Below are 63,665 nucleotides of genomic sequence, written 5' to 3' on the forward strand. Positions count from 1 at the left end.
TGGTCAATGGAGCTTCTGCATCTGAGCGAGCCAGTACAGATATTCATTCAGGAGCTCCAGGAAACTGGATTTGCTCTCTAGAGGGCAGCTCAAAGGGCCCATTCACTCACATTCCACCCAACGGCATTCCTGGCCTCCGGTCACAGCCTCAGCCACGGAAGTTCTGCAGGGTTTGCCAGTCTGCGGGGGTGAGTGCCCTGACACCATGAACTGCCCACTGCTCCCAGAAAGAAAGAGCTTGGAATATGAGACTCCCCAGGTCTCCTGACCCTCTTCCTTCTTGGAATGAGACCCAGGTAGTGCTCAGGGGATTTCTGGTGTTGGCCATGGACAAGCAACCAGTAGTGGGCTCACTTTAGGCACCCAAACCACAAAGCCCACCTCAGGAAGCCAAATTTCAACTCTTTCCCCTGGGGCAAACTTCTAGCAACCAGGCCAGAGGCAAATGTCAGACAGGATAAGGGATGACATCCCATCAATCAAGTTGAAAATGGGAGGGACCCAGCAGTTTGTAATAAAGCCATAAAACTGGTACTGACTCTGGGTGAGAGGGAGAGGCAGGCTGGTGACTAGAGAGCTGGTTCTGTGACCTTGGGAAATGGTCTCACCCCTCTGAGCCCTGGAGATGACCTGATGGGGCAGCTAGGAGGTCCAAATGGAAGGACTGCAAATAAAAGGCACTGGGAACTCTCAGGGGCTACACACATGTGAGATCTTCCCAATGAAATCAGCCTTAGCTTTAAAACCAGGAAATTGTTAGCAACAGGCTCTCACCTTCCTCCAACACCCACAGCATTGCCTATCTCCCTGTGATAGCTTGATTCTAAAGATAACAGCCTGCCTTTACTCAGAAACCAGGACTGTGACGTGTTTTGCACACATTCTCTTTTCACTTTCACAGTGTGTGACTATGGGCATGCAACTTATGTTCTCTGTGCCTCAGTTTACTCAAGTGTTAAATGGGAATACTCACATGAGGATTACATGAGTTAAAATGGATAAAATGGATAAAAGTAGAGAGTAAATTATTTAAACTCTATCAAATCCTTGGTACATGACCTTAGTACAATTAAGTATTTGTTAAATACATACATTTTAAAGAAACCTCATCATATCCACACACCTATGAGGCACCTGCCCAGGACCACAGAGCCAATCAATCAGGTGATGAGTGATTCCAGGCCGGCAGGAAACCACCGCCCACTGACACAGGGACTGCACCATCCATCCTTGGTTTGCATGGTGCCTGCCATGCTTCCTGTATTACTGTTAACTACACGGGGCAGGCCTCTGGAGGATCCCAATGTTTTAAAAGGGCAATACGAATATGATTCTAATACATAAAAAGTATGAGGGCAGCAAGAATTTAGTTACAAAACCCAAAAATCCTCAAAGAGAAGCCACATGGCACTGTGCAGTGTTACCACTGCCTCGAGTCTGGACAGGGCACAGGTGACCGAGACAAGTCTTATTTAACTGATTTCACAAGAAGGGTCCGAGTTTTATTAGACAACCCATGTCAAGGTACAAAATGATTAATGACAATACCAGCCATATTCTATTAGCCAAGTGCCACTTGTCACTATGAAACTATCCTGTAGGACATCCCTGGGCTCTCATTTGCTAATGGGCTGCTGAAGAAATGAATGTCCTCAAATAAGACCCTAACGAGATTCCAGAGAGTGGCTTAGAAAACCCAGCTACTCTTACCAATGTGGGGAAAGGGTCAGGGGAATGAACCTCTGCAGGACAATTTGAATTCCCAAACTGAGTAAGAGGGAAACAAATATGCAGGCAAGGCAAAGCCTCAGGGGGGCTCCTGGGTCTGGGGCAGGGGGTGGGAGACAGGAGAGGCAAAATGGCAGGGACTTGACAGCAGGTTCCTCTTCTCTACTTCTTCCTCCCGCCTCTCTCCTTGAGGGCCAGGTGGATGACTGCGCCATTGGCCATGTTGTAGTAAGCCAGTGAGTTGGAATCTTTGATGAAGATACCCTGGAAAACAGACAGCGGGCCTTAGCATGGGGCAACCCAGCCTTGGGCATACCGCTGCAACCTTACAACTGTGCACTTGGTCTGTTTGCGCTCTGGACTTAGCAAATACAGGAGCTTGTGAGAAGGTAGGGTGTTGGGGACTGGAGGCCTCTCATTCCTCCCACTGTTTCCTTTCTTCCCACCAATTATGCTCCTCCCCTTTGTCAACATTTGACTCAAAAGCTCAACTCCCCAAAAAGTTGACCCCTCACCAACTCCATGGAGCTCTGACTCTGAAATCACAAGACCTTTAGGGATCACTTAGCCCAACAGCCTCAATGGATAGAGATAACTGAGGCCCAGAGCGGGGATTTGTTCAAGTTCAGAGAAGAAGAACATTAACGCCTCCGTGTGACCTGGCATCAGGCGGGGCTAGACTATCACCTCCAAGTCAGGCTGCCTGAGGTCATACTGGCAGAGATGGCCCCACCACTGGATCAGGAACCCACCAGAGCATGCCTAAGTCTTGTCACTAAATCTCTATGCCCAGTCATTGAGGCAAAGAATCTTACAGATCCCACACAAGACTACTGTGACCCCACCAGAGCCTTGCATTGTTGGGCACACCTGCCCCAACACTCCCAGCCACCATCATGACTTCTAGGATGGATTCAGATGGCCACACCCAGATATCACTCCACTCCCCTTTTAGCTTCCATTAGAGATTTAGCTTCTGTGAAAGCAGAGGTGTCAGGACCCAAGGGGCAGGTCTGTGGACAAACTGACTCACCTCATACTGTAGCTTCTGTTTCCCTGCAGGCATGCCTGTGGCTTCATGAATCTTCACCTTAATGACAGAGACCTGTGGGATCAAGCAGCGGTCATTCAACTCCTTGGTAAGGCCAGCTAGAGGAAGCTTTCCCCTGAACGCTTGGTTCCCATGCACCTGATGCCAGTTTCTGGCAGCACCCATACCTGGTCCGTGAGTGGGAGGGTGAAGACCAGCACCTGCCCATTCAGTTTCCATTCCGTCTTATCCTGCATGTTGGGCACCTGGACTTTGATGGACACTGGACCCTACAAAACAGGAGGTGGTCATTATGCCTAGGGAGCTGGGAGCCAATCAAGAACTATGCTCTGCTATCCCTAGGCCTGTCCAGACAATGTCACCTGTGCATCTGGGCTCCTGGATTCTGGCCTGATTCACCACTGATACCACTTGTGAGGTTGTACAAGTCACCCCACTTTGCAAGATTAGGTTTCTTTTCTTTAAAACAATCTCTATCTTGTCTCTTGGTGAGTCTGGAGCTAAACTGAAGAACTTTAGTGAAAATACTCTGCACACCCCAAGGGAAAAGAATATGACCTGCAGGGTCAGAAGACCTGGATTCCCAACTCAGCTTCCCAGCTAACAAGGTTTGTCTGAGCTTCAATGTCATTATCCACCAGACAGGGTTCATGACTGTTTTGAGTATTGAGGGGAAGTGTCTGTAAAGTGCTTAGCTCTATCCTGGTACTTCAGTTAAGCGTTTAAGAAATGGGAACTATTATTAAAAAACAAACAAACAGAGCGGGTGCGGTGGCTCACACCTGTAATCCCAGCACTTTGGGAGGCCAGCGTGGTGGATCACTTACGGCCAGGAGTTCGAGACAAGCCTGGCCAACGTGGTGAAACCCCATCTCTACTAAAATACTAAAAATACAAAAATTAGCTGGGTGTGTGGTGCACACCTGTAATCCCAGCTACTCCAGAGGCTGAGGCATAACAATCACTTGAACCCGGGAGGCAGAGGTTGCAAAAACAAAACGAAACAATTTGGTCAAATACATTGGGGGAGCAGAGGCCGGGGCTGTTTCTGTCTCCTTACTGCAGCCTGACAGCTTCCCTAGCGATTGGCAGTGACAAGGTCCCCACCTCCCCTTATTCCAGGACCCCAACAGGATCCCACCCAACAGGCAGACCTCCTAAGGGCTAGAGCTGGGGAGGAAGGCCACAGTAAATTTTAAAACACCACACACAATTTCCTCCAGGTGTCTAGGGTCCCTCTCACACGTGAGTTGTGCTGCCCGTGCTGCTGGGTCTCCCTGTTGGCCTCTGTAAGTCTACACCAGAGGGACCACCACAGTCACCACCTCTGCCACCACTACCATCACCATCACCACCAATGCTCTCTGCTCCTCCAATTGTTGGCCCCACATTCACTGTGTGCTCAGAAGCCCTTAGATGCCTCCAGCAGCTGACCTAGGCCCCAGAAGCCAAGACTGGGAGTGAAATAGGGTCAGTTTCGCAAGTGTACGACAGGGGCGGGACTGAACCCTCCAGCTAGAAACTTCAGCAGCATTCTGGGATTACATACCTTGTTTCTGCGCAGGAACTCCTCCTCTGGCATGAGGCTGTCCTCTGTCTTCAGTTTTTTGGAGGTGGGCTCATCTTCCATGGGAGGTGGGGGATGAACAGGGGGCATTGGAGCTGGAGCTGGGACAGGTGCCACAGGTGGAGCAGGCACAAAGGCTGCAAAGACAAGAATAAGCAGCCCCATGAGAGGGCAGAAGGGGCCCAGGACTCAGGGCTGATAAGAAGTTGAGAGGGAAGGTTGCAAAGGTTTCCTCTAGTCAGAGGTGTCAAGTGCTGTTCCCTGCTAAGTCTGGCAGCCAGCAGGTTCCCTGGCAGGGGCACCTGGGAGGCTGCCCAGATTGGACAGCAGAGGACTGCAGGAGGGACAGGACTGATGGATGGAGCTAGTGCCAAGCAACAAGCATCTCTCAGGCCTCTGAGCCTGTTGGGGACCTGATCCCTGAATGCACAGACACTGGCTACACCATTTCAGCCTCTCATTTCTACCAGGAACGGTGCCTCCCAGCTCTAGGGTTGCGGATCTTTCAATGGGAAGCCAGGGCTCTCCTCTGGGCTGGATACCCTGCTGGAACAGCTGGCACTAGCATCAGCCACTGCTCTGCTGACAGTACTTGGCCCGTGGTCCCTGAACTAATGGCCTGGAAAATGATGCAAGAGATACTGACCTGTTGGCACAATCATGGGGGGTGGGCGGGGGGCCATGATAGGAGGGGCCGAGGGAGGCATGGGCACCACGTTGATTCTGGGCGCGTGGATGATGGGCGGCATGGGGGCGATCACTGAGCCTGGGGGCAGCCGGACCACAGATGCCATTGGGGGCCGGGGCATGACGGGTACTGCGGAGACAACTGTAGTACGAACTGGAGGTGGCATCTGTGCAGGAAAGAGACCCACAGGTTACAGGAAGCCAAAGTTGGACTCCAAGGTCACACACAGTTGGCAACTGGCCGCCTGCAGCTCTGAGGATAGAGGTTAGACAATTCCGTCCTGGCCCCCTGGGACTGAGAAACTGTGGCCTACACTGGGCGTCCAATAGGAACTGAGCTGCTGAGAGCCCGAGGATGACACTCTCTCTACTTGGGACTTGGCGGGTCAAACTCGACCAGCTACTTTGGCAAACACTGAGAGAGTCACTAAAGAGGCTGAGACCTTGGCCGGGCACAGTGGCTCATGCCTGTAATCTCAGCACTTTGGGAGGCTGAGGCAGGCAGATCACCGGAGGTCGGGAGTTCGAGACCAGCCTGACCAACACGGAGAAACCTCATCTCTACTAAAAATACAAAATTAGCCGGGCATGGTGGCGCATCCCTGTAATCCCAGCTACTTGGGAGGCTGAGGCACGAGAATCACTTGAACTCGGGAGGCGGAGGTTGCGGTGAGCCAAGATCATGCCATTGCACTCCAGCCTGGGCGACAAGAGCAAAACTTCATATCCAAAAAAAAAAAAAAAAAGAGGCCGAGACCTCGACTAAGTCTCCTGGAGTCAAGCTAACAGTCCTCAAAGACCCAATAAGCCCTGCAGCCCTTCTCTGACGCCAACTGGTTTCTCATATTTGCCACTCACCTCCCTCCCTGTTCCAACCCTCCTCCACAAACAGATCAAGAGAGAGGTTCCCACTTGCATTTAAAGGGCTCTTTCTTTTTCAAACTGACCCACCCAACACTCAGGCCCCACTATAAGGCAGCTGCACTTCTCAGCCAACAGTGTCCGACCTCAAGAATGAAGCTCTAAAAAGTCAGTTCCAGGGTAGATGCTGGCTTACCGTGGGTGGTCGGGGCACTGAAGTGATGGGTGGGGCCGAGCTGGGGATGTTGGTGGCTGAAGATGGTGGCGGTGGCTGTTGAGGGATTTCATTGGGCTTGCTGGGGCCAATCTTCTCTTTAGTGTCATCCTCTGGCACCAGGCCTTTGGCCTTGTGAATGGCCTCAATCTGCTCCTGGAGGGTGATGTTGGCCTGGGCAGCCTGCTGGGTCCGGGCCATGCTGCCTGAGTGGCCATCCCAGGTCACCTGCAAGTGAAAGCAAAGCCACAATGCTTCTGGAACTAAGACCAAGTATGGAAGACGGGGGGCAGAGAAGGCACTAGGTTCCACTTTAGCTGCACCTTTTCCTCTGGCTTCTGGATCTCCTCCTCACCGATCTTCTTACCAATGGCTGTTTCCTCTACACCGAAGATGTCAGTACGCCGCTCAGCCAACTGCTTCAAGCTGCTCTCAATATCCAGACCTGTACAGTCACAAAACAGAGGCAGAGGATAGAAAGAGAAAATAAACCAGGTGTCCTGACGAGAGAGCAGCTTTTCTGGTGTGCAGGGAGGAGGCTGGTTCCATGGGATGAGGGTGACTCAGGGCCCCAACTCTTGTCCTCTGGGCTTGGGGAAAGCTGCCCAATCTAAGCCTATAAACCCAGTGCTTGTGCAACCCCTCTGACTTATAAAAGAACGGTAGGCCAGGCACAGTGGCTCATGCTTGTAATCCCAGCACTTTGGGGGGCCAAGGCAGGAGGATCACATCTGAGGTCAGGAGTTCGAGACCAGCATGGCCAACACAGCGAAACCCCGTCTCTACCGAAAATACAAAAATTAGCCGGGTGTGGTGGTGCGTGCCTGTAATCCCAGCTACTTGGGAGGCTGAGGCAGGAGAACTGCTTGAACGTGAGAGGCGGAAGTTGCAGTAGCCAACATGGAGCCACTGCACTCCAGCCTGGGAGACAGAGTGAAACTCCGTCATTCATAAATAAAACACATAAATAAATAAGATGGTGAGTTAGAGAGGGCAACTGTGTGGAAAGGGCCACATGGTGTAAGTGCCAGAGTCAAAACTAAAAGCCCAGTCTCCCACCTGTGGCACAGTTCCTGCCCCATTCCAAAGAGCTCATGGTACTCCAGCCATCAGTGCTCTCCTTCTAAACAGCCACAGGAAGCCCTTCCAGCTAAAGCCAGAGCTTGCTCTGGGATGTCAACAGGCACATGGCATCTCCTTCAGTGTCTGCCTTTGGGGAATTTCTATGGGGAGTTCTTCTGGAAAGTGGGGAGTTCTCTCGCAATATCACAGAGTGCAACTCTCCTCAAAAGCTTTTGTTGACCTCAATTGTTGCTTTCTATGTTTGCTTAGAAGAAGATGACTGTAATTCGGAGACTACCATGGGCTCTCCTGGAACCCCCACCTCACCTGGTGCATACACCTCATCATCGCTCTGCTTCTCACGGATGGAGCGATCCCGCTGCTCCAGCCAGCGAGGGTCAAGAAGTCCAATGCGCATGTGTTCCTGCATTTTGCTGGCGGGGATCTTCTCCCCAGTAATGGGGGACACAAGATACTCATCTGGAGCAGGGGCTGGAGGCAAGGGCTTGGAGGCTAAAAGGAAACAGATGTTTCGGTAAGAACACTGGTGGGCAGCCACCTGAGTTAAGAGGGTGGTATTTCATGCGTGCATCATTCATCAAGGCATCTATTCAGTGCCACTCTTGTACCTGGCACTGTGAAAGGCACTAGGGCACCAGCGATGACTGGGCCCTGTTCCCACCATGAAACCTGTAACAGACGGGCTTGCAATGCTTTTACAATAAGCTGCACCTCAAGCCCTCCTAGAAAGACGGGTGTGAGGAACACATGAGGGCACACAGGACCTTCCTGGGCAGCCCGAGGGTTGGAAAGCAGGCCCTCCCTACCTTTGGGATCATAATCCTTGCGGACAATGACTTGGTCTGGAGTTGGGGGCAGAGGTGGAGGCATGGGTGTCTCTGGGGGTGGAGGCACTTTCTGCCCTTCTTCTTCATCATCTGAACCCTGAAAAGCAAAGCAATGGCAGGACTCAGAGAGGGGCTAAGGCCACCTCCCTGTAGCTGAGCCTGGCAGCTCTCTGGGTGGCAAGGAGCCTTGGCCTCTGCCAGCCAGCATCCATGTGCTAAGCCTCCCAGGGCAGCTGAGGCCAGCCGGCAGCAGGCCAAGCTGCTTCCTCACAGCATGAATGGGAGTGCTGAGGCCATGGTCCTAGCACTCCTCCCAGGCATTTCCAGCAGCTGGCACCAGGCAGTCCCAAGAGGCCAAGGGCACTTAACATGCTGGGGGGGGGGGGCAGTGCCAAGGGGGCGAGGGGTGGGGGCGGCGAGTCGGCAATCAATGGTAGCCGCTCACACAGCAATGCTGGGAGGGAGAGAAAAAGTCATTTCCCACAGACAGGGGCCCTTTCTTCTCAGGCTGTGCACAAATTATTTCCGAGTGGGGGAGAACAGTCTGGTTCTAGAGACTCCATGCCTGCTTAGAGGGCCTGGCTTGAAGGGGGTAGGGATGCCTGAAAGGAAGCGTGGGCTACATTTAGAAAAGCTCTGGGAGCTTGGAGCCCAGCTGAGAGCTCAAAACAGAACAGGGTAATGCAGTGAGTTCCCTGAGGGCTGGCACGAGGCAGTGAGAGCAGGCTGTCCGGGCCAGGGAGGCGGCCACAGAACAGGTCAGAACAGCTTTTAGATCCTTGCCTATGAATGAATCTTTGTTGCCGGAGCTGGAAAGAGGCTCTGTGCTGCCTGGGCTTGGGCAGCTGTATGGCCTTGTTCAGGACCCACGCCTCCTTTCAAGGCTCACAGGGGAGCTGGATCTGACTGGTGGAGAGCACTTCGACCTCCTGGAGCTTCAGGGGAAAAGGCCGTCCCGCAGGTCTGCCCAGCAGCTTACCTCATCCATATCTTGTACTTGGGTGTCCTGGTCCAGCTGGGAAGGAGGCTCCTCCGCCTTCTCCTGTTTGTCATCCTCCTCATCAGACTCGACCTCCATCTCAACCTCCTCACTCTCCCCAAACTTTTCATAGCGCTCCTGAATGAGGATTCGGGCTCCCAGCTCCTCTGGCGTGGTGGGGGGAGGGAAGTTCCCTAGAGGGTGAGCCAGAGGCAAAGGTATTCCTTATCAAAGACCCATCTATTTGCCCTGTCTGAGCTCCCCAAGGGCTGGGGCTATGTCTGTTTTCTCTCCAGCTATCTCCAGAGGCCCATCTAGGGTCTGGCAAGTACGTATTGAATCTAAGTTGGGCAAAGTGGTAGAACTGAAGTCTTTTGGGAGCAGGGAGACAGCACTGATAAAGCCCTGTGAGAGATTCTACTGCTCTCTGGGAACACCTGCACCAGGTTTCCCGGGAAGTCTGAGTTCCTGGTCCCCCATCTGGAGTCACTCCTCACAGACCTACCTTGCTCATTGGGTTGGAAGTCCACTGTTTCCACCACCACAAAATCATGCCAGTCGATCTGAGCATAGGCCACCCGCTCCTTCTCCTTCTCCTCTTCTTCCTTCTTCCTCTCACGTTCCTGGAATTTGGCCCATTCCACTCGGTAACACACCTGCAGAGATGGGAAACAGCTCGGTGCTACGCTGAAGCAGGGTCTGCTCCTGATGAGGCTACCAACTCCAGGGCTTTCATCCAAGTCAGCGCCTCCTTTGGAACAGAATGGAAGTATGGTTCCAAACTATGGCATTTGCACCTGGTTCCACCCAGGTGCAGAGTTTGGACAGAATGAAAATTCCACCCTCTGATCTGCTTGGGAGCTGGCCTTCTGTCTTCTAGCGAGAGTGGAAAAGAGGGAGATATATTGAGGCTGAGAGCAAAGCAGAAAGTTGTGGTATGTTGGGAAGCATCCGGACTCCAGGTTTCTTTGGCCTTTGTAGCCAATAAAGCCTTTTCTCCCACCATTCCCATGACTGGAACATAACAAGGTCCTGCCTCAGAGACTGTTTTCAAACATAAAACAGAACCAACCACCAGTAACTGGTTGCAAGAAATGCTATTCAGTTTACCTGATCCAAAACTTCTCGGGGGTTTTCAGCCTCTTTCTTGAGCTTTGAAAATAAACCTTTGGGTGGAATCAAGATCTGAAATACAGAAGAGTTAAAGCAACTGTCAGTGCTTTACAACGCAGTACAAAGAGGCAGCCTTCCTGGGCCTGTGATAAAGCACAGGAGATGAGGAAGCATGGGATTCTGTGTCCCAACCCCAGCTCCACTTGGCTGTGGGACTTAGGGCAAGTTACTTAACCTCAGTAACTTGATTTCCTTCTCCAAAATAATGGCACCACCACTCAAAGTTGGCACCATGAACTTAAAAAGGTGGCTTCGAGGATTAGCAGGAAAGCATGCAAAGCACTAGCCGATTACCCAGAACACGGTCAGTACGAGACGGCTGCTTTCATGACATTGACGTGCTCTCATCCTTTCGAAAACACTACACAGGTCCCCCGACTATCCTATTCACAACCGCAGCCTACCTGCCCCACCTCCCTCTATTTCTGCTCCCTGCTTTCTCTCTATAGTATTTAGCACCATGTAACAGACACTAACAATGCACTTGACTCCTCCTCACTAGCCTAGAAACTCCACGAAGACAGGGATTTCTCTTTTGTTCAGGATTACGTCTCCAGCCCCCTGAATAATGTCTGACAATGTATATTTACTGAGAGAACAAATGCTGCCTTTGTTCTAAACAGCCCCAACAGCTTCTACTGCCACTGGCAAAGTGGCTCGGCCCTATCCCAATCCTCCTTCCACCTCTACCCCAAGAATCTATCTGCTCAGTCTTCCATGGCTAGAAACAGACAGCAGGAACCTCAAGTTACAGTGGTAAATGCCAATACCCAAGTTCTGAAGAAGAAAAAACAGGAAAGTAACAGAATAAAAAGTGATCTGGGACCTTTAACCCTGGAAGCAGTCCACTGGGAGAAATTAATCCAGGGTTCATTTAAAATTGATACTGCATATTTATAGTAACCCTTGGGCCTTGGGCCTTGAATGACTGTTATTTTAGCTACCATACTAGCTTCTGGATTTGGTCATTTTCTAAACACACACATTTTAAAAATTCTAATTATGTACTTAAAAGTGAGTAGAGTTAGGAAATTCTCAAGTCCTTTCAAGTCAGATCTTTGAGGTGTTGTTTCTGGATATGAAGAAGAGATGTACAGACCATCCCACTGTAAAGGGAAGGAAAACAACCTCCATGACATGTGTAGCAAGAAAAATGTGCCACAGGCAAAGCTGTACCAGTGCACTTTGCAATAAATTAATAATCTGATTATTTTAAATGCCAGAACTGACTTGTCCTGATTCTTGATTGCAGCTCTGTCAAATGATAATTGAGTTCTTAGGGTCTGAAGTAAAAATGCCAGAGCTCAAGCCCCAGCCCTGCCACCTCCTAGCTATGTGACCCTGGCCATGCTAACTTCACTGCACCTCAATTTTCTCTTCTGTAAAGTGAACATAGCAATAGTGGCTACCTTATAGGCTACTGGAGATTAAATGAGAAGATGCTGCATACATAATTTCTTAGTGATGTTAGTTATACTGACTTACATGACATCAAAGTGTCTCTCAACACCTATTTAAATGCTGTTTCCAATTTAAGGCACTTTATAAGCTGAAGAACCAAAGTTTTAGGGTCAAATGTGGTTTACATCTCAGCACAGTACTTACTAGCTGACAGACCTTGAGTACGTGACTTCACCTTTCTGAGCCTGTTTCTGCTTCTCAAACATGGGGGGAAAACATCTCATGGCTTCTTGTGAGGACTAAGTTAGGTATAAGGAGGCAACTGTTAAAGGTTGGCTTCTTCTCAGGGCCTTACTAGGCAACTGAAAATGGAAATGCACTTAAAAGCAGCAAGCACCACATGGCCTTGTCACATAGCAGGCAATCGCCTAATGGTAGTTAGCAAGCATGTATTTCCCTTCTCTTTAGAAACCAGCAGTCTGTGTTGCACTTAAAGAAATAACTGAATAGAAATCAAGGTTTTACATTAAACTGGGATTCAAAACATTTGCTCAGAGGCCCCATGGAGAAGCGATGTCCTTGTAGACAGTGAGTGGACACAGTGCTTCCAAGGGTAAGATGTTTTCCTTTCCTGGGCCCAGGACCCCAGCCCTATCCTGCCCAGGCACCTTGGTGTACTGTTCCACTAGCTTCGTGAAGTAGTTGAAGAGGCTGTGCTGTGGGCGGAGAAAGTCAAACTGGTAGTTGCGCTGCTCTTTCTGCATCAGCTGGGTCAGAAACTGGCGCCCATTCCTGGCCACAAACTGAGCCGTCAGCTTCACCACATCCAAGTCGAAGGCTGAGATAGAGGGAGGATCAGCAATGAACTCAAACTCAGGAGGAGGCTCTTTGGGCACGATGGTCTCTTGGATTACTTGGGCTTGGACCTAAGATGCAAAGGGAGTATGAGGTGAGAGGCACAGGGGTGAACAGGCTCCAGGGGAGGGGAGGGGACATGGGCATGCACCCCTCAGCAGGATGCTGTGAACCTCTAGACTTCTGTTTATTATGCACACACCACTAGCACTTGGTGTGAGAGAATTCTAAATCACAAGAGCATTGATTTCCCAGCCAACTATGGCCTCAACTTCCTGAATGGCTGAGTGAGAACCATTCCCCTCTGTATCTCTGCTCCTGCCTTGAAATTGAGGGCCAAAACTGGGTGACAGAAGATCCAACAGGAATAGGACTTACTAAATCCCATCCAAGAGGGATGGATGTGCAGAAGGCCTACATGTGTGCAGAAAACCCCACTGTACAAAGTGTTTCCATGACCTCCGCATGAACCATGAGGTAGCACAGGTACTGTGAATCCTCTTTACAGATGAAGAAACTGAGGTAGCCTGAGGTCCTAGGCCTCATTGCAACACAAGGTCTTAGAACCTGACTTCAACCTTTATATCCCACTGCAAAAGGAGGGGCTGCCTTTTCCACCATGGTTCAGGAGTGCAGAAGGCAGGTCTGGACAGGAGGAAACACATGTCAGCCTCTCTCTTCATTCATAACCCTAATAGTCCCTAGTGCTGGGCCTCAGCACAGGGAAGGTGGTATCAGGGGAGGCCAGATGGAGGGGTCCTGGGAAGAAGAGATAGAAGGGAAGGGATGGCACAAGGAGGAGCCCACAGGCCACACTGCATCCTTCAGCACAGCCAAGTAGGAAGTGCTGCCCTCACATCACGGCACTGCCCTCACACCCTGAGCAAGGCCTTGAATAAATCACACTTCCCCCAACTCTCAGGTTCCTCATACAGCCTCTGTGAGGAGTCAATGAGACAAGACTCCTGAAGTAGCAAGCACAGAGCTTGACAAGCAGTGCTCGGGAAATGCCAACTAACATCAGTACTTTGCTGCCTGGGTCTCGGTCTGCCTCTGAGAGATGGGGATAACGACCTCACTTCTCTCCCTGGGTGGTTGTGAGGTTTGGAGTTAATTGTGTACTCCCTCCCTATCCCTGTTTCCCTCTCAAGCCCTGCGTAAGTGAAGGGGGCACTGGGCTCCAAACCTTCTGGGGCAGCTGCTGCTGGGTGGTCTGCTGCTGCTGCTGCATGACCTTGGGGATGGCGGCGGACGGCTCCTGAGCCTTCCCTTCCTTGAACTCGCTGACCTTGTGGCGGTAGTAGGCATGGTAAGGGTCATTGGGGTTCAGAAAGTTGAACTTGGGGTTGTTGATCTCGTTCTGTCGGATCCTAGCTTCAAATTCAGGCCCGTTTCTGGAGGGAGAAAAAACAAGAAGAATAAACACCACTCCCTTGTGCCTGCTGAGATCTAGAACACTGCCCATTGGAACGTCCTTCTTGCCACCACCCACTGCTCAAACCAGCCCAGCCCTCAGCAGACGTCCTCCTCTAGCCTCCTGGCATCGGCGATCAGTGCCATCTGCCTCATTCAGCTTGAACCAGGCCACCTCTGCCACACGGTTTCCCTGAACCCAGTCATTCCTTAGCTCCTTTTCCAGTTCTGCCATTTCCAAAACCATCTAGGCTATCGCTCATTTCTTTTAATAAAATTTACTTTAAAAAAAATCTAAGATGGAGAATACATATTACTACTTCAAATAAAAAAAAATCAGTATGCCTTTACCAACAAAAGGTAGTCAAAAGTGAACATAATGAAAACAAAGTAATACTGTCAAAGTTTAGCTGGAAGTTTGCTGAGACTAATTCTCTTAGTTCAAAGGGGTAGCAAGTGCTGGAGAGGTGTAAAAGGTACATGAGCACCAAACCTAGACTTTGTCCTCTGAGTAACAAGAAAGACTGAAAGACATGAGAATTTAGTTGATTTGAGCCTGGGAAACAAGAAAAGACCCTAACTCTACAAAAAAATATAAAAATAAATTAGCTGGGCATGGTGGTGTGTGCCTCTAGTCCCAGCTACTCAGGAGGCTGAGGTGGGAGGATCACTTGTGCCCAGGAGTCTGAGGCTGCAGTGGGCTAGAATCGTGTCACCATATTCCAGCCTGGAAAACAGAGCAAGACCCTGTCTTTAAGAAACAAAAACAAAAAAAAACACAAATAGTTGGTTTAATGCCTTGTCCAAGTACTCCCTAAAACCACCCCAATTATACTGGTGAGGCCCACACAGGAAACATCTTCAGCAAGGACCCAGACTCGTACAGCTGTATAAGGCACCTTCAGATGACAGGGGTGTGGTAAGATCAGCAGGGAGGTCTCCAACCACTGTCTGTACCTGGGATGGTTCCCCAGATATGCCCCATGTCCCCAGCAAGCCTTCAAAACCTCAGGATAATGAAAAAATGTCCCTGTAATGATGTTTAGGGAACCCTGATTTTTAAAATGTCCCAACAGTAATATTCAAAGTGCCACACTTATATACAACACCTGTGTCAGTCAGAAAGTACATGGACCTTAAAGACACAAGATATGAACATGTTCAAGTCTCAGGTTCACTACTGACTCACTCTGACCCACAGCAAGTTACCAAACTACTCTTTGCTTCCATTTCCCCATGTGTAAAATGCAGCTAACACCAGTTTCCCTTTCTACCTTGAAACATTATTGAGGAGATGCCAAAGTGTTTTTGTTTTAGAGACAGGTTCTCACTCTGTCACCCAGGCTGGAGTGCAGTGGTACAATCTCAGCTCACTGCAACCTCCACCTCCTGGCCTCAAGGGATCCTCCCACCTCAGCCTCCTGAGTAGCTGGGACTACAGGCATATACCACCATGCTCGGCTAATTTTTTTTTTACATTTTGTAGAGACAGGGTTTCACCATGTTGCTCAGGCTGGTCTCAAACTCCTGCGCTCAAGCACCTTGGCCTCCCAAAGTGGTAGGATTATAGGCGTGAGCCACTGAACCCAGCCCTCAAAGTCTTTTCAAATCGTACAGTGGCCTGCAAATGCAAGGGGCTAGGAAGGGTTGTTCCATAAACATTGTCTGTGGGGCCTTCCATTGCTCCTCTGGCGAGAACCTTGTACTTAGAACTGCCCCAAACACACCAAGGCATGGCCCCGGCATCTGGTGCCAGCCAGCCAGCTCCACTCTTCAGACTTTCATATCCCTGGCCTGTGAGTTTAAGAGGGGGTGGGAGCCTGGCACAGTGGCGCACACTTGTAGTCCCAGCTACTCAGGAGGCTGAGGCGAGAGGATCACTTGAGCCCAGAAGATCATACCCAAGCCTGGGCAACAAAATAAAATTTCACCTCTGAAAACAAAAATTTTTTAAATTTTTTTTAAGACAGACGGCAGGAGACAGGGTACAGGCAGTGCTGTGCCCCAGATCAACCACCACAGCAATTATGTGCCACACTAGTGATTGACACCCAGGCTGGCTCCTCAGCAAGTCATGGTCATACCCTGCCGTGTAACTAACACCATGAGGTCTCAATTTGACAGTATATTAGTCTAACTGGAACCTCATGCTTTGGAAAAAAAATTCTCCCTACTCCTTAAATAATGCAAACCACACATAAGAATGAAGGTGAATGCACACTTAAATCCTACTAAACTAGGCCACTATACCCAGCAAATGCCTCGGGCAGACAAAGGGCTCCTGGAAAAAGGGGCCCTGGTTGTCTCCTGTACCACTGCCTAAGCCATAACTTTACCCCATCTGGGAACAATCTGAAAAATAAAACAATGAGAAGGCTTGGCATGTTCATTCCAAGCTATTCTGTTGCTTTAAATTAGCTTAACGTTAATTTTAGAATCATACTCTCCACCAGAAGGAATAGATTTCAACAGAAAAAGACATGATTCTGACTCAACCCAGCTGGTGGGACTTTTTAAGGGTAATTTCCACTTCAGTTCCTTGACAGGAACATGCAGGAAACAAAAAGGCCTAACCTAGTGAAAAAACTTTTGGAAAACCGCTCAGTTGTGCATTTCTACTGCATGCTTCATAAATACACGTGAACCCAGGAGAAATGAAGCACAGAGTTCTGCATGCCTGCTTTAACTCGGATATTGGTCTCTTTGTTGCAATGTAAACGATAAGTTCACAGATTTTATTTATTTGTTTATTTACTTTTGAGGCGGAGTCTCGCTCCATCACCCAGGTGGGAGTGCAGTGGCACAATCTTGGCTCACTGCAACCTCTGCCTCCCGGGTTCAAACGATTCTCCTGCCTCAGCCTCCCAAGTAGCTGGGACTACAGGCGCCCGCCACCACACCCGGCTAATTTTTTGTATTTTTAGTAGAGACGAGGTTTCACTATGTTGGCCAGGCTGGTCTCGAACTCCTGACCTCAGGTGATCTGCCCACCTCAGTTTCCCAAAGTGCTGGGATTACAGGTGTAAGCCACCACACTGGCTCACAGATTTTAGAAATGGCTACAAAAGCAATCACCATAGCTAAAAATCAATCAATCTAGGGATGTGCATGGTTTTGGATTTTTTTCTTTCCTTTTTTTTTTTTTTTTTCGAGATAGGGTCTTGCTCTATCGCCCCAGGCTGGAGTACGCTGGCATGATCATACCCTTGACCTCTCAGGCTCAAGTGATCCTCCCAAGTGGCTAGAAATACAGATATGCGCCACCATGCCCAGCTAATTTTTTTATTTTTTGTAGAGACAGGGGTCTCACTATATTGCCTACACTGGTCTCCAAGTCCTGGGTTCAAGCGATCCTCCCACCCTGGCCTCCCAAAGTGCTGGGATTACAGGTGTGAGGCACCTAACCTGGTCATATATATTTAAAGAGACCTTGGATATCCTCTTATTTCTTTAGCAGCAGAGGATGGCACAAAATTATTGGAAAGCTACTTGGCAAAATGTTTAAGAAATCTTTTAAGGATGCTCTTTTAGCCAATAATGAGCCACACAGAATTTTCTTCTAAGGAAACAATCTAAAAGGGAAAGAAAATGCTCAGAGATTTCCCCACAGCTTAATTTGCCAAAATGAAATGTTGGGAACAGGCCAGGTGCGGTGGTCACTGCCTGTAATCCCAGCCACTTTGTGGTGGCTGAGACATGAGGATCACTTGAGGCCAGGAGTTCAAGACCAACCTGAGCAACACGGAAAGACCCCATCTTTACAAAAAAACTAAAAAAAAAAAAAAAAAAAAAAAATTAGCTGGGTGTGGTGGCAGGCACCTGTGGTCCTAGCTATTCAGGAAGCTGAGGTGGGAGGATAACTTGAGCCCAGGAGTTCGAGGCTGCAGTGAGCTGTTATCATGCCACTGCACTCCTGCCTGCGTGTCAGAACGAGACTCTGTCTCTAAAAAAGAAACGTTGGAAACCTCCTCCTCTAAGGAAAATACAGAAATGGTGGCCAAGTCAAGGAAAGCCTTTCACCTCTACATGGTGCATCCCCTTAATAAAGAACCACAGGGCATTATGAAGACCATGGAGCAAAATGGAAAAATGCTTACAACACAGAGTGGAATATCTTTACTAGTATTACAAGGATCTAAAAAAGGATTCCAAGGACAGAAGGAAACAGAAAAATGTGAAAACAGCTGGTAGACACTACTCTGGTAATGAGAATATGGTGATTCTTCACCCAACTCCCCTTTCCTGTATATTCTGTTTTTAAAATATCAGGGGAAAAGGGGAGGCATGAACACTGCTAAGAGCCATTAAACATTTATCTTAAACACAACACTGTCTAAATCTGACATGACCCAATCAACATCATCACAATGTTCAATCAAGCACAGAGAAGCTTTCAACCTAATACTCAAAGGTAATCAAAGCCCTTGAAATGTAATGAGATGAATCTGCAGAGCTGACACAGTGAAAGTCTAACCAAAGTAGGCTGGTGCCGTGGCTCACGCCTGTAATCCCAGCACTTTGGGAGGCCCAGGTCGGGGGATCATTAAGTCAAAAGATTGAGACCAGCCTGGCCAACACGGTGAAACCACGTCTCTACTAAAAATACAAAAATTACCTGCGCGTGGTGGCGTACGCCTGTTGTCCCAGCTACTCGGGAGGCTGAGGCAGGAGAATCACTTGAACCCAGGAGGCAGAGGTTGCAGTGAGTTGAGACTGCACCACTGCACTCCAGCCTGGCAACAGAGTGAGACTCCATGTCATTTAACAAAAAAAAAAAAAAAAAAGAAAGTCTAACCAAAGTAATCTTTATGTTTAATTTTATTAGGTTGGGAAAGGAAGGAACATCCGTTAAATGATGCATACTGACTGAGACACTGCCTCAGGGGAATGACGTGGTCCCTGGAGAACACATGCTGATTGGGCCTGCTTCCACACATGAAGGAACTGTCCAGAAATCCAGACCGATTGTGAAATCTCATTTTTACTTGTTTTGTTTTTTTTGAGACAGGGTCTCACTGTCACCCAGGCTAGAGTCCATGGCTCACTATAGCTTCAACCTTCTGGGCCCAACTGATCCTCTTGCCTCAGCCTCCTAAGTAGCTGGGATCACAGGCTTTTTATTTTTTGTAGACGGGGTCTCACTATGTTGCCCAGGCTAGTCTCAAATTCCTGAGTTCAAGTGATCTTCCCACCTTGGGCTCCCAAAGTGCTAGGATTACAAGCAAGAGCCACAGCACCTGACCTCCTCATTTTTAAATAGTAGCAACAAGTTTGAGTTTCAAAAAAATTACTGTGAGGACAAACAAAACATCTGTAGGCTGGACATGGACTGAGGGCTGCCAAAGGAATACCTTAAATACCCTAGAGAATGTACTGACCTTTGGAGTCAAGGGGCCAGTAAAAAAATTCCATCTAAGGATGTGAGGGTAAGTACAGTGGAGAGAGACAAGGGGAACTCGGAGCAATCCCATTCCATCTGAGGCGGCGGCTAGCACCTGCGTGGAACTGTGGGGAGAGACAGGAGGAACCCGGAGCAATTCCCATTCCATCTGAGGTGGCGGCTAGCACCTGCATGGAACTGTAGGAAGAGAGAGGATCTCTGACCAATGCCCATTCCATCTGAGAAGACAGCTAGCACCTGCACAGGACTGTGGGGAGAGACAGGAGGAACTCGGAGCAATGCCCATTCCATCTGAGGAGACGGCTAGCACCTGCATGGAACTGTGGGGAGAGAGAGGATCTCTGACCAATGCCCATTCCATCTGAGAAGCCAGCTAGCACCTGCACAGAACTGTGGGGAGAGACAGGAGGAACTCGGAACAACGCCCATTCTATCTGAGGTGGCGGCTAGCACCTGCATGGAACTGTGAGGAGAGACAGGAGGAACTCAATGCCCATGCCATCTGAGGAGTTGGCTAGCACCTGCGTGGAACTGAACTGCATGCAGCCCCATGACCTCAGTCCCGCCTCACAACAACTCTGAGATGGCATTTTTTCCATTTTGCAGATGGGTCATTTGAGGCTCTTGGAATGTGGTCTTTGTACAATGAGAATAACACACTCCCCTTTTTATCTTCCTCAGGCCAGCAGCTCAGGCACAGACACACACCATCTGTGATGAAGCAGCTTTCCAGGCATTTCCTCAGGCCAGTTTTGGAAGCAGAGGCTCCTGGTGACTGTGGGGCTAAGTGTGATTCTCACTTTGGCCACTGCTATGCTGTGTCAGGGACACCAGTCCTACCTATTGCCCACCCCAGTGCCATGTTGTGGTTTTTTATGAACTAAAAGGCCCAAGCCAACAACGTCTCTTTAAAAACCCTTGTGCTGATTCAGTGCTGAAATCTCTTCATGCTGAAACCCACCTCTGACCCACCCAAGTAGCTCTGTTACCTGGCCACAAAGCTGGCAGTCTTGTCAACAATATTTCTGACCTCTGGAGGAGGGTAAATAATCCCCACAACTGGCTTAGAAGGTGCAGAATCCTCCTTTGAAGATGCTTCTTCTTCTGTGGGCTGAGCAAACAGGAAAAGAAATAAGGTTTTAAAGTCCCTGGTTCGGAGCAGGTTCTCCACTGTAAAACTCCTCTAGGATATCATTCAGAGTAGACTTTCATTCACAGACTTCCCTCAGGTTAGAACCCTCTACTTCAGAAAAGCAGTTTTCTTAAGTTTACTGCACCTGCAGGGGCTGCTCCTGGGGACCCAGGGAGAAGAGCAGCTTCCCTGGCTCCTCTCTAGCTGGACTATCTCAGTGAGACCAGGAATCTGCATTTTTACTATGGTATGAGACCACCACTTCTCCTGTTGTCCTTCCCAGTTTCTCCCCAACCTCCCCTTTTCCCTAGTTTATAAGACAGGAGAAAAGGGAGAAAACAAAAAGTTGGAAAGAAACAGAAGTAAGATGTATTTATCGTCTAGCTATTGCTAGTCGACCTTGGTGCCACCACCTGACCCTGGTGGTTAAAATAATAATAATATTAACCCCTGACCAAAACTACTGGTGTTATCTGTAAATTCCAGACATTGTATGAGAAAGCACTGTAAAACTTTTTGTTCTGTTAGCTGATGTATGTAGCCCCCAGTCACGTTCCTCACGCTTACTTGATCTATTATGACTCTTTCACGTAGACCCTTTGAGTTGTAAGCCCTTTAAAGGGCTAGGAATTTCTTTTTCAGGGAGCTCGGCTCTTAAGACACGAGTCTGCCGATGCTCCCGGACGAATAAAAAACCTCTTCCTTCTTTAATCCGGTGTCTGAGGAGTTTTGTCTGCGACTCGTCCTGCTACATTACCAAATGCCCGGGTGATTCAGATGCAGGGACTCCGACTACATTCTGAGAAACCATGTTCCAGAATCCAGGCCATGTCTGTAACCCTGCACCCAGTGATGGGCTTGGCATGGAATTTTTAATGATTGTTTGCTGAATAAAGAAATGGGAAACCATCTGCTGACAAATTCTTCTGCCCTGAATGCCCTCTCTGCCTCTACTCCACTGTCTTAACCAACATTCAATGCTCAAGTGTTTTGTGAAATTCCACTGGAAGGCTGAGCATTAACTATCCCATAAGTACCAATATTTTTTCACCAGCAGCTTCTTCCCCTTAGTAAACAAAGGGTCAAGTCTCTTATCTTAGAAAAACGAAGTTTCTCCTCTGCCTTCATGTTCCTTTCTGCCGCTGCCTTCTCCCACCCCTTCCTCTGGCAGCTAAACATCCTGAGTTCTCTTCAGTCTTGCTGGTCCCACTTCCCTGCCTCCCATCTGGTCCCCATTCATTTTAAGTGCTCTTGACAAAGTCAAAAACAACTGCCCACAGCCATTATCTGGGCGTGAATGGTGACCACTCCTTCACAAAACTCTCAACTCCTAGGCCCCATTCTTGCCTGTCTTCCCATCTTGCTCACCATTCCATTCAAGTTTCCTTCCTGACCCATTTCACCTCCTGCACTGTGAAGCTGGAGATCCCCACTCCCGCCGCCCAATTCTGTTCTTGGTTCTCTTCTCAGTTTTTGGTGTCCTCCACTTCCCCTCCCACCTCTAGACTAAACAATCTGGCCCAAACTGATGTCCCAGAACACTCTTGTGTACTCAACAGCTTCAGGTCCAGCTAACTACTGGGCACTTTGATCTCTAACCTCTTTCCTCAGGAATAGCTACCCAGTCATCCATGCCAGAAAGCTGGGGGCTCCTCTCTCTTCCTCAGCTTCCACACTCAACGATAATAACGTTTATCAAGTTGGGCACAATGGCTTGCACCTATAATCCCAGTGACTCAGGAGGCTGAGGTAGGAGGATTGCTTGAGCCCAAGAATTCAAGGCTGCAGTAAGCTATGACTGCACCACTGCATTCCAGCCTGGGTGACAGAACGACACCCGGTCTCTTAAAAAAAACTTTTATCAAGCTATGAGTAGATCCCAGGTATTTTTCCCAAGCACTTTAAATATATTAACTCTTATAACCTTTAGAAGAAGCCTGTAAGATTAAGTACTCTTTTTTTTTATTTGAGACAGTCTCTTGCTGTCGCCCAGGCTGGAGTGCAGTGGCATGATCTTGGCTCACTGCAACCTCTGCTTCCCAGGTTCAAGCAATTCTCTCCCGAATAGTGGGGATTAAAACATGTACCACCACACCTGGCTAATTTTTTATTTTTAGTAGAGACACTTTTGCTATGTTGGCCAGGCTGGTCTCAAACTCCTGACCTCAAGTGATCTGTCTGCCTCGGCCTCCCAAACTGCTGGAATTACAGGCGTGAGCCACTGGACCCGGCCAAGAACTCTTAATATCTCTACATTACAGATGACAAAACTGAGAGATGGAGAGCTTAATGTCCAACTGGCAGAACCAGGATTCTAACACACCACTCTGGCTGGAGAGCCTGCCTACCCCCTCTGCCCTAATCTAGGCCAGGCCTTCAGCCTCTTTGGAATAGCGTGACTGGCCTCCCCTCCTTGTAGTGATTCTCCACATGTCTGCCTACCTGAATTTCTAAAACACAAATGTCACTATTTGGCTTAAAACCCTCTCTTTTCTTCCCACTGTCTACAAGGAAAAGTTCAAATCCTAAGTAAGAATCGCATCTCCTGCCACTACGCTCCTAAGTCTATGCTTCAACGCTTGCTCATTTACTCTTGATCAGAGACACCGTTTGATTCTTACCTCGGTGTCTTTGCGCATATTATCTGGCTATTACCTTATTTTCCCCCAATGCCTGGGAAAATGCCAGGGACACACGGGCACTTAAATATTTGTGGAAAAGGCATGGCTTCTTCAGTCATGTCCCCCCCCGCCCCCCTTATTCTGAACCCAAAGCAATGATCAGCGTATGTGCTCAATAAATATTTGCTGGATGAATAAAGGATGCTATTTCCCTTCCCTAGTCACCTACCTGGCAAACTCCTATTCCTTCTTCTAAAAGAAATTTACCTCTCACTCCTGTGGGCTTCCCTACCTTAATATCCCTTCTAGCCCAGCAAACAATGTTCATTAGATTTGTACCTAAAACTTCTATCACAGGACATATCACACCATACTACAATGGTTTGTGCACATTCGAGATTGGAGAGCTTTACTAAGGGCGGGCTGGCACTGTATCATCGATGGCCATTGGGACAATAAACATCTGGTGAGCATTCTCGTATGTCTGTCTTCTCGTTAGCCTGTGAGCTCCCTAGGCAGGGACTATGCCTCATTCATTCCGGTAATGTGGGAGCCTGGCACGGTGTCTGGCTTGGGGCAGACACCGAAATAGATGCTGAGAATTAACATCCAAAGATGTACCGTGCAGGCTGGGAAATTAGCCATTACTGGGGAAAGGCTGTGGCCAGCGGCCCCAACTGCCACATAAGATCAGAGAATGGGCTGGATCAGCGCCTCTCACACTTATAAATCAATCACCTTAGGATTTTGTTCAAATGTAGATTCCTATTTAAAAGATCTACGGCGGAGACTCCACATTTCTAAGAAGCTCCCGGCTCGTGCCGACAGGGCTGCTCCGCGGACCACTTAGAGAACCCCGTTCAGGGTGGCTCATTTCGCTACCAGAACACCACCATAGCGCGGGAAGCGCGCAGCCTCTTGGGACTTGCAGTCCCTCCAAGCCCTTCATAGCGGCCGGCCGCTTATTCCTGTGCGAGTAAGGAGCGCCCAGGCCAACGCTCCGGCTGCAGGCTGAGGGGCGGGGGAGAGGTACCTGTTTGGGCTCCGTGGGCACGGGCGGCGGCGGGGGCACCGCCTGCACGGGTCCGGCCGGCATGACTGCGACGCTCAGGGCTGCCAGTCCGCCTCGGTGTCGGTGAGCGATGCCGCCTCAAGACAGCCTCCCCGCTCGGACAGTACGACGAGCTCGCAAGATGGCGGCGGCCGAGCGAGTTGCGGCCGCGAAGGTACGACTGGCGCACTTCCGGGACCGGCCCCTCGCCGTGACGCGCTTCCCGCCCCTCCCCGCGGGCACCGCGGCGTCCGACGCCGTTGCCAAGGCAGCGGCCTGAGCGCCCGGCTAGGGCTTTTCGGGGATCCCGGTAGCCGCAGGCGCGCCGGGGGCAGTTCCGGGAGCCGACCAGACACGGAGGCTGAAACCGCGACGCCGAAGACAGGTGAGATGTTGTACGTCACCCGCCGGACCCCCGCCGCACTCACCTCGCGGCTCCTTTACTCCACAGGCCAGTACCTCGCTCCCTTCGACCCCGCCTTCCAAGAGCCCAGCTCCCTCCCATTGGTCTCTCATTTAGGAGAGCCCCTGTCCCCTCAGGCTCACCGCCTCAGAGCCCCACTTCCCTACTCCCTTAGTCCCCCCTTTCATTTCAGACCCACATCCTCCAAGCCCCGCTTCCAAATCCTACGCCCTTAATTCCCTTTTCCCACGGACCTGCCTTTTCTTGCTTCCATCCCCTGCCTTCCGTAGTCCCGCCCTCAAGCCCCACTGGGGGCCTCCCTCTCAAATCAAGGCTGCTGCTTTCTTTGTCTTTCTTTTTTCTTTTTTTCTGAGACAAGGTCTTGCTCTGTCACCCAGGCTGGAGTGCAGTGGCGCGATCTTGGCTCTCTGCAACCTCCGCCTCCCGAGTTCAAGCGATTCTCCTGCCTCAGCCTCCCGAGTGGCTGGGACTACAGGCGCCCACCACACCCGGCTAATTTTTTTTTTTTTTTTGACATTTTTAGTAGAGACGGGTTTTCACCATGTTGGCCAGGCTGGTCTGGAACTCCTGACCTCAAATGATCCGCCCGCCTCGGCTTCCCAAAGTGTTAGGGTTACAGGCGTGAGCCACCGCGCCCGGCCAGTTTTTAAATTTTTTTTTTTTGTAGGGACGTGGGAGGACGTCTCCCTATGTTGCCCAGGCTGGTCTCAAACTCCTGGGGTCAAGCGATCCTCCCGCCTTGGCCTCCCAAAGTGCTGGGATTACACGCATGAGCCATCACTCAGGGCTGCTGCTTTAGGCTTCACCCCTCACTCTCACAGGTGCGGCCCTGCAAGCTATGCGGCTCGCTCCCCAGAGGCCTACCTCGAATCCCGCCGGCTTCTCTCCCTCTCCTGCGATTCCCCCCTCTCTCCTTCCTCCTCTCCTCAACTCTGGAAAGCGGGGAGCTGGCTCCGAACCTGTTCCTGGACTTCAGTTTCCTCACCTGTGAAATGAGGGAGTGATAGGAAAGGTTGCTCTCTGAAGTCTTCCCCCTCCCCCACACACATCGTAGCTGTGTGTCATGGTTGTTATTAATGTACAATAATGATAGCTGGGATGTATTGGTCATTTACTATGAGCCGGATACTGTGCCCAACACTTCATGTGTTACGTCATTTATTCCTTATAGCAACCTATTTACAAATGAGGACAGTGAAGTTTGGAGTTGGTAGAGTGGGAATGCAAGTTCAAGCCAGTCTTATTCCTCTACTAGTGCAGTTAGTTATTTTGCCCTCAGTCCCCTCAGTATCCCCAGGGATCCAGGCAATTAACAATCTCATGTTTGAGACTGACATCTGCCACATAGCTGGTTTTAGAGTTTCCCGTGTTTTCATGGTGGTGGCTTTGAATCTCAGCAGGCACCCTGGCTGGGAAGTAGGCATCATCTTTACCGAGTAGGGTTAGGGTACTAGTTCTCAGAGAGAGAAGGCGCTTGAATGTTGAACGGAAATGCAGGAAAGGCTCCTGCTCTTCTCTGGGAGTCAAAAGTCCACCTTGAGCCCCAGGAAATTGAGGAGAGGCAGAGATAGCTGCTGCTCCTCCCTAAGGGCTCAATTAGTGCTGTCACCTATGTGGTCATGGGTACAGTGCACGGCTGGCAGCTTCAGACTGAGGGTTCCACTCAAGACCCAGGAATTGCAGAAAGAGCTCACGTCAAGTGCTTCTTCACTTGACACACACATAAAGTACTTCTTAAACCATGCTTGTATCTGCATGACCTCAATTTTCAGAAGAAACAACATAAGGTCATCTTGGATTTTCCTGACACTTGGGCATTTGCTGCTACTTATCTGAACCAGGATCTACTGGGAGTTGATATCCAGGATGGCCCCATGTGGCAGCTGTAGTTATTTGAAGGTGAACAGATCAGTGTTTCCTGGTGCCTTCACAAGCAAGCTTATGAATTCCAGATGCTTTGCCACCTGAATACACTTTCTTCCAGGTTGGGGGCTTCTTGATATCTTTATTTCTTTCATGCCCATTCCAGGAAGGAAACCCAGAATACTTCCGTGTGTTATTTTGCCTTTGTTTCTGCCTCCCTCCTTGGAGACATAAAATCTCTTGGGCAGCAATAGTTCATGAGAGGCAGTTGCCAAGACAACAGGAGTGTAGGATGTGGGCATGTGTGTTGTGAGTATCATGGGGCAGACACGTATCCCTTGGGTGATATCCCATGGGTGAAACTGGCACACACAAGCTTACCCCTTGCGGAGACCCTCAGATATCACTGGTAGTTCCTGGAGGACAGGGCTCCTTGTGCCCTGCTGTGTTCCTGGTCTTGACGTAGTGCCTGGTATGGAACAGATACTCAGTCCTCATTTGCTGAATGCACACACAGCATCCAACCCTCTGCACCGTCCAATACAGTAGCTACCAGCCAACACAGATTTTGAACATTTGAAATGGTTTCTGGTCCAAATGGCCATGTGTTGTCAAACAGGCATTAGATTTTGAGACTTAATACCATAAAAATGTTAAAAATCTCCTTAATAATTGTATATTGATATGTTGAAATGATAATGTTTTGGGTATATTGGGTTAAATAAAATATGCTGTTAAAATTAAAGTTAATTGACCTTTATTTTTACTCTGTTTAATGTGTAAGGGAGAAAAAGTAATATATTTTCCTTACTCATTGCAAGTTTAATGAAAGATTAAGGTGTCTCACGCCTATAATCCCAGCACTTTGAGAGGCCAAGACAAAAAGACTGCTTGAGGCCAAGAGGCCAGGAGCAGCCTGGGCAACATAGCAAGTCTCTGTCTTTACAAAAAACAAAAAAATTAGCCAGGTGCTGTGGCACCCACCTGTAGTCCTACCTACTCAGGAGGCTGAGAGGGAGGATCACTTGAGCCCAGGAGTTAAAGGTTACAGTGAGCTATGACAGCACCACTGCACTGCAGCCTGAGCAACAGAGTGAGACCCTGTCTCTAAAAAATAAATAAATGAAATAAAATTTTAAAAACAGATTAACAAGAGAAAAGCATACAAATTCAATAAAAGTTTACCTGCCGGGCGTGGTGGCTCATGCCTGTAATCCCAGCACTTTGGGAGGCCGAGGCAGGCAGATCTCGAGGTCAGGAGATTGAGACCATCCTGGCTAACATGGTGAAACCCCATCTCTACTAAAAAATACAAAAAAATTAGCTGGGTGTTGTGGTGGGCGCCTGTAGTCCCAGCTACTCTGGAGGCTGAGGCAGGAGAATGGCGTGAACCCAGGAGGCAGAGCTTGCAGTGAGCCGAGATCACGCCACTGCCCTCCAGCCTGGGCGACAGAGCGAGACTCCGTCTCAAAAAAAAAAAAAAAAGTTTTCCCTGACATGGAAACCTTCAGAAATGAAAACCCAAAGAAACAAGGAGATCTGTGTTTTTATGGTCAGTGTGCAGAATTATGATTGGTGGACCCAAAGGTATGATCTGGCAGGGCGCGATAGTTCACGCCTGTAATCCCAGCACTTTGGAAGACCAAGGCGGGTGGATCACCTGAGGTCAGGAGTTGGAGACCAGCCTGACCAATATGGTGAAACCCTGCCTCTACTACTAAATACAAAAATTGGCCGGGCGCGGTGGCTCACACCTATAATCCCAGCACTTTGGGAGGCTGAGGTAGGCGGATCACGAGGTCAGGAGTTTGAGACTAGCCTGACCAACATAGTGAAACCCCATCTCTAATAAAAAATACAAAAACTCACTGGGCATGGTGGCACGTGCCTGTAGTCCCACCTACTCAGGAGGCTGAGGCAGGAGAATCACTTGAACCCAGGAAGTGGAGGTTGTAGTGAGCCAAGATCGCACCACTGCACTCCAGGCTGCGCAACAGAGTGAGACTCTCTTTCAAAAAAATAATAAATGCAATTAAAAATTTTAAAAATAATAAAAATACAAAAAGTAGCTGGGCGTGGTAGCGTGTAGTCCCAGCTACTCAGGAGGCTGAGACAGGAGAATTGCTTGAACCCAGGAGGCGGAGGTTGTGGTGAGCTGAGATTGTGCCACTGTACTCCAGCCTGGGTGACAAAGCAAGACTCTGTCTCAAAAAAAAAAAAAAAAAGTATGATCTAGTAGTAATACATGAGGGAGGGCGTGGATTTAGTAAGGCCTGTTTGCTCAGATTCTTCTTGGTGTCCCTATGTGGCATTGCTTCCCATCTGGGTATAGGGCAGGACACCTGTCACATGAGGGTCTTCAGGGGAGGAGGGGAGAGGTCACAGACTGACCTTCCTGGCGGCCTGCTTCAGAGAAGAAGGATGAGGGGAAGATGAGGGTGGCCTTCCTGCTTCTGCAGTTTTTTGCATTTCTAAGGTGCCATATTTTGGGGTAGCATTTCCTGTACCCCATCTGTGGCTAGTAGAAAAACCTAAAATCGCGTGTGTGGCTTATAGTATATTTCTTTTGGACACTGCTGCTCTAGAAGTAGCATGGCCTGAGGACAGAGCAGAGATGGTGGACTCAGAATCTCAACTTCCTGAGTGACCTCGGGCAAGCTCCCTAACTTTTCAGAGCCTCAGTTTCCTCCTCTGTAGAAATGAGGCAGATTCAGGGAAGTGGCACACAGTAGGTTCTTCAGTCGAAGCCAGCACTATTGAAGAGTGCCCTGTGCTCAGGCTGAAGGCAGGCAGCCCACCTGCCCCTTCTCTCCCCTCCTTCCTCCAGCCTGGAACCCCTTCTCCTTCCTGGACAGCCTTCTACCCTGCTCCCAGGAAGCCCTGCCTGACTGTGCTTTCACTCACTGTCACTGTCATCCCCTCCCAGGGTCTGAAGAGCTACTCAGGGCCAACCCTGCACTGGAGACAGGAAGCCGGGCACCTGGATGGGCCTCTGACCCAGAGCCCTGGAGCCCACAGGCTCGTCTGAGAACTAGACACACTCAGTCACTCCAGCTCCACGGGCAGGCACCTGCACAGAGGTAAGGGGAAAGCCCCATCTTCTAGGAGGGTGAAGAGTCCACCCCTCCCCTGGGTGCCTCTGAGCTTCCCAGCACCTGTGGGCACAGGCTGGCCCTTAATCCTCTCAGCCCAGGTGACCAGGTCATACCACACGCTCACAGGGAGACAGGCTGCCAACCACAAATAACTTCTCAAATAATGATTCCATTCTGGCGGTGGTGTATGCTGGGAAGAAAAAGAACAGGATGCTCTGAGAATGTGTGACAAGGAACCTCGCTCGGCCTGGGGCCCTGGGGAGCTTGCTTTCCTGAAGAGGGGATGTTTGGCGGGGGGCCTGAGGGAGGTGTCTTATCTAGAAGAAGTGTGGGGAAGGGCGCATTCTGGGTGGGGAGACACTGAAGCTGGGGCAGGCCACACAGGGCAGGAGCCCCAGGAAGCGGTCCAGTCTTGGTGCTGTAGAAAGAGAGGAAAAGGCTCCAAGCAGAGGTGGGTTGCCTTATTAAACAATCACTCTGGTTGCCATGTACAACCAGGATGGACCAGGTGGTACAGGGCAGAAGGGAAGTGGCTTACCCCTCAGGGAGGCTCTGGCAGTGTCTGGGGAGATGATGGGGTAGGAGCAGTGTTGATGGAGAGAAATGCTGGGTTCCCAGTGTGGTCTGGATGTAGGATTGGCAGCACTGGGTCCTGGGACATGGGGGTAGAGGAAAGAGGGAACTCAGGAAATGCCTAGTCGAGGGCTAAGCCAGGTGAACTCAGTGGGTTGCCGTTTTCTGAGATGAGGGAGGTTGGTGGGGAGGATAGGTTTGGGAGAACAATTTTTCAGCCAGCCCTGGACTTGCTGGAGGCAGAAGGGGCCATGGCCTAAATGCTGCCCAAGCAGCCCCTGCTTCAGGGAGGGGCTGGTGCAAGGAGTTACTTCCTGCTACTGAGAAATTCAACAAGGACAAGGGGCCCCTGCTGGCAGGTGGGGAGGAGCTGGAGCTCAGCATCCGCATAGCTGCCTGACACCCAGCAGAATGCTGGCTCTGAAACCAGCTGCCAACTCACACCCCAGCTCTGCTGGAGGGTGATAAGTCACAGGAGGGACCAGGGCAGTGTCTCGCTTCTCCACCTTCTGAGTCAAGGGTCATAGACTGTTCATCCAGATCACCACCTTCAGATGTCCACAGGCGGCAGAAGATGGACCAGAAGCATTCTGTGTGGGCCGCAGGGGAACTGGGGAAGAACGGGAGCCAGGCCCCAGCACAAGACAAGGATGGGCTTTGCTGTGGTTACGCTAATAATATTATTCATAATAATAATAGTTAATATTGCTTAAGAACTTTTACTGGTGCCTTGTATTGGACCAAGCACCTTACTCATGACTCCTTTAATGCCTTCACAACAACCTGGCCTGCTTGGAGACAATGTCCCCATGTTACAGCTGGGCCTCAGTGACTTGCCTGAGGCCAGGAAGGGGCAGGGCTGGGATTCTCTGTATAAAAACGTAATGGCAGTCCTAGTGTTCAATAGATCAGTAGGGTGACTAGTTTATAGTGATCTATTGTACATTTCAAAATAGCTAGAAGAAAATAAATGGAATGTTTCTCTCTTTTTTTTTTTTTTAGGACAGAGTCTCACTCTGTCACCCAGGCTGGAGTGCAATGGCACGATCTCGGCTCACTGCAACCTCCACCTCCGGGATCAAGCAGTTCTCCTGTCTCAGCCTCCCAAGTATCTGGGATTATAGGCATCCGCCATCATGCCCGGCTAATTTTTGTATTTTTGTAGAGATGGGGTTTCACCATGTTGGCCAGGCTTGAACTCCTGACCTCAGGTGATCCGCCCGCCTCGGCCTCCCAAAGTGTTGGGATTACAGGCGTGAGCCATTGCGCCTGGCCTCAGAAGTTTCTTAGCATTAAAAAAAAGGCCAGGTGTGGTGGTTCTCACCTGTAATCCCAGCACTTTGAGAGGCCAAGCCTTTCAGAGAGGACTGCTTGAACCCAGAAATTTGAGACCAGCCTGGGCAACACAGTGAGATCCCGTCTTTACAAAAAAATTTTTTAAATTGCCAGCTCAAGATGTTACCCCCCCAAAATAATAAATAATTAGCTAGGTGTAGTGGCACATGCCTGTAGTCCTAGCTACTTGGGAGGCTGAGGCAGGAGGATCACTTTAAGTCCAGGAGGTTGAAGCTACAGTGAGCTGTGAGGGTGCCACTGCACTCCAGCCTGGGTGACAGAGACCATGTCTCAAAAAACAAAACAAGACAAAAAAAGTAAAAAAGAAAAGACAAATTTAAGGTGATGGATATTCTAAGTACACTGATTTGATCTTTATAAATTATATGAATGTATTAAATAATCCTGAAACTATGGACATCTATTATGCATCAGTAAAAACAAAAATTGTTTTAAAAATATATATAAATGGGGCTGGGTGCGGTGGCTCACGCCTGTAATCCCAGCACTTTTGGAGGCCAAGGCGGATGGATCACTTGAGGTCAGAAGACCATCCTGGCCAACATGGAGAAACTCTATCTCTACTAAAACTACAAAAATTAGCCAGGCGTTGTGGCGGGTACCTGTAATCCCAGCTACTCGGGAGGCTAAGGCAGGAGAATTGCTTGAACCCAGGAGGCGGAGGCTGAGGTGGAGGCTGCAGTGAGCTGAGATCACGCCACTGTACTCCAGCCTGAGCAACAGAGCTAGACACCATCTCAAAAAAAAATAAAACCCCAAAAAACCTATATATATATAATGGCTTCTCTGTCACCAGCGTGGTGACAATAGGTCTCAATGCAAGTTTTCATGTTTTCCTCTCTTGCACTTTAGAAGTCAAGTGCATTTTAAATTTTCTTTGCGATTCTTTTTCTTTTCTCCATTCAATCACTGAGTCATTATTTGCCAGTGAGCATCTACAATGGGCCAGGTCCCTGGCTGGCCGCACTGGGGATACCACAGGGACTAAGGTGGCTCAGAGAGAAGGCCGTTCCAGCAGAGAGCAATCACAGCTGAGATGGTGGAAGCCCAGAGGGATTATCTAAGCCAGCATGGAGGGTACTCAGGGAAGGCTTCTTGGAGGAGGTAATATCCAGGAACCCTGGAGGATGAGAGGAGTTAGCCAGGTGATGGGAATTGGACAGGGGAGCATGATTCAGACAGAGGGGACAGATGGGCGAGGATTTAGAAACAAGTGCCTGGTGTGCATGAGCTGCAACTCATAGCTGATGGTGGTCGGAGGGGAGACTGTGGGGTGGAGGGGAGACTATGGGGTAGAGGGGAGGGGACTGGAGAGAGGTGGGGTGAGGGATGTGTCTGGAGGTGGCTTTTCTTCCACAGGCCACAGGGAGTACCGAGGCATTGTGGCCAGCATGACATGGTCCAATAGAGTTTTGTCCAAATCTCTGGAGCCGAAGTTGTTCAGATTGGAGAGGGCAGGCCTGTGACCCAGCTAGAACCTGCTGCAGTGGTCTAGGCAGGATATGACAGTGGCCTGGTGTGGCCCAACACTCCCCATCATGCTGTAGCTATAACTCTCAGTTGTGTGTGCCCTGTTCAAGGGTTCACTTTGGGAGGAAAGGATGGTAGGCATGTTCTTGTTCATAGCTGTATCCACCCAGACTTGAGCAGGGGACCCGACATACACAAGCCCTCAGGAAGGACTTATAGAGTGATGGACTCTGCAGTATGTGCTTGAGGTAGGGGAACTGAGAGGCTGGTGAGGCCACCCAGAACCGGGTCCGAAAGGCCTTGTCACCTGGGGCTGGGAAACAGACTTCTCCCCAGGGTCTGGGGTGAACTTCCGGCCTAGCAGCTCCTGGGCAGATGAGGGTTTCAGGGAGTTTCCTCCTGCAGCAGCCACGTGGCTCTGGCTGGCAGGGCTCTTCTCTGCTCACCCCAGGATCTGTGAGGATGGCGCACCTGCTGGGCAGCCAGGCCTGCATGGAGAGCCTGCGCACAGACCTCACCGACCTGCAGGGTGCCATCGTAGACGTCTTCTCCCGCGCCGGGCCTGTGCGCTTCCCCTCCTGGAAGTTCCCTGACCGCATGGCCTGTGACCTCGACATGGTGGCCCTGCTGGAGCACTATGACCATGTTCCAGGTGACCCCGAGTTCACGCAGCTGTCCCATGCCGTGCTGCTGGAGCTGGTCATCGACAGGTGAGGGCCTTGACCAAGCCTGGTCATCTCAGGATGCTGGCACCTGCCCCTGAAACCAGTGGCAGCTACGGAAGCCCCTCCAGAGGCAGGGGTGATGTTGGAACAACAGTCACCATTGAGTACCTGTCAGGGCCACATCAGCTCAGGACTTTCAAAGTGGTCTTACCTTTTATCATGTGTCTTGTGTTGTGTGCTTTGCTATCCTGTGTTAGGCTCTCCTAGCCTGTCCACCTCAGGCAGTTGATTTCCATTCCATCGGTCTCTGTGGCAGCACAGATGTGACCACGGTCTCTCAGCCGCTCCCAGCTGCCTCCTCAGGGTTTCTGTGTTGGGGACCCCATAGTTGCTTCTCAGAGTTTCCATTCCGGGCTCTCTTTCCTGTTGTCCTGTGGGTTGTGCTGTTCCCTCTGCATATCACAAGGCCAGACACGGGATGTGTTTTTCCAAATCCTGACCCGCTGGGAAGAGCCTTGCTGATTCTCCTGCAGCCTCATCACTTCTAAGCTATCATTAAAGTTAACATGGTTGGCCGGGCATGGTGGCTCATGCCTGTAATCTCATCACTTTGGGAGGCCAAGGCGGGTGCATCACTTGAGGTCAGGAGTTCAAGACCAGCCTGGCCAACATAGTGAAACCCTGTCTCTACTAAAAATACAAAAATTAGCTTGGTGTGGTGGTGCATGCCTGTAATTCCAGCTACTCAGGAGGCTGAGGCATGAGAATCACTTGAATCTGGGAGGCAGAGGTTGCAGTGAACCAAGATCATGCCAATGCACTCCAGCCTCGGTAATGGAGTAAGACTTTCTCAAAAAAAAAAAAAAAAAGTGAAAATAAAAATAAAGTTAACATGGTGTGCTTGGCACGGTGGCTGACACTTGTAATCCCAGCAGTTTGGGAGGTTAATGGGAGGATCATTTGAGAGTTCAAGACCAACCTGGGCAACATAAGGAAACCCCATCTGTACAAAAATATTTTAAAAATTAGCTGGGTGTGTTGGTGCATGCCTTTTTTTTTTTTTCTTCGGAGTTTTGCTCTTCTTGGAGTGCAGTGGTGTGATCTCAGCTCACTGCAACCTCCACCTCCTGGGTTCAAGAGATTCTCCTGCTTCAGCCTCCAAAGTAGCTGGGATTACAGGTGCCTGCTGTCACGCCTGGCTAGTTTTTTTGGATTTTTAGTAGAGACGGGGTTTCACCATGTTGATCAAACTCCTGACCTCAGGTGATCCATCTGCCTCGGCCTCCCAAAGTGCTGGGATTACAGGCGTGAGCTACCGCACCTGGCTGGTGCGTGCCTATTGTCCCATCTACTTAGGAGGCCGTAGTGGGAGGATTGTTTGAGCCCTGGAGGTCGAGGCTACAGTGAGCCATGATCATGCCACTGCACTCCAGCCTGGGCAACACAGCAAGCCCCTGTCTCAAAGAAAGAAAAAGCAAAGCTAACATGGTCACCAGCCTTTCACATTCTGGGGACTGTATCCCAGGGTTCTAGCGCTCAAATACCTTAAAAATGGTCAGGTGCGTTGGCTCACGTCTGTAATCCCAGCACTTTGGGAGGCTGAGGTGGGCGGATCACCTGAGGTCAGTAGTTCGAGACTAGCCTGGCCAATGAACAGGGTGAAACCCCGTCTCTACTAAAAATACAAAAATTAGCCGGGCGTGGTGGTGCCTGCCTGTAGTCCCAGCTACTCTGGAGGCTGAGGCAGGAGAACTGCTTGAACCTAAGAAGTGGAGGTTGCAATGAGCTGAGATCGTGCCATTGCACTCCAGCCTGGCGACAGAGTGAGACTCTGTCTCAAAACAAACAAACAAACAAAAAACAACCTTAAAGCCGTGAGGGCCAGACAGGTAGCAAAGAATGTGAGAGGGACTCCAGTGGTTTCAGGATGACCTGCCTAGGGACAGAGAAGCCAGGGTTACCACTCTGAGGGCTGGAGGAGCCCTTGGTACAAAAGCACCATCTGTAACCTCTGAGCAGCTGAACGTGTATGAGCACAGAACACACCTTCCTTTCTCCATGACTTTATGCATTACACTGTCCCTCTGCTAGGAGTGTCCTGCCCATCCATCATGGCCTGGTTTACCCAGCCGCTTCTCTGTGAAGCTGTCTCTGACATGCCCTCTGCCCTACCTGACCCCTCTGCCTACCTCTGGCTGAGTTAGAGTGTTGTAGCTTTGAGCTGCTCAGTTCGTGGCAGGGGTGGGATCACGGCTAAGGCTGCAGACAGCACCACAGTCTCCCGCTGCGAGGGTCGGTTGGTCTGAGCAGACGGATTGCTCTGCCAAAGCCATGCTCTGTCCTCTTTTCAGATGCTTTCCCGTTCCCCGATGTTGCTTGGCACCATGGCAAGTGCTGTTGTCCCTGTTTGCAGAGGAGGACACCTTGGCCAGAGAGGGGCGGGGCCTGGAGGCCCTTGGCACCTCCGCCCCCAGGCCCTCTCTGCCCGAGGCCCTACAGGTTTTGGAATGACCCTCCTGCATCTGCAAAAAGCTAAGTTCACTCATCTTCCTGGTATGTGTTGTAAACACAATACTTCTTTAAAACAGCTTGGTTCCCATGCAAATGCAAACTTAGCTTTTTATTATAATACTCCTTTTTCTTACAATTCATGCCTGACTGTAGTTTTAAACTTGGAGGTTAGGACAGAGACCTAGCTGTCTTGACACAGGTCTCCACTGTCACAGAAGCAGCTCACCCTGCAGAAGCCCCTGACTAGCCTCAGGAGACTGTGCACACTCCCTGCTCTGCCCTATCAACGTGTGTCTGTGGGCAAGCTCTTCCCCTCTCTGGGTCTCAGCTCTGTCATCTATCAGGTGGAGGCTCTGGGCCACTGGATATAAGGCAGCCGTTCACCCAGAACTTTTCAAGGACTCAGGATACAACTGAAGCAAGGCCAGGCCTGGCTTCACAGAGCTCCCTGGTCCAGTGGAGAAGAGCCAGGCAGAAGTGCCACCCAGGAGACACAGAAGAGGCTCCCAAGCTGAGGTTGTGGCCAGGGAGGGCTTCCCGGAGGAAGTAGCCCCTGGGTTAGGTTTGAAGCTGGCCCAGCAGAGCATATTCTGAGACTCTCCAAGCTCTTGATGCCTGGTCCAGTTCCCCAGAGCCAGAGCTGCGGTTGTATGGTCTGAGGGTATGTTAGCACCAGCCTGGGCCCCAGCAACCTAGCATCTCTGCCCGCAGGCTCCTGCTGCTGCTTCAAAGCTGTATGAGCTACTTGGAGAACCTTGGCTCAGAGCAGATGATGCCCCCTGCACAGGCTGCGGGGCCCTGCATGTCCGTGGGGCTCACGGTGCGGCGCTTCTGGGACAGCCTGCTGAGGCTGGGCACGCTCCACCAGCAGCCACTCCCCCAGGTGGGTCCCAGCCTCTGTCTCAGGTGGGTCAGCCTCAGCCTCTATCTCCCCACTGTGGTGGCCTTCACACCTCGCCCCAGCTCTGGCTTCCTAGCCTACCACTATGTGCACCACAGCCTTTACTAGCTCCCACTGCCCTCCCAATCAAGCCCCACACAGTGTGGCAGTTAAGAACGCAGGCCTTGGGGATCATGCCTTGCTCCCTGGCTCTGACATCCCTGTGGGACTTTGGAAAAATCTTGCCTACTTTGAACCTCAGTTTCTTCATCTGTACAACGGAGGTCATGTGACCCCTGTTTGTTATGGGCTATCCCATAATCCACACAACCACCCACTGGGGAAGAACCACTGTTCCCATCATGGGAAGGAAACTAAAACTGAGAGTGGTTATGGTGACACAAGAGCAGGCAGGTCCAGTAAGCAAGAGCCCAGTAACCAGCAGCTGTGACCGTCACCATCACCTTCCCAACACCATGCATACAATCAGATCAAGCCTGGAGCTTGGGGTGCAGGCCGCAGAGAGGAGACCTGGGTGTAGTAAGCTGAGTCAGAGTAACAGAGGGAGAAAGTTCTCTCTTATTCACGTCGGTGTCAGAGAACATTTGAGGGTCTGTCAGGCAAGGCTGTCACACTGTCACAGAACATCCCCCAGGGAACCAGTCACCTCCCTCTCTACTCTCTCCCTCACCTGCTTTCCCTTGTCTTTTTCTGAACACAGAAAGGGGCAAACCAAAGGGAGACTCCCACCACCAAGGGCGAGCCAGCCAGGAGCCCTGAATATCTGACTGCCAAGTTCATCAAGCCCTCCTCCCCAGTGCTAGGCTTGCCCCAGACCTGCCAAGAGCCAGAGAGCATCCCTGTCAGAGCCTCCCTGCAGTTCCCAGCGACGACGTCCAGGAACACCAGGAGTGTCCACTCCCAGACCATTGAGACGGCCCTGGTGCCCTGTGACGCATGCGCCAGCGTCCAGGGAAGCCTGCGGAAGGTGGGCAAGGTGGTCATCAGCCTGTGTCAGAGCCAGAACCTGCCCTCGTCCTTAGGCCAGTTCCAGCAACTGGTGCAGGACAGCATGGGGCTCAGGCCACTGCCGGCTGCCACCGTGGGCCGCTGGGCAGCAGAGCAGAGGAAAGACCTGACGCGCCTCTGTAAGCATGTGGAGGCCCTCAGGGCCCAGCTGGAGGAGGCCGAAGGGCAGAAGGATGGCCTGAGGAAGCAGGCGGGCAAGCTGGAGCAGGCGCTGAAACAGGAGCAGGGGGCACGGCGGCGACAGGCGGAGGAGGATGAGCAGTGCCTGTCTGAGTGGGAGCACGACAAACAGCAGCTGCTCACAGGTCTGTGCCCCAGAGGCCAGATGCCTGGTGCCCAGGGGCTCTGCCACAGCCTTTGCATGGATGTTTGTGAGACAGGGCTTCCAGGGCAAGTGGTTTGTGTGGAAGAACCCAGGCTGGGACACAGGCAAGAGGCAGGGAAGGGAGGGCAGCAAGGAAGGGTGTGTTCATCCGGTGGTGACACTGTGATCTCAGTCCCGCTGGGGCCACCAGGAGCTGGGCTAGGACGCTTGCCCAGACTCGTCCATCAGTCAGTGAGGGAACCGAGGTATGTATCCACTTGCACTGTCAGTCATTGAGGGCTACTTCCAGAGAGTTATTCCCCTGGCACTTCCAGCCAAGCAGAGCAGCCTCTCTGGTTTTGGCAAAAGCCATTAGAGACAAAGTTCCTGGCACCAGAAGTTGGCCACTGCCCACTGATGGGAGGCCTGAGGGATTTGCCCTTTCTGAGCCTCACAGTTGCCTCCATGGACGACACCAAGGCCCAGAGAGGTGTAGACACATGGCAGCCAGCCCATGAGAAGCAGGGTGGATAAGGGCCCAGCCGCTTACACCAGCCTCCCTAGAGCTCCTCCCATGGCCGCAGGCGGCCCCTCTGCAGGCGATGGGCTGCCTCCACTCCACGGGGCACACTGGGCATGAAGGCTGCCGGCCAGGTCCATGGGACCCTCTGAAGGGCCTCTCTCTTGGCTGCCACAGAAACAAGTGACCTAAAGACAAAGATGGCCACCCTGGAGAGAGAACTGAAACAGCAGCGGGAGTCCACGCAGGCTGTGGGTAAGGAGCCCCGTCATAGGCCCCCATGCCACATCTCAAGCCAGGGGTGTGGCTGGATGAGCATCGTCCGTCTCTGTCCCCTGAGCATCCAGGGCAAAGATGAAGGGAACCAGCCACAGGAGGGTGGGCCTGACCAACCACACTATTGGCGATGACCAAACTGGGGTGCCACCTCCTACCGAGAAAGCACCTTCTATTTTCCAAACCCACTTCAGGTGGGGTCTAGAGCCCCATTTTGTGGCTGAGGACTCTGAGGCCCAGAGATGGGATGTGAGCTCCCGTCCTAGGTCTGAGGTAGTACAGCGCTCCCCTGCCCTAACCCATCCCATGGCCACTTAATGCTGCAGAGGCAAAGGCCCAGCAGCTGCAGGAGGAAGGCGAGCGCAGGGCGGCAGCGGAGAGGCAGGTGCAGCAGCTGGAGGAGCAGGTGCAGCAGTTGGAGGCGCAGGTGCAGCTGTTGGTGGGTCGGCTGGAGGGCGCTGGCCAGCAGATCTGCTGGGCCAGCACGGAGCTGGATAAGGAGAAGGCCCGTGTCGACAGCATGGTCCGCCACCAGGAGGTGAGGCCAGGGCCCTCGCTAGCCTGGGCATCTGCAATGTAGGCTGCAGGGAAAGAGGGCTCCACTGTCAGGGAATGGGGGATCATCTGTATTGGGCATCTGCTCCCTGAGATACCTCCAGGTGTGGGGGTTGACTCACCTTTACAGAGAGTCTACCCTGAACCAGGCACTGGGGGAACAGTGACCCAGGGACTGATACTGCCCAGTGAGGCCTCACTCTGGAAGAGTGCCCCACAGGCAAAGATGAGCAGGTGTGCCACACTCTCCTGCCAGATGGCTAAGGGGTGCAGGGAGGGATGGCCACATCTGCCATGGGAATCCAGAATGGCTTCTAGGAGGAGGTGGCCTTTGAGCTGGACGCCCATGACAGGCAATTAGTCCATCAGCCAGGGGAAGGACAGGGCAGGCAGAGGGTGAGCCAGGGCCCAGGGCATAGCTGTGCTCTGGGCAATGGGGCCTCACAGGAGTCCTCAGAAGTGTGGTTGAGGGAGTAGGTGACCTGTTGCCTAGTGAAAGGGGCAGGTCTGGGGGCTGTCCTGGCTGGGTCTACCCTCAAAAGCTCAGCAAGGAGCCAGGAGTTCAGTTGAGAGTCCCCAGGGTCAGACATGGGCCCAGGGTAGGGGAAGCCTTTCTACCCCAAGTGGGTGCTGTTCTCTGTGCCTTGCAAACTGTCACAGCCGCCATGTATCAGGTGTCTGCTGTGACCCAGGCTTCAGGCGCCGCAGCTTCTGATGCTTACTCCTCACTACAGCAACAGGAGGTAGATACTCTTGCCACCCCCATTTTACGAATGAGGAAACAGCCTTATTGAGTGAGGTTAAGGAAGTTGCCCAAGGCCACACAGCTAGTGAGAGGTGGAGCCAGGACTCCGAGCAGTCCAGCGTTAGTTCTTCCTGCTTTCTGTTCAGTGAGTGTTAGGAAATGTGGGCTTCAGTGACATGGGATGATGTGACACTGGAGACCCGAGGAGAAGAAAAACTTAGTTCCCAGAATTCCTCTCCAAGTGGGGTCTGTGTATGACTGGAAGGAAGTGGGGGTGAGACCCCCAGAGCCAGCCATCTGTGTTCCAAGGGCCGGGGTCTTCAAGCTGGGATCCTGGCCTTGACCAGGTCCAGTGTGCATCTGCCTGCTGCCAGCTTCCCCCGACCCCTACCCTTCCACGCGTGTGACCAGCATTCCCTAGACACAGACACACACCCCAGGGGCGTAGCAGCCGGGGGGTAGTAGATGCTATAGCCTCCTTAGTTCCACATGGCTGGGCCTAGCCCTGTGGGTCTCACAGCCTCCCTGCTTGTCCGTTCCTGCTTAGTCTCTGCAGGCCAAGCAGCGAGCCCTGCTAAAGCAGCTGGACAGCCTGGACCAGGAATGTGAGGAGCTGCGGGGCAGCCTGGACGAGGCTGAGGCCCAGCGGGCCCGCGTGGAGGAGCAGCTGCAGAGCGAGCGGGAGCAGGGGCAATGCCAGCTCAGGGCCCAGCAGGTGAGGGTGGGGGTCTTCCTTTTTGCCAGAGAAGTCTCCGGCCAACTGAGTGCCTGCAGGCCTGTCCCATGGCTTGTCTCGGGTAGGGACGGTGCCCCGGGGCGCTGAGTGCCATGTAGCTCACTCAAGAGCCAGGCCTGAGCCTCCCTCTGCCCCAGGAGCTGCTGCAGAGCCTGCAGAGGGAGAAGCAAGGCCTGGAGCAGGCGACTACGGACCTGCGGCTAACCATCCTGGAGCTAGAACGGGAGGTGGTGGAGCTGAAGGAGCGGGAGCGGCTGCTGGTGGCCTTCCCAGACCTGCACAGGCCCACTGAGACCCAGATCCATGGTAGGGGACTGGGGATGGTGCCAAGGGCACGCTGGGGCTCAGGGCCAGCAGCTGAGGGCTCGTGTGGGCAGGACACTGGGGACTGCAGCTCCCTAGCCTGCAGCAAGGGTGTTAAAGCCAGGCGGCCAGCAGCGCAACCCCTGTGGACCCACCACAGCATGCAAGTGCTTCATGTGTCATCCACTCTGCATACACAGGGACGTGAAAGCCCAACAGTGATGTGACTGCCTCTAGTCACAACAGCCAAACGCAGACACAGGTCTGGTTGTCCCCACAGCCTGTGCTCTTCACTACGTCACATGCTAATTCTTGCTCGACTTCTGTGTGTCCCCCTTCTTGGTTCTTGGAATGGGTCCCCAAACCACACCATGGGACTAGTCCCAAGGACACAGCCTCCAGCTGCCCACTGTCCTAGACCCCATGGCATAGGAGTGCTAGGTACCCATCTTGGCACAGGATTGGATATCAGGTGACCTGGGTTCTCCCAGCCCCTCCAGACCCCTAAAGTGCTAGGGCAAATCCATTTGCAGAGCTGGCAGGAAGATCTGCAGTTAGCTGCTCATGAGACATCATCCAGGCCCTTCTGTCCCCTTCTCAACCACCTTGTGAGGCAGGTCATAGCCCCATAGCTATTTCCCATAGCAGGAAACTGAACCAGAAGGGGCAGCAATTCTCCCGGGCTCCTGGAGCCAGAAGGAAGCATCCATCACAAGAGCAGGGGAAGAGCAGCCTTGCGGAATTCCTGCCGTTCCCACGCTTGAGCTGGCCGTGTGACCTTGGACAGCTCACTTTGGCTGTAGCCTGTCCAAAACAGGGGGCCTTGTCAGAGATTCACTCTCCTCTCATGCTTATTTGCTAAGTCTTTTTTTTTTTTTTTTTTTTTTTTTTTTGAGACAGAGTCTCACTCTGTTGCCAGGCTGGAGTGCAGTGGCACAATCTCTGCTCACTGCAACCTCCACCTCCTGGGTTCAAGTGATTCTCCTGCCTCAGCCTCCCAAGTAGCTGGGACTACGGGGGCCCGCCACCACACCCAGCTCAGTTTTCTATTTTTAGTAGAGACGGGGTTTCACCATGTTGGCCAGGATGGTCTTGATCTCTTGACTTAATGATCCCCTGACCTGGGCCTCCCAAAGTGCTGGGATTACAGGCGTGAGCCCCTGCGCCCGGCCTTGCTAAGTCTTTTGAGAGCTCTAGGTCCCACCCAGCTCTCAGATTTTATAATACTATGGTCATCTTCCCCGCAGGTTGGGGGACAGGGAAGGGGGAATAAGGCCTCGGGAGAAGGAAGATGAGCTGGGAGGCCTGGTGCACTACACAGCTCCCTTGTGCCTCCAGGCCACCCGCCCAAGCTGGTGTGCCTCCCTTCTAAGGTCCTATCCCATTGGGCACAGGAGGCAGATCCAGCAGCGTGGAATCCCAGATAACATGTCCCACAGACTCTGGCAACGTCACAGATCACATGGAGAGGCAAGTGCAGGCCAACGACATCCGCATCCGGGTCCTACAGGAGGAGAACGGGCGGCTCCAATCAATGCTGTCCAAAATCCGGGAAGTGGCCCAGCAGGGTGGCCTCAAGGTGGGCCTGAGAGGGCGGGCCCTTGGGGACCAGGAGGAAGCCCCTACCCAGCAGCAGGTCTTCAGACTCTGCCCCAGGAACTTGTGGAGAGCCCACCCCATCACATGAGGCCTTAGGCTGTGCTTTTGTGAAACATTTTTCACATTTCCAGAAGGCGTGAGGATGTTATGGATCCGATACCTTCCAGTCCCATATGCCCTCTATAGCTGTCATTCCTTTAAGTGCAGCAAGAAGCCTCGTCGGGCCGGGCGCGGCAGCTCATGCCTGTAATCCCAACAATTTGAGAGGCTGAGGCGGGCAGATCACTCGAGCCCAGGAGTTTGAGACCAGCCTGGACAATATAATGAGACCCCATTCCTACAAAAAAAAAAAGAAGCCATGTCAGAAAGAAACCTCCCCACACTTGCTGCCTGCCCGAGGCTCTGCAGCTAAGAATAGGCCCTGGAAGGCTTCCTAGGCCCTGCCCCTAGGTGAAAGGGCCCATGGGTATGCGCCCAGCCCTTCTCTCCCCATCCCTGGCTACGACACCCTCTCTGTACAGTGGGGAGTGGACTCCTGGGCCCTTATAAGACTGGCTTTTTTTTTTTTTTTTGTAGCTGATCCCGCAGGACCGGCTCTGGTCCCCTTCCAGCAAGGGAACCCAGGGAGCAACACCACCAGTCCAGGCCCAGAGCACATCCCCAGGGTAAGTGAGGCTTTACTGGAGGTGGGGCAGGTGAGTGGAGTGTTCCCTGCATTCACAGGGGATCTTGGATCTGGTTTTCCTTCAGGCCTCTGGGCAGACAGCACCTTCCTAGCAGCAGGACGGGTAGGACCCTGCTGGGCCAGCCCTGCACATCCCCACCTCGGCAGTCCTGCGCATCCCCATCTCGGCAGCCCTGCAGCCAGCCCAGCAAGTCCTTGCTGGAGGGTGTGACCCACTTGGACACCTGCACCCAGAACCCCATCAAGGTCTTGGTCAGGCTGAGAAAGAGACTGTCACCTGGCCGGGGACAGGCCAGCTCTGCACACCAGCCCCAGGAGCGGCCCATGTAGCCTGTGGCCCAGGGCTGAGGCTGGATGGGAGGTGGCTGGCAGCCCACCCACTGTAATAAAGCCCCAGCCATTGGCCCACAGCAATCTTTGCCTCACAGTATGACTGAGCCAAGGAAAGAACCCTTCCTTCCCTGTCCTGGGCAGGGGCCACTGAGTCCCCAGCCATGTAGTTCAGTCAGTCAGCAGAGTCCTGGCACTATGGGCCCTCAGTAAAAGGGGTCTTCCTGCTTCCCTCCCGACAGAGGCTGTGGGATAGGAGAGTACACCCAGGGCAGAGGAAGCTCCTAGGACCTGGGCCAGGTGAAGGGCCGTTTTTCTATCCCCAGAGTAAGGGTCGAGGGGTGAACCTGGGCTCAGTGGCCCGCACTGACTCAGAAAGGGGTCAGGTGGGAGTGGACAGAGGAAGGGCCGGTGAGGATGTCTGAAGCAGGCAGAGGGCAGCAACGCCTTCAGCCTCCCACCCTGGCTCTGGACCTGCGCTGGGCACATTAAGGACCCAAGAGGTCAGGCCTCCTTTCACTGAGGATCTCCTTGCCTTTAGGAAATGGTGACCGTCATGAAGGTTTCTCTAAATCCTGGAGGTCATAGCCCCAGGAGGCCACTGAAGGCGGGGCAAGGCCTCCACCAAGCAGAGGACACCCTGCCAGCCCTGGCTTTCCCATCCCTGTCCCTTGGGGGTCTCTTCAGCCCAGGGTGCCATGCGGCCAAGCATCTGGGGCTCTGGTTTTCCTCATGAAGCCACCGGCCTACCCTGAGCCACCTCACCTGTGAAAGACAATCTCCAAAAACTTGCTGAGGCCTTCTCAGGGTGCACGCTCCCAAATGCCTGAAGCATTTTCCCTTGGTGAAGAGGCCGTCAGGTAGAGCACCTCAGTTCACAGAGAAGGGTCAAGAGGGGCCATGTATATAGCTGAGCTACCACAGCTTTGGTCAGCCCAACCTCCTGCTTCTGAGGGGCCTGGGAGTTGCTGAGGGAGGCTGGGGTGCCCCGGGCACCCCTCTCACAGGGGAGCACCCTGAGCCAGAAGGCCTGTGCTCAAGTCCAGGGGAAGGACCTCACAGCTGAGCAGCTCTCTCAGGCGCCCACCAACTCCGTGGCCATGTATTCATTAGCTCCCAGTTCTGGCAGTCAGAAGTCCAGGTTCTGTGTGGCTGGGTTTTTTTGCTCCGGGTCCCAGAGGGCTGAAATTGAGGCATCTACCAGGTTGCGTTCCTTTCTGCCGGTTCTGGGGAAGAATTGGCTTCCAAGCTCCACTTGTTGGCAGAATTCCGATCCTTGCGGCTGTGGGACTGAGGTCCCCATGTCCTCGCTGGCTGGCTGTAAGCCAGGTCCTCTCACGGCTCCTAGAGGCCGTCCACCTTCCTTGCCATGGGGCTCCCTCCATCTTCAAGTCAACAACAGAGGATTTCTCATGTGCTGAATCCCCCACATGCTTCAAATCCCTGACTTCCTCCTCTTCTACCAGTAGAAAACTACTTTGAATAGGCTCATGTGGTTAGGGCAAGGCTCACACTCAAATACTTTCCCTGTCTTCAGGTCAGCTTGCTATAAGACAGAACCCAACCATGGGCGTAAAATCCCTTTGAGAAGCCGGGCGCAGTGGCTCACGTCTGTAACCCCAGCACTTTGGGAGGCCGAGGCAGGCGGATCACCTGAGATCGGGAGTTCGAGACCAGCCTGACCAACATGGAGAAACCCCGTCTCTACTAAAAATACAAAATTAGCTGGGCGTGGTGGCGCATGTCTGTAATCCCAGCTACTTGGGAGGCTGAGGCAGGAGAATTGCTTGAACCCGGGAGGCGGAGGTTGCAGTGAGGCGAGATCACGCCATTGCACTCCAGCCTGGGCAACAAGAGTGAAACTCCATCTCAAGAAATAAAAATAAAATAAATAAAATCCCTTTGAGTCCCAGTTCCAGAAATTATATTAATGCAAGGCATGTTCACGGCGGGTGGTAGTGGGAGACCTTGGGGGCCATCTTAGAATTCCATCTACCACAGGCAGTAGAACCTAAGGTAACTTTTTAAAATCTTAAAACACCTATACACATTTTACATCTTATGTTAAAATATAGCCACGTTTATTTTGCTATTAAACCTTCCCTACTCCAACTCTTAAAAAAAAAAAAAAAAAAAAAAAAAGGATGCCCCTGGATGAGGCACCATATTGATCCTGTGGCTTTGAGTATCCTGGTCAGCAACACAAAGCCGCAGCCAAGGAGTCCAGAACAGGACGGTCTCTAAGACCTCTGGTCCTAGCCAGGCCCAGGAAGGGAGCCAGGCTGGACAGGCAGTGGGACCCATGGCTCCCAGTGCTTGAGGACCAAAGGCAACAGGCAGACAGCCTTGACAAGAAGTATCCTGAAAGACGGTCAGGCCAGGGTACCCCAAGGCCAGACAGCTCTTCCCTCAACCCACCCCCCAATAAATAAGCACAAAACCTGGCCACTGTAGTCTCAGCCCCCAGGGATTCCCAGACAGGCCACAGGGAGCTCCCAGAACCCTGGCGACAGCTACACTGGCCCCATATTCTCTTTCCTTATTGACCTGGGAGCTGCCTGTGAGGAGGGCAGACTCATGTCACAGGATTGCAGAGAAGGTCCCAAAGTGACCTCTCTTCCTTGACTGACAGGTCCCAGCCCTAGATCCTCAGTCTGAAGCTGTGGGGCCCTCCTTCCCAGTTTGGACATGGTGGGGCCCTCATCCTTCCTCCCACCCACTGGGCTTGCTGTCCTGTCTATCCTGCTGTCCCATCCTGTCCTGTCCTGGGAGCCCAGGCTGAGGACCGGGGTACAAGCAGGAAGGGTCCATCCCCATGTGGAGAGTCCAGCTGGGCAGCTAATCATCGGAGTAGCGGTTCCCTGCAGGGGAGGGGAAGAAGAACAGGGAGAGAGGCATCAGGTGAGGAGCAGGCAGAGTAGGCTGAGGGACCCCGCCCCTGGTGCTCACCCAGGACGTTGAATTTGCACAGTGGGCAGGTCTGCTGGAGCATCAGCCAGGGGTCCACACAGTCTCGGTGAAACTCGTGCTTACAGGGCAGCACCCGGAGCCACTACAGGGGTGGGGGAGGAAGGGCTCAGGTCACCGAAGCAGGACTCCACGTGGGGGTGCCTGGTCCCATGCCCCTCGCCTCAGCTGGGGAACTGAAACCTCACGGCTTCCCCCACCCCCCTGAAATTCTGCTCTGTAGCCCTGGGGGCTGAAGGAGAAGGGCCTGGTGGGGGTGGTTCCAAGGTCCCAGGGGTAAGGTGGGAGGCATCACAGGTGAGCTGATGGCTGGTCTCTACCCGGGGCACTAGCCTGTTTGTTGCAGAAGTAGTCCAGGCACACCGCACAGGTCTCAGCACCCGGATCTGGGAGGCCCTGTGCTGCCCTGCTCAGCCGGCAGCGCCGTGTCTTGAGGGATGCCAGTCTCCGCACCACGCGGCGCTTAAACAGGTCCACCTGTGGGGAGAGGACGGGCACAGTCTTGCGGGTCCAAGGGCTGAGGGTGCTGGGGCTCCCTGGGGCTGGCTCCCACCTGGCCTCCGAGCTCCCGCTGGCTCTGCCGCGACGCCTGCCGCTGGGCCTGGACCACGAGGCCTGTGCACAGGAGCATGGCCACCAGCAGGATGGCGTTCCACAGCTGCTGCAGGGGTTTCTGGAAAGGGAAGCAGTCATCAGGGACGTGGGGCCACCCCCACACGCCTCCCTTAGGAACATCTACCCCCAGGAACACCAGGGAGCAGGCAGGTGAGGTGTGCTGACGGCCTCTGTGACCCTGCAGTCCCCAGCTTTCTCTTCTGAAGGCTCCATCTCTTCCATTGTGTGCTTCTCAGGATCACTCACTCTGCCCTACACGTCTTCCCATCCAGCTCCAAGGAGAGCCACATCCATTCCCAGCCCAGGGCTCTCTGGGCAACAAACCTGATGTTTTGCATACACAGAAGCTTCTATCTGGTAGCCTCAGAGACTCCCCAACCCAGCACCCAGCAACCCAGCACCCAGCCTGGGACCTGCTCACTCTCCCACCCCCATCCTCCTGCACTTCCTCCTGGTCGGCTTTCTCAGGCCCTGCCATCAGCCACTCACCCATCCAGCCTGAACGTTCGCACCCCCCGGTACGGGAGGCAGCCAGCCCCCAAGGCCTGTTGCTTCGTTCTCCTGGGCGGGGGTGGGTCTCATGCCCTCCTTGCCACCCATTTCCCACCCACGGTCAGAGGGTTCTCCCCTGCACACCAGGCCCTGCAGCTCCCCTGCCTGAGCTCCTTCCCTGTAGTGCCACTTGCCTCCTCTCAGTGTCTGTGCCTTTCCACACTGTTCCCTGTCTTGGGAACCCTCTTCCACCTTATCCCTTTCCTCGGCTACTGCCTCCACCACATCTTGCTCTAGAAGCTCCCTGGCCTCTTATGGCTGGGTGAATGCGCCCCCCTAACCTCCCGCTGCCCCGCCCTCCTCACACCCGCTCTACCCACCGTTCCCTTGCAGCTGCCCTTGGGGGTCTGTGCGCTCCCATCGGTGGGAGGTAACCATAGCTGATGTGGTCACCACTCTAACCCAGCACCTCCCACCATCTTTGTGGAATGAGTGAATTTGGAAAGGAAACATGACTGAGAGAACACTTTAAAGCCTGCGGGCCCCGGGCCCCTGGGCAGCCTCAGAGTGACTGAGGGAACCACAATGATCTTGACTCAACTTGCCCCAGATGTGGTGTGGCTGCTGCGCTCTGACTACTCAACAGCTGGCTCAGGAGATGGCGCAGCGGAGTAAGCAAAACACAGCACGCTCCCTCCAGGTGCGCCTCTGCACGGGGTCTGTGGATGTGTTAGGACTAACACATGCATTCACTTCAAAGCTCTCTGCAGCTGAGTACTGCCATCGTGTTCTTCCCCGACCGATGCTGAAGCTCATCTACCGTCATGTGGGGAAGAGGGGCTGAGAAATGATCTGATATGAAGAGGCCACCGCTCTAGACAAGCCTGGTGCTGCTAGTGCCACAAGCCATTGATCTGCTCACAGTGGAGGTGCTCTGGGGACCCTCACTGGGAAGTGTCTGTGAGCCCCAGCTCCCCTCTCCATCCTGCCCTCTTCTCTCCTCCAGCTGCAGCTGGGCAGTGCCACCTGTTCTAGGAAGCTGTCCCCAAGCCCCAGGCTGAGTGCCTTTATCATGCCCTAGAGGGTGCCGGGGCCACCACCAGCTCTGCTCACCCCAGCAGAGTGACAGCATGTCTCTGGCCTATCTGCTCTCTAGACTGGGCCCCCATGAGCCCAGGGCTGGAGCAGCCCACATTGGCCAACACGTGCTGGGGGCTGTACACCAGGAGACCGGGGCATCACTGCCTGGCAGAGAAGTAACTCAAGAAATGCTTGTGGGCCAGCCGCGGTGGTTCATGCCTATAATCCCAGCACTTTGGGAGGCCGAGGTGGGCGGATCACCTGAGGTTGGGAGTTCGAGACTAGCCTGACAAACATGGAGAAACCCCATCCCAACTAAAAATACAAAAAATTAGCCTGTGTGTGGTGGTGCATGCCTGTAGTCCCGGTTACTAGGGAGGCTGAGGTAGGAGAATCGCTTGAAACTGGGAGGCGGAGGCTGTGGTGAGCCGAGATTGCGCCATTGCACTCCAGCCTGGGCAACGAGAGCGAAACTCTGTCTCAAAAAAAAAAAAAAAGCTTGTGGACAGAATACCCTTGAATGCCCTTGATGCCAAGTGTTGGGTGTTGGAAATCCAGAGATGATAAAACACAGCCCTGGCTGTCAGGAGACAAAGTGACACTCCCCTGAGCCCCATGCCAGGACTAAGTGGCCATTATGGCATAAGCTCTCCAGGGCAGAGCCTGCTGTAGAGCTCCATGCCTCAGAGCAGCCAGCTGGGTGGGCTGAAAGTGTGGCCGGCCTGAAGCTCCACTGCAGGCCAAAGACCCAGCCTCCCCAGGCTCATTGCATCCTGGGGAGCCCTATGTGCCCCAGGTTCAGTGCATCTTGGGGAATACACCTTGCAGAGCCCCAGGTGAGGATGGAGGGCAGGATGAGAGCTTGCCATCAGAGCAGTAAGGACTGTTCATTAGCTGGGCATGGTGGTTCACGCCTGTAATCCCAGCACTTTGGGAGGCCGAGGTGGGCCGAATGCCTAAGCTCAGGAGTTCGAGACCAGCCTGGGCAACATAGTGAAACCCCACCTCTACAAAAAATACAAAAATTAGCTAGACATGGTGGCACATGCCTGTAGTCCCAGCTACTTGGGGGGCGGAGGTGGGAGGGTCACTTGAGCCCAGGAGGTCGAGGCTGCAGTGAGCCAAGATCATGCCACTGCTGTTCATCAGACCTTCCTGATACATCGGTGTTGCTGCTCTGGACTCCTAGAGGCTGGAGGCACAGTGACTGGGCCCTGGGGTCAGGACTGAGAGCCCGATGCCCATCAGACCAGCCACTGAGACACCTACTCCAGCCACCCTTCAGACACTTTAGCGGCCATGGCCACCCAATACTTGGGTTGGGACCACCTTGACCCCAGCCTGCAGCCTGGCCAAGGCTGCTCAGGTCTGCCCTCTTGAGCAGCCAGACCCACCTGCAGACTGTGCACAGACCCACCCCAAGCCTCTCACCAATGCCTGCCCTGTCCAGAGGCCTGTGTGGGCCACCCATGACAGGGATACACAGAGTACCGTTCCTGTTTGCAAATGAGGAACATGAGGTCAGAGAGGTGAAACTCCCAGCCTGAGACCAGCCAGCTAAGGTTTCCAAGCCAGGATTTGATCCCAAGATTGCCCCACTTGAAGCTGCCCTGCACAGCCCACGGTGGCCAACACCCGCTGGAGGCTGTACACCAGGATACCGGGACGTGACTGCCCAGCAGAGTAGGGACTCAAGAAATGCTTGTGGACAGAATACCCTTGAATGCCCTGATGCCAAGCGCTGGAAATCCAGAGACGATAAAACACAGTCCTGGCTGTCAGGAGACAAAGTGACGCGCCTCAGCACATGCAGGATGGGCTGTCCCAAGAAGCCCATGGACGGCCTGACCACGCCTTGTTGTGATACAAAAGAGGGAGAGAGGGAGGGGACTTCAAGCTGGGGTGGGAGGGAGGCTTTCCAAAGAAACGTGGCAGGATGAGCTGTGAAGGTTCTAGCTAGACTAGGACGTGTGGACACAGAGAGAAAAGGTGTCCACGTCTATAGCCAGGCGTAGACAAGGCCCAGTGGCAGAAGGCCAGAGCATGTGTAGTCATTGGTACAGGGTGGCCAGAGCATAGGAAAAAGGACTAGAAAAATAGAGTGAGTGAGTGATGCAGAGAGCTGGGAAAGCCACGCAGAGGGGTCTGAACTTTACAGGCAGTGGAATAAGGCTTCCCAATGCCTGCAGAAAGTGAGGACGGCAGCTAACACTGACTGCATGTGACCTGGCCCAGGCGCCCCACTGAGCACCCACCTACACCATGTCTCTGAACACTCACAGCACTCCTGTGGGGTGGGAAAGGCCGTCCTTGTCACTAAGGTGGGGAGAAGCCACAGGATTTGCAATACAAGGCCATGTATATGGCCCCACGAGCCTCCTTTCCCTAGGCCCCATGTAATCTGCTAGCACCCACCTGCTCCTGGGCACGACTGCCTCCCAGGCAGACCAAGTCCTGCCATCCTCCATAGCCATCCTTGGAGAGGCCACAGGTGGTCCACAAGGTCAACTTCCACTCGATATTGGCAGACAGGGACTCTCCGCTGGTGATCTCAGCCGTGGCCTGGGTCCTCCTGGGAGGGAAAGTCACCGGGGCCAGATGGAAGGAACCTTGGGAAGGGAGGCCCAGACCCACCCACCCCAGCTCTGCAGGAAAAGGATACCTACGACTGTCGCCCCTGTTGGCCTTACACTTTGCCCCAGGCCTTTTCCCTCTATTGGTTTTTCCAGTTTTCACACCAGCCAGGCCAGGGAAGCCTGCAAGTCCATCTTCCTCCTTGCTGGGGCCAGTCCTCTCTGCCCACAGAGCCACCTCCTTGCTCCAAGCTCCAGGCTCTGGCACCTCCTTCCCATCCCCTCACCCATTTTTCAGCCTGGGACAGGACAGGACAGTCTTTTTTTTTTTTTTTTGAGACAGGGTCTCCCTTTGTCACCCAGACTGGAGTGCAGTGGCACAGTCACAGCTCACTGCAGCCTCTACCCCCGGGGCTCAAGTGATCTTCCCACTTCAGCCTCCTGATTAGCTGGGACTACAAGCATGTGCCACCATGCCCAGCTAATTTTTGTACTTTTTGTAGAGACTGAGTCTTGCCATGTTGCCCAGGCTGGTCTCAAACTCCTGGACTCAAGTGATACTCCTTCTTCGGCTTACCAAAGTGCTGGGATTACAGGCATGAGCCACCATTCCCAGCCGAGAGGGCAGTCTTAAAGCTAACAGTTGGCTGGGTGCGGTGGCTCACACCTGTAATCCCAGCACTTTGGGAGGCCGAGACGAGTAGATCACAAGGTCAGCAGATCGAGACCATCCTGGCTAACATGGTGAAACCCCGTCTCTACTAAAACTACAAAAAAATTAGCCGGGCATGGTGGTGGGCACCTGTAGTCCCAGCTACTTGGGAGGCTGAGGTGGGAGAACGGCATGAACCCAAGAGGCAGAGCTTGCAGGGAGCCGAGATCGCGCCGCTGCACTCCAGCCTGGGTGACAGAGCGAAACTTCATCTCAAAAAAAAAAAAAAAAGTTAACAGTTAGGCCAGGCCCTGCCAGTCCCAGCCACAGTGGCAGCAGGGGCAGCAGCAGCAGTGGCAACGGGGGCTCATGCCTGTAATCCCAGCACTTTGGGAGGCCGAGGCAGGTGGAACTGAGGTCAGGTGTTCAAGACCAGCCTGGCCAACATGGTGAAACCCTGTCTCTACTAAAAATACAAAAAATTAGCTGGGTGTGGTGGCACATGACTGTGATCCTAGCTACTTAGGAGACTGAGGCAGGAGAATCACTTGAACCTGGAAGGCAGAGGTTCCAGTGAGCCGAGATTGCGCCACTGCACTCCAGCCTGGGCAACACGAGTGATACTCCATCTCAAAAAAAAAAAAAAAAGGCTAACAGGTAAGGCCCTGGTCCCAAGCCCCCTCAGTCCATGGGAGAACCAGGGGCTCTCTGTACCCAGGGTCAGTCCTTTGAAGTCTAAATACCAACTCACTGCAGCAATGCATCCAACAGCTTGGTGACATTGGAGGAATAATGGAGGACGATCACTGGCCTGAGCAGAAGCTGGGATATGTCCAGCTGCAGGGAGACAAGGAGGTCAGCAGGCCTGGGTCCCCCTTTCCCCAGTTTGCTTACCCTCACGGCCTGGTCCGATTTACCTCTCGGACCACGTTGTGGTTCAGGATGAGGAGAAGCAGGGCAGAGGCACCCAGGAAGAGGGCCCGCCGCATCTGCAGAGGGATAGAAGGCAAGAGGCTAGCATATACCCTGCCTGCACACCTGTCTCACCACCTGCAGCCCTAGCTGCTCTTAGCTCCTGGCCCTGCAGTGAGCAAAACTCTGGACAGACTAGCCATAAGCTCCTTGAGGTCAAAGGTGGAAACTGCTTTCTTCCTCCTGCCTCCCTTCCAGATGCGCTGTGCCTTCCCCGGTCCTATCAGGGCAGTCCCAGCAGTAGTCGTCAGCAGCAGCTCCCCCATCCCATACTCTCAGAGCCTGGTCAAGCTTCCCAACCTCTCTCTGGCCTCCTCTCACCTCCCTGCTTCGAAGCCATACTGACTCCATTCTTCAAACTGGGGTGCCCTGACCCACCAGGCCTAGGGCTTCTCTGCAAGCTCTTAAGGGCCCATCTAAGGAGGGCCTGGCTCTAGCAGATGCCTTGGAATCCTTTCCTCCAGCCCCCTCCCCCATAGACATCCCCTGCACCTGCTGGACCAGGGCCTTGGGATAGGCCTGCGGGCCACTGCCCTTATTCTCCTGGTGGAACTGGGCCGCCTGCTCCTTGCCCACGTATGCCACTGCAATCCAGCCTTCCACTGGTGCCTCCTGCTCGTCATCCACGATGTCCATCTGTGTGGCAAGGGGCCATGAGCAGAGGGAGGTAGGGTGTGGGGGAGGAGGGAGCCGGGGTCATCACAGTGGATGCCAAGGCCAGAGTTCCCAGAGCATCTGGCTCTCTGGTTTGGGAAGCCGGAATGCTGGGAGCCTGGGGAGCCTGGGGAGGGGCGCTGGACTGTCAAGGCTTGGTGGAGGATGAACGTCGGTTCAGGGTGCGGGGTCTCTAGGGAGGGTTGAGAGAGGGGTTTAGTGATGCGGCCAGATGGCTCAGCAGCGCTCACCAGCAGCAGACGACCGCCCAGCAGGGGCGCCGGGTCGGCTTCGGAGCCGATCCTGACGCCCTCCAGGACCAGAGCGTCCTGGCGCGGCAGTCTCACGTCCACCCGCACGGCGCGGGCTCCGCCCCGCCCCGCCCCGGCCGCCGGCTCGCTGCCGTCCGCCGCGGCCCCGGGCCCCGCCAGGCCCAGCCACAGCGGCAGCAGGGGCAGCAGCAGCAGCAGCGGAGACGGGGGCGGCGGCGGGGGCGGCGGCGGCGATCTCAGCGCGGGGCGAGCGGCGGGGCCCATGGCCGGACCCGGCGAGCTGGCGCAACAGTGGGGCCAGGGGTCCCGGGCGCGGGGGGGATCGGAGGGAGCGAGGCCGCTGCCGGACGGGGCGGGGCGCCGGGAGGGGCGGGGCCGCGGCCGGACGGGGCGGGGCGCCGGGAGGAACGGAGTGGGCGCTTGGCGGCTCCCGCGCCCAGACTGGGCCGCGGGCGCCCCCTGGTGGCCGCGGAGAGCTCCGGCGCCGGCGGCCGAGGGAGCTGGAGAGGGGCGAAACCGGGGTCGCAGCGGGTCAGAGAGAGGAGGTGCTCCGGCAGCGGACGCATCAGCGGGGCAGACAGGAAAATAGTTGGAAAGGGCGACCTGGGGGAGCAGAGACACGATCAGAGCCCGAGAAGGGCAGGAGCAAGGGATGTCTAAGGGGCCTGGTGGCAGGCCCTCGTTCTGCGGCAGCCCCGTGGACCCACGGGGTGGCCAGGGCCAAGTCACATCCCTCTCTTCCCCGGTCCTCCCTGTCTCGACCCCACTAAACAGCAGGAGGCAGAGAACCAGAGACTGGCGTGGGAAGCCGACAGGGGAGATAGAGGGGCAGGGGAAAGGGGCTGGGGGGCAAGGCAAGACGAAGCAGGCAGGGACTCAGTGCCTCAGTGGGACCGAGAGGCTGGGTCACTTCCCTTATCTGTGAAATGGGCACCATAGGCCGGACGCGGTGGCTCACGCCTGTAATCCCAGCACTTTGGGAGGCCGAGGCGGGCGGATCACCTGAGGTCGGGAGTTCGAGACCCGCCTGACCAACATGGAGAAACCCCGTCTCTACTAAAAATACAAAATTAGCCGGGCATGGTGGCGCATGCCTCTAATTCCAGCTGTTCGGAAGGCTGAAGCAGGAGAATCGCTTGAACCCGGGAGGCGGAGGTTGCGGCGAGCCGAGATCGCGCCATTGGAATCCAGCCTGGGCGACAAGAGTGAAACTCCGTCTCTAAATAAATAAATAAATAAGCACCATGTAAAATCAACACTGCCTCACCCCCAGCAAATAACTCAAATGTCTACTGGAATGTGGAAGTACCACTACTGTTCTAAAAATTGTCCGTTTCTCCAAGGGTTGGGGCTGCTGGGAGCTGGCTCAGTCTGAAACCTGAGCCTTTAAAAATTGTATGGTGGGCCGGGCGCGGTGGGTCACGCCTGTAATCCCAGCACTTTGGGAGGCTGAGGCAGGCGGATCATGAGGTCAGCAGATCGACACCATCGTGGCTAACAAGGTGAAACCCCGTCTCTACTAAAAATGCAAAAAAATAGCCGGGCATGTTGGGAGGCGCCTGTAGTCCCAGCTACTCGGGAGGCTGAGGCAGGAGAATGGCGTGAACCCGGGAGGCGGAGCTTGCAGTGAGCCGAGATCGCGCCACTGCACTCCAGCCTGGGCCAGATGAGCCACAACACTCTTTTTTTCTCCAGAAAAATTGAAAGAATTTTACAGTGAACACCTGTATGAACACTGATATGGGATGACCAAGTTGCTCCTGAAGAAGCGTGAGATGGGTATATAAGACAGCCCCCGATATCAGCCTAAAGACAGACAAATGGAACATGAAATAGGCCAGAAACTGACCCACACATGTAAAGATGGTGTACATCAGAGGAAACATTGTGTTTGTGGAGATACAAGGAGGCAGTATCATGGACTGTTTGGTAAATTGTGCTAAGAAATTGAATTAACCATTAGGAGAAGAAATTAGACCCCTATTACATACACATCATATACAAAATATGAATTCCATATAGATTAAAGACCTAAATAAGAAAAGTAAAATTTAAGCATTAAAAAATTATTTATGCATTTATTTTTGAGACAGGGTCTCTCTCTGTTGCCCAGGCTGGAGTGCAATGGTGCCTTCTCAGCTCATTGCAACCTCCAGGGTCAACCGATTCTCCCACCTCAGCCTCCAAAGTAGCTGAGACCACAGGGGTGTGTCACCATGCCCAGCTAATTTTTTTTTTTTTTTTTTTTTTTTTGGTAGAGACAGGGTTTCACCATGTTGCCCACGCTGGTCTTGAACTCCTGGGCTCAAGGGAACTGCCTGCCTCAGCCTCCCAAAGTGCTGGGCTTACAGGCAATAGCCACTGCATGTAGCTAGATTATCTGTTCTGTTCCATTGGTCTATAGTAGTCTCCCCTTACCTGAGGTTTTAGTTACCTTCAGCCAACCGAGGTCCAAAAAAATATTAAATGGAAAATTCCAGAAATAAACAATTCATAAGTTTTAAATTGCATGCTGTTCTGAGTAGCATGATGAAATCTCTTGCCCTTCCTCTCCATCCCTCCCTGGATATGAATCCTCCCCACGCTGTAAATGTTACCACCTGTTAGTCACTTAGCAGGCCTCAGAGTTATCAGATTGAAGAAACACAGTATGTTTTCAGCACTACCTGAGGTTTCCGGCATCCACTGAGGATCTTGGAATGTATCGCCCAAGGATAAGGGACCACTAATTGGATATGTTACTAACGTTTTTTCATATGTGGGAAAGCACTCTTCATAAGTTACAAAATGCACTGTGGAAGCCCCGTGGTGCCTGTGAAGAGGCTTGCTTCTCCATTTCTGTGACTGTCCCAGCCCATCTGTCAGCCCCAACAACAGGGTTGCAAGGATGCACCCTGTAATCAGCCAGGTCTTTGGCTCCATGTTCTGCCTACCCTGTCCCCACTTTCTCCCTACCCCTCACCCCACTGACCTAGTCACCCCTCAACATACACACTCCAACCAGATGCAGGTCCTTGTTCACGCTTGTCCCCCACCTAGAACACAGTTCTTCTTCCCTACAAATATCCACATCCTAGCCTTCCATCAGTGGGAGCCGGAGCCCCCTTGCAAACTTGGTGGGTAACCAGTTCCCTGTGGTGTGTTCTTCCATGGGGTAACCCCTGGTTATCGCAGAAGGAACAGGAGCTGGAGGATGTTACCTCAATGTGGGTGGGTGCAGCTCAGCCCAGCCAGGGGCCTTCTGCTGCTTTGGGGTGAGGAGGGTTAGGGGGTGGGTAAAGAAACAGTAAAGATTGGAGCCAATGCTGGTGGGGGGCAGAGTGCAGTGTAAGCCCAGGAAGTGAGGCAGCCAAGGATGGGAGATGGACTGCAAGGAGATGAGTGACCTTGAGGCCCTGCCTGGGAGTGGAGTATCTGAGGAGAAGGGGACTGGAGGACCCCAGAAAGGGGGGAAGGGATGCCAGCTAAGAGACATGCAGGCACCCTGCTCCCAGGGATGGACAACAGGACCCTCAGCCCTGTGGGCTCTCTCTGGAGTAGCCCAACCCGCAGATCCAAACTCCCAAGAGAGGGTGAGGAGCTAGAGCGGACAGGGCTGTCACTCTCTCACCATGGGCCTCTGGGCAAGCCACTTCCGTTTTCTTGGCCTGCGTCCTCAGTTGTAAAATGGGAGCTTGGACTAAATGACTTGGGAGGGCCTTTCATCAGACATGCTGTGATTCCATGTAGCTTGTTTCTTGGGATACGAGGTTTCCTGGCCCTGGGCTGGGCAGAGACCTGCATGGAGAAGGCCCCAATTCCTCTGTCTCTCCTTATTCTGTAAAGTTGCAGGGGGACCTAGGAAGAAACAAAGCTACTAATGAAAGTGTGAGGCATGGAATATGTTACCTCAGCGGTGGAAGGGGGTGGTGATGAGGATGAAATGTTTTAGAATTGGTACCAGGAATGGGGTGTATGACAAGGCCCTTGAATTCCGTGAACCTGAGCCCTCTGCTTCTCTTCCTTTGCTGTGAAATGAGTTATTTGGTCACACACCAGGCTGTGCAAATGCCATAAAAATGGATGAGGCATTCCGTGAGTACGCAGATGGTGGTGGTGGCAGAAGGATGAAGGGCAGGGAAGGCAAATCCACATCTAGAATATGTGTCTATTCCAGTGAGCATGAACCTGGGCCCCACCGATGAGGAAGAGGCCAATGTAATCAAGCTGCCACCAGGTGGCAGGCTGGTCCCTGGGGAATGTGGCCACATGGGGCCCAGTGACTTTGTTTTGTACAAAAAGGGCCTTGAAGAAGACAATGCCTAACTCATGGAAATGTGTCACCATCAGTGGGGGCTTCAGGCCCAGTGGCCACAGGGACGGCTAGGCCTGAGGTGGTGGTATTTTTAGAACATGGAGGTCCCTAAGATTCCTTTACCTTATGGACATGAGGCCCAGCACATAAAACAAGTTGTCTTAGAAGATCTTAAAGTGTCCCTTGATTGCCTAGTTCCATCTGCCACCTCCCTCCACTCACCCAGATGCTCAGAGGGTCGATGACTCACTCAAGATCACACAGGGCAGATGCAAAGTAGCCGCAGCTTAACTGTGGCATGGGCTGTAAAGTAGAGGGGGTCCTGCTCCTTCCTTGGGCCCAGCTCTCAGGGACAGGGTGAGTGTCATGCCCACAAATGGATATCAAAGGACTTCTCGGTGCTAGGCACTGGGCATGGAGCAGTGACCGTGACTAGCAATGGCTTCTGCCCTTGAGAACAGATAGAAAACCATAACCACATACACAAGCAAGATCATTTCAGGCCACGGTAGGTGCCACAGGAATGAGATAAAATAGCATCAGAGAGGGGCTGGGGGCCACAGGCCACTTCAACCTCATTACCAGGGAAGGGAGACCTCTCTAAGAGGTGGTGTGTGGGCTGGCACCTGAATGGCAAGAATATTCAAGAGAAGAAACAGAGAATGCAAGTGAAAACAGCTGATACCAGCTGGGTACAGTGGGTCATGCCTGCAATCCCAGCAGTTTGGGATGCCACGGTGGGAGGATCAGTTGAGGCCAAGAGTTCAAGACCAGCCTGGGCAACATAGTGAGACCCCCATCTCTACAAAAAGAAACACACAAAAAATTTAAAAAAACAGCCAATAGCTTTACAGTGTTCCAGGTACTCTTCAACGTTTTTTTCATGAATTCGCTCATTTAATCTCATTCCAATCACATGAGGTAGTAAGATTATCACTGCCATTTTACAGATGAGAAATTGAGGCAGAGGTCAAGTAACTTTGCTGGGTTATAGAACCCGGACCCAAACCTAGGTAGTCTGGTTCCAGAGTTGGTGGGCCCACTCCTATGCCATTCTGCTCTGAGAGGTCACTGGTGTGGGAACAAGCTTGCCTACGGAATCTGGACTCTATTTTAGCTCTATTTGGGGCGGAAATGGCAACCCATCCTTCCCAAGCGAAGTCCCCAGGCTCCTGCCAGCTAGTGCCAGAGCCATAGCAGGGGCCCCAGCACCCCTCCGGCCCTCCCCTCCTCTCTGGGGGACTCCTGAGGTCCCAGCTCCCTGCCCCCAGCCTCTGTGCTCACAGCTATCTGGGCCACCTCATTCTAAAGGGATTTGGCTCTTGGAGACAACTGGAGACTGGTGAGAAAGGGCTTAGGGATTAGACAGTGATACCCAGGAAGGTAAGGGACTTAATCAGGGGTTCGAGTGTGGGAAGTGGGGTGGGGAGAGGATTTTGTTTCTTTGCAAAGCCAGGCTGGACTGCGGAAGTGAGGAGGAAGTGGGGCTCGGGGGAGGAGCCAGACAGGCTTAGTTTCTCACTCTCTGTTGTGCCTTCAGAAGCAACATTATAGAATAATAATCCCTCACCTGTGTGCGCCCACCACTTCCCCAGCCATTATTTCACTTGGAATTCTCACAGTGGCGGGATTAGTTCTCTCCCCAGATCACAGACACCCAGAGGAGGCAGGTGACTTGAGGCAGCCGCAAGCCCCACAGGGCTGGGCTGGGAGGAGGGGAGGAGGCTGGGGCCAGGGCTTTTCTGCATGGCTGCCCGCAGGCACAAGGGTTTTCCAGAGAGTTCGTGCTGCCCTGGCCCCGTGGAAGTAGAGTGTTCCACAAATATTTGTTGAAGAGTTTAAAAGACTCTTCTTTCCAACTCTCAAATCACAGTGCCAATCTCTGTGCCACCCCCTTCCCCCTGGCACCACAGATTCTGAGGCCAGGGCACGCAGGAGGCCTCTGATCTCAAGGCCAGTGCCCTCATTTTAGTGAGGAAACAACCAAGGTCTAGAGGGCACGGGCCAGCAGCCCTGAGGAGACCCCCAAATGTGCGTCTTGTGGAATAGTCACAGCAGCACATTAAGCAAGAACATGGTCTCCAGCCCACACATCGGACTCCCAGTCCAGTGCTCCTTCCTGTGCCCAGAGCTGCCCCCCAGAAGAATCTGAAGCACACGGCTCTGTCAATGCTAGGACTGCCATCCCAACGCTTCTAGATCTCTGCGTGCCACCAGCCTTCTTTAAGTTGTTCACACTCTATGTTCCCCCAAGCAAAGTCCCCAGCAAGATATACCCAGAGCAACACACCCATCACAGAAGGTTCTCCCCTCCAGCCTGCCTGACCCGGGAGGCCTGGTTCTTCCTGTTGGGCCATGCTATTCCCTGAGAGTTGCCACTACAATGCAAAATAGTCCACATCAAGGCCAGGAAAGGGGACTTCTGGTTGGCAGAGGTTGTGTTGCATTGGGTAGCTCAGGGAGAAGCTCCTGGAAACAGTATTTGATCAGAGTCTTGAGGGCTGGGGAAGACCTGGCAGGAGGATACAGGACACAGCAGCAGCTCTCACAGAGGCAGGAGGGCAGAAGTGTGTCTAAGGGACAGTGGGAAGCTTCTCAGATTGAAATGAAGTGTGTGGAGAGGGCAAGTGGCCGTTGGTGCCACAAGGAATGCTGGGCTGGGGTGAGGGTAGGCCTCAAATGCAGATCAGTGGGATGGAGTCAACTCAGGAAGGAACCGGGGAGCCATTGAAGATTCTTGAGCAGGGGTGCAACATACCTAGCAGGGAGGAAGAACTGTAGGGCAGGGATTAGGGGATGGAGAAAAAGTGGGGATGGGAAGGAGGGACTCTCTCTCGGTAGCCAGCTCCAGGACTTCACCAGATTATTTATTTATGTGTTTTTGTTTGTTTGCTTGTTTTTTTTTTTTATTTTTTTTTTAGACCGAGTTTCTCTCCTGTTGCCCAGGCTGGACTGCAGTGACGCGATCTCGGCTCACTGCAACCTCCGCCTCCTGGGTTCAAGCGATTCTCCTGCCTCACCCTCCCAAGTAGCTGGGATTACAGGCACCCGCCACCATGCCCGGCTAATTTTTGTATTTTTAGTTTCACCATGTTGGCCAGGCTAGTCTCAAACTCCTGAACTCAGGTAATCCACCCGCCTCGGCCTCCCAAAGTGCTGGGATTACAGGCGTGAGCCACTGTGCCTGGCTACGTTTTTTTTTTTTTTTTTTTTTTTTGAGACATAGCCTTGCTTTGTCGCCCAGGCTGGAATGCAATGGTGCCATCTTGGGTCACTGCAGCCTCCACCTCCTGGGTTCAAGCGATTCTCCTGCCTCAGGCTCCCAAGTAGCTGGGACTACAGGTGTGTTCCACCATGCCTGGCTAATTTTTTTTTTTTTTTGGTATGTTTAGTAGATACGAGGTTCACCATGTTGGCCAGGCTGGTCTTGAACTCCTGACCTCAGGTGATTCACCCACTTCGGCCTCCCGAAGTGCTGGGATTACGGGTGTGAGCAACCGAGCTCGGGCCTATTTAGGATTTATATGACCAAATTAACTAGCTGTTTTATGGTGGGCCAGAGGTAGGTTAAGTCTCAGTGGAGGAAGAAGAAAGAGGCAGCTGTTGAACCTGGGAAGGGCAGGCCTGGGGAAGGGTACTTTACGGAGGCTTTTATTTGGGTAACTTCAGATGCGGGGAGGGCTGTATCCTGCTGGGTGAAGGTGATCTTGTACTTTCCTGGGTAACTTTCGCAGGCAGTTCCCAGGCCCGTCCACACCTTTGCCTGGGAGCATACGGCCTAGAAAACACAAACTTGGGTTTAAGTCCCAACTCTGCACGTGCCCACCTATGACCACCTCTCCCTCAGGCTCCTCAATAAGTCACCTGACCTGCCTTAGAGGATTGTCCCACGCTTAAGTGACAAGCTAGATCTGAAGGTACCTTGTGAGCTCTAAGTTGCTGAACCAATATAAGAGGCTGTGCTTCTTGTTTTTATTTTTTGTTTGTTTGTTTGTTTGTTTTTAGAGGGAGTCTTGCTCTGTCGCCCCAGACTGGAGTGCAATGGTGTGATCTCAGCTTGATGCATCCTCTGCCTCCCAGGTTCAAGCAATTCTCCCACCTCAGCCTCCTGAGTAGCTGGGACTACAGATGCACACCACCACGCCTGGCTAATGTTTGTATTTTTAGTAGAGACGGGGTTTCACCATGTTGGCCAGGCTAGTCTCAAACTCCTGACCTCAGGTGATCTGCCTGCCTTGGCCTCCCAAAGTGCTGGGATTATATGTGTGAGCCACCGCGCCCGGCCAAGATGCTGTTCTTCTATAATAGTTTCCTTTGAGTAGGCTCTACCCTGGAAAGAATATCCTGGCCCTGGAAGGGTCTTATATAAAGATCTTAGCCATGTATCCAGTAAGGAAGGCAGCCCTGTCCTGCCCCAGGCCAGAAGCCAGCGAGCCTAACTAGGGCAGAACTGCCTGAAAACTCTCTGTAGAGGTGGGCGTTGGGGGCCTCAACCCTCACTCTGCACCCTGCAGCAGGCATCTATGGAGGGGGCCACACCAAGGGCAGAGCAAAGTCCTTAAATGTCTTTAACAGGCCTGGTGCCTTTGCCTCCAGGTAAGGAGAGAGACTGGGGACATTCTGCTTTGTCTCTCCCAGAGACTTGAGTGTTGAGGGGGCAGAGGTATGGCTCTGGGAGACGAGATGCCCACAGACTCCTGGACCTAGCTCTGCATTAATTCCAGGCCATAAGGGGAGGGCACAGCTGAGCACTTTCCATGTGCCAGGCAGTGGGCACTCCACATATGTCATGCCACTAACAACTTTGGGCAAGCCATGCCTTATCTGGGCCTCAGTTTCCCTAGCTGTTAAACGAGGTAAGTTGCATGATCCCTGAATGATCTATGTTTCTCTCTCCCTCTCAGGGTTCTGCCAGCCCCGGGATCTGTGTCTCTATTGGAGCAGTTCTTACATTCATTCATTCATTCAGGATACATTTATTAATAATCCCTGTAGGCTGGGCACCGTGGCTCACATTTGTAATCCTAGCACTTTGAGAGGCCGAGGCGGGAGGATCACTTGAGGTCAGGAGTTCGACACCCGCCTGGCCAACATGGTGAAACCCCATCTGTACTAAAAATACAAAAATTAG

The 63,665-nt window shown here is 52.7% G+C and overlaps 3 protein-coding genes across 11 annotated transcripts; 1 reads left to right on the forward strand and 2 right to left on the reverse strand.

The window, feature by feature from the left end:
- Window positions 1-1,471: 1,471 nt before the first annotated feature.
- On the reverse strand, window positions 1,472-24,223 carry SF3A1 (splicing factor 3a subunit 1). The gene is made up of 16 exons (XM_019018459.4): window positions 24,027-24,223; window positions 20,230-20,351; window positions 13,613-13,820; window positions 12,240-12,497; window positions 10,108-10,182; window positions 9,503-9,653; window positions 8,998-9,191; window positions 7,998-8,115; window positions 7,498-7,683; window positions 6,432-6,553; window positions 6,091-6,336; window positions 4,993-5,200; window positions 4,329-4,483; window positions 2,947-3,048; window positions 2,762-2,833; window positions 1,472-1,992 (listed from the first exon to the last, which is right to left on the reverse strand). The coding sequence occupies exons 1-16, from the start codon at window positions 24,087-24,089 to the stop codon at window positions 1,891-1,893; spliced, it is 2,382 nt and encodes a 793-aa protein (XP_018874004.3). The 5' UTR covers window positions 24,090-24,223; the 3' UTR covers window positions 1,472-1,890.
- Window positions 24,224-24,270: 47 nt separating this feature from the next.
- CCDC157 (coiled-coil domain containing 157) lies at window positions 24,271-45,875 on the forward strand. Of its 9 annotated transcripts, XR_010133196.1 has the most exons (14): window positions 24,292-24,429; window positions 29,258-29,411; window positions 33,277-33,535; window positions 36,713-36,884; window positions 37,603-38,215; window positions 38,912-38,989; window positions 39,337-39,548; window positions 40,858-41,025; window positions 41,184-41,352; window positions 42,723-42,928; window positions 43,525-43,613; window positions 43,699-43,879; window positions 44,505-44,823; window positions 45,501-45,644. XR_010133196.1 is itself a non-coding variant. In XM_055374178.2 (13 exons), exons 3-13 carry the CDS (start codon window positions 33,288-33,290, stop codon window positions 44,697-44,699), a joined length of 2,331 nt encoding a protein of 776 aa, XP_055230153.1. In that variant the 5' UTR covers window positions 24,292-24,429; window positions 29,258-29,411; window positions 33,277-33,287; the 3' UTR covers window positions 44,700-45,463. The 9 variants fall into 9 exon arrangements, 8 of the variants coding, with proteins under 8 accessions (XP_018874008.2, XP_055230153.1, XP_055230154.1 ...); XM_055374178.2 differs by lacking the exon at window positions 45,501-45,644 and having other exon boundaries at window positions 44,505-45,463; XM_055374179.2 differs by lacking the exon at window positions 45,501-45,644 and having other exon boundaries at window positions 42,744-42,928; window positions 44,505-45,462.
- A 147-nt stretch (window positions 45,876-46,022) lies between these two features.
- RNF215 (ring finger protein 215) lies at window positions 46,023-54,617 on the reverse strand. The gene is made up of 9 exons (XM_004063277.5): window positions 54,220-54,617; window positions 53,807-53,950; window positions 53,260-53,331; window positions 53,094-53,179; window positions 51,533-51,689; window positions 47,484-47,603; window positions 47,264-47,407; window positions 46,913-47,015; window positions 46,023-46,824 (listed from the first exon to the last, which is right to left on the reverse strand). The coding sequence occupies exons 1-9, from the start codon at window positions 54,502-54,504 to the stop codon at window positions 46,802-46,804; spliced, it is 1,134 nt and encodes a 377-aa protein (XP_004063325.4). The 5' UTR covers window positions 54,505-54,617; the 3' UTR covers window positions 46,023-46,801.
- Between the last annotated feature and the right edge of the window lie 9,048 nt (window positions 54,618-63,665).

Source organism: Gorilla gorilla, chromosome 23 (genome assembly GCF_029281585.2).
Source record: "Gorilla gorilla gorilla isolate KB3781 chromosome 23, NHGRI_mGorGor1-v2.1_pri, whole genome shotgun sequence".
In the NCBI taxonomy this organism is placed as follows: domain Eukaryota; kingdom Metazoa; phylum Chordata; class Mammalia; order Primates; family Hominidae; genus Gorilla; species Gorilla gorilla.

Excerpts from the sequence above, each read along its gene's own strand:
- SF3A1 (XM_019018459.4), bottom strand. The coding sequence starts at position 24,089 with ATGCCGGCCGGACCCGTGCAGGCGGTGCCCCCGCCGCCGCCCGTGCCC. Across the intron at positions 6,337-6,431 it reads TCCAGAAGCCAGAGGAAAAG|GTGACCTGGGATGGCCACTC; the intron begins GTGCAGCTAAAG and ends TTTCACTTGCAG. Across the intron at positions 5,201-6,090 it reads CAGTGCCCCGACCACCCACG|ATGCCACCTCCAGTTCGTAC; the intron begins GTAAGCCAGCAT and ends TTTCCTGCACAG.
- CCDC157 (XM_055374178.2), top strand. The coding sequence starts at position 33,288 with ATGGCGCACCTGCTGGGCAGCCAGGCCTGCATGGAGAGCCTGCGCACA. Across the intron at positions 38,990-39,336 it reads GGAGTCCACGCAGGCTGTGG|AGGCAAAGGCCCAGCAGCTG; the intron begins GTAAGGAGCCCC and ends TTAATGCTGCAG. Across the intron at positions 42,929-43,524 it reads CCCAGCAGGGTGGCCTCAAG|CTGATCCCGCAGGACCGGCT; the intron begins GTGGGCCTGAGA and ends TTTTTTTTGTAG.
- RNF215 (XM_004063277.5), bottom strand. The coding sequence starts at position 54,504 with ATGGGCCCCGCCGCTCGCCCCGCGCTGAGATCGCCGCCGCCGCCCCCG. Across the intron at positions 51,690-53,093 it reads CTGTTGGATGCATTGCTGCA|GAGGACCCAGGCCACGGCTG; the intron begins GTGAGTTGGTAT and ends TTTCCCTCCCAG. Across the intron at positions 47,016-47,263 it reads ACTACTTCTGCAACAAACAG|TGGCTCCGGGTGCTGCCCTG; the intron begins GCTAGTGCCCCG and ends CCACCCCTGTAG.